A 72,089-nucleotide genomic window follows, 5' to 3' on the forward strand; every position below is an offset into this window, starting at 1 on the left:
TGGAAACTATACAGGCATAGAGTGGATTGTGATGATTTCCCTAATAATGACTTTCTGAAATAGGTCCACACCGGCCTGCTTAAAAACAGCATCACACTAAGAGTCAGAAAGCCAGTACTTCTCTAATCGCAACACCGTTTTCCAATTTTAGATTCTCTGCTTCCCCTCAAATTTCTCCCAAAGAGTCTGGGAGTCCCAGGCTGTGGTTCCTCTCCCCACAACCACCCACCAGCAGCACCAGCCACATTCTCCACTCCTCCAGTTCACTGTGCCCACTACCTTGGTATCAACCATCCTGCCGATGTCCGCTGACGGCACCACTGCTGCTATGGACACCAACGAAAGGTGCCTGTGCCACAGCTAATCCTCCCTAAATCTGTGCAGAAGCCACCAGTGTCTGCTCCCCCAACGCGAAGGCTCCTGAGGAGAATGTCATTTCCTGTTCCTGCAGGAGCTGCCGGCACTGGAGCCACTGCCCGAGCACAGCCACTGGCCCTCAGAGAGCACAGGTTCACTGGCCTCTCGGACTAGCAACTTCCTCCTTTGCAGCCACCTCAGCCTCAGAATAATGTACCAGGTAGCATCCAAAGTTACCCTCCTTGTCTCTCTGGGCCCATCATCATTGAGCCAGTTTTGTTCACTCCATTTGTCTTTCTTCAAGGTGTGTTCCTTCCCTGGAGATTCAGGGTCTCTCATGCAAAGAGATGCCCCCCTCCGTTAGACATTCCAGACATGTCTGAATACATGGGTAAACACTGATTAGGCTCAGACTGGGATTCCTTCTATGGTATCTATTACCATTATTGCTATTATCCCATCATCATCATCATCATTAACATAATGATGATGATGAACTGGGGTCTATTAGTGACACTCACCATACATCAGACCTCATCGGGGAAAATCAGATGCACTCACTTCCTCCATCGCATTTTTCCAATATAAAAACATTTCTAAAAGACCTCCAATATTTAATGAGCCTATCATCATATTTTTCTTCTTTAAAATAAACATAACTAATGTTACATGCTACAGAAAGATATGGGTAAGAAGCCTAGTACTGGCTTTTTCTTTTTGCATATGCATATAGTTGATGTTGCATATTGGAGCAGTAAGAAGAAAAGAAACTTCAAATGGTCTCTGTATTAGGTTAGGAGTTAATTTAGCTTAGGAGTTAAAAGGTCTGTGTTCTAATCACACCTCACCCTTTAACTCACTGTGGAAAACCTCAGAACCACTCCAGATTTCAGGTTCCTTATTAATAAAATGATGGAAATGGAGGTTGTTTCAAGAAACATTTTGTAGATATTCAACTCCAAGAACAAAGGAAGTTCTTAACAAATAATTATTTTCATTCTGATATTTCATTTCTCAGTGCTAATAAATTTGAGATTTGTCCAAGGCATTTTATTCTTTTTCTTTAAAAAAAATAATATATATATAAAGAAGAATGTTTAGGCACTGTGCTTGGAGCTATGGAGAATAAAAAGATGAATAATATAGATGCCCTTAAAGAACTCGTATTTGAAAATGTACTGGAGAATAAAATTTAAACATCTGTAACAATGTATGTGTGTGTCTATCCACACAACAAATTACCCCAAAACTTAGTAGCTTAAAAAAAAAAAACATTTACTATCTCACAGTTTCTGGGGGTTAAGAATTTGGGAGTGACTTAGCTAGGTAGTTCTGACCCAGGGTCTCTCATGAGTTTGAAGTCAGGATATCAGCTGGAGCCACAATCATCTGAAGGCTTGGTTAGGGTGGCAAGATCTGCTCCCGCAATGGCTCACTCACATGGCTGACAGCAAGAGGTCTCGACGCCTTGCCAGACGGGCCTCTCCATTGAGCTGAGCGCCCTCCCAACATGGAAACTACTCTCTCCAAAGCAGGTGATGTGAGAGACAGGAAAGGTGGAAGCTGGAATGTGCTTTATGGCCACCCGTCCGAAGTCACAACCATCATTTCCTGAATATCCTGTCAGCTCTATTTAATGAGGGAAGGGACTACATAACGGCATGGATAGCAGCAGGCAGGAATCATTGGGAACCACCCTGTAAGTTGGCTACCACAATATATAATGGAGTCTCTCCAGGTTTTACCTACCTGCAGGTCAAAGTCACACAGATATATTTAACTTCACCAGCTCTTGCCCCGATCACTAACTAAACATTCCACTTCTTAAAAGTCTCCTTTCTTTCCCAGCATTTCTGAGAGTTCCTGGAGAAGCAGCCACACTGCCACATGGCACATCCTCCTGCCTAGAATAGTGGCTGCATTGCTCCACCAGGCATTGCCCCTGAGGAAACGGTGCCAAACCATGCAGCATCTGTTTCAAATGTGAGGAATCTTCTCTCTACTCAAAATCCCCCTTCTCCTCTGGTAACTAGGTTTTGTTGTTGTTGTTGTTGGGCATGACATTGTGATCTATAATAAGAAATATATGTATTTGGTCTTCATTCCAGTTTCTGGCCCAGAACTCCTAAAACCATTGGAATTTCCTAAGTTATGAGAGCTATAAAGGTGTCCTTCCTTATGTTATGAGCTGATTTGTGAACCCCATCTAAGACTGGGGGCTAGTTGCTGGAGAACCCAACCATGAGAGGGTTAGAACTTTCACTCCCAACCCCGATCTCTGGGGAGGGAGAAGGGCTAGAGACTGAGTTCAATCACCAATGGCCAATGATTGCATCAATCATGCCTACATAATGAAGCATCCATAAAAACCCAAATGAAGAAGTTTTGGAGTGCTTCCAGGTTGATGAATACATGGAAGTGCTGGGAGAATGGTACACTTAGGGAGGATGTAGGAGCTCAGTGCCCTTCCCCATACCTTGCCTTACGCATCTCTCTTATCTGGCTCTTCCTGAGTTATATCTTTTTATTATGAACCAGTAATCTAGTAAGTAGAACATTTCTCTGAGTGTTGTGAGCTACTCTAGTAAATCAATTGAACGTAAAGAGGGAGATGTTGGAAGCTCCAATCTATAGTCGGTTAGTCAGAAGGACAGGTAATAATAGCCTTTCGGCCTCTGAAAGGGTGGGTGGCAAACTCAGAGGGTTGAGCCCTTACCTTGTGGAGTTTGTTGCTATCTCTGGGCAGACAGCATTAGAAATGAGTTGAATTATAGGACACTCAGCTGGTGTCAAAGAACTGTTTTTGGTGGTAGAAAATACCCACTGCCAACACTGGAATTGGGTGCAAAACCATTTACTGGGTCAAAGTCATAACTCTTTAGTCCTTCCTCCCTCAGCATACATTCTCTTCCAGAAGGCTCCTGAACTCACATGCAAACAGCCTTGTTTCATCAGCTCACCAGACTGCCCCAGATATGTCTGTGTTACCCTTAGACTAGGCATTTCTACCCTACTCTGCTCTATATGCTCTGATATATTTACAAGAATAAAATAAAAAGTTAAAAATGCCATAAGATAGATGAGTATTTTTATATATTTGCTGAGTCTCAGGCCTAGATGGTATCTTTCCACTAACTAAATTTCTATTACAGCTACTCTTGCAATTAGGTCAAATGGAGTCCGAAGTCTAGGCCATCAGTCACTGGGTGCTAACCTGTAGTGATAAACCCTGTAGCAAAACACAGGTGGATGAACAAACAGGTCAACAGCCACTTTAGTTAAAGGACTATAGAAATGCTGCCTAAATTTAACATAGAAGCTTGCTCTGTACACTCGAATCAAAGGGAAAGCCGAAAGCAAACTTTAAGGATTACTGTAGTAAGTTCACCTTTATTTTTATTTCCTTCCCCCACCTTTGGGGGGGAAAAAAAAAACCTGTATTTTTACTCATCGACTTTGGTATTCCTCAATAAAGCCTGCATTTGAGCATAAAGCTGGAGTCAACTGCATGAAATTTTATACTGCCACTGGAGCCCTTAACAGGAAGAGTCTGATGTTGGTCCCTCTGTCCCTGATCGAGAGTCATGGCCTTAAGTGAAAGTCTCCGTCACTGTGGAAGCCAGAAAACATCCACAAATACAAGTAAAATGACTCAAGATGCTCATTTATAAAAGCAGGAATACACTGTATACTAGACATCCAAGGCAGACAATCGTAAATGAGGCAGGTTCTCATCTGATTGTTAAAGATTTGCAATAGTAAAAACTCTTGTTGATGGAACTAGTTAAAAATGTGAATTTATGAATCCAGAATCAGAAATTGTCACATTCAGCATTATCATGGCAGAAGTCTAGCTTTGCTAGGCAAGGCTTTTTTCATAATGATAATAAAGGTTAACTATGCTACTAAGAATTCCAGTCAGAAATGTTTCAATACATTAAACATTCTGAAGGATCACATCAACCATTAACTCCCTGCAAATGGACATGCGGTGTATTCATTTCCCATTGCTGCAGTAACAAATTACCATATATTTAAAATAGCTGTAAACAACACCCATTTTATTATCTCACAGTTCTGTATATCAAAAGCCCAATTACTATGTAACTCATCTGGTTCCCCAGCTTAGAATACCACGAGGCTGTAATCAAGGTGTTGGCATGGCTGTGCTCTTTTCTGTAGACTCCAGGGATGAGTCCACTTCCAATCTCATTCAAGTTATTGGCTGGGTTCAGTCCCTTACACTTGTAAGATTGAGGCTCCTGTTTCTTTGCTGGCTGATAGCTGGGGACTAGCCTTAGATCCTAGAGATCTCTTTCTGGTCCTCCTTGTACATGACCTTTCCCATTCTGAAGCCACCTGACTTCTTCCTTCAGCCAGAAGAAAGCTCTGCTTTTAAGGGCTCATAGGATTAAATTGGGCCCTCATGGATAATCCAAGGTACTCTCCATATCTTAAATGAGTAGGGACTTCAACTACATCTGCAGTCTCTTTTGCCATGTAGGGTAACATAATCACTGGTGTGACACCAAAGAGTGAAGGTCTTGGGGCCAAAACTCTGTCTACCACATGGGGGAAGAATGTGGAGAAGGATTTCCTCTTTATAATTGCACTTCTCCATTGCTTGGACTTTTTTCCTTATTACAAAGAATTTATTAGTCTTGTAGTTTTGAAAGCCACCCTAAAAATATTTAAACAATCATCTGTTTTCAAATATAGTCCATTTTCTTCTGAATCCCTCATTCATATATAATATAAATTGTGTTCTTATCTATTAGTTTAAATAGGGAAATTGACTAGCTATCATTGTTTGGCTGAGTTTGATTTAAGATGGGCACTTTCAAGTTATAAATTATATTTGTGAATATAATTTACAAGGAAATATCTTTCCCCAATATTTCAGTTTTTTCAAATATTACTGGCATCATATACAGAACTGAAAATATATCTCCAAATGTGATAAAACATAATTTATGAAAAAAGTGTTACATAACGAATTAAGCTATCAAGATTTCTTTTTTTAAGATTTTATTTATTTATTTGACAGAGAGAGAGAGACAGCCAGCGAGAGAGGGAACACAAGCAGGGGGAGTGGGAGAGGAAGAAGCAGGCTCCCAGCGGAGCATGGAGCCCGATGTGGGGCTCCATCCCAGGACCCTAGGATCACGCCCTGAGCCGAAAGCAGACACTTAACAACTGAGCCACCCAGGCGCCCCGAAACTATCAAGATTTTAAAACATGCATTACATACTCACAGCACTAAGCATCCTGAGAAACAAAGAAGAGGGAAATGACCCCCATGTTACTTGAAATCTCACTGAGAGAACAAAGATAAACACAAAATAATAGTAACTCTCCTGGGTTGTGTACAATTGTACTTCTGGAGTTCAGAAGAAAGTACTGTCACCGCTGGAGTGGGAGGGGGGCAGGTGGTATGTATCTTAAAAGAGCAGAAATTTGAGCTTGGCAATCATGTTCTGTTTTTTTGAATCCCTGTCCATCAGCTCCTCCTTCCCAAGTAGGGAGTCTGGTTAGAGCCCAGCATCCTAAATCCAGGGGAGGTTAGCAGCTGCTGGATCACTATGTTCCAACCTCCTCTTATCACACCAGTGCAAATTCTTCAGGGCTCTGACACAGACAACTGCAGAGGCAATCCAGGCAAATTATGACGGACTTTGCTATTCTGGGTCAAAAAAATCAGAAGTTATCCGAACAAACTTAATTCCTGCTCCACGTGTTATTGGGCAGTAAGGAATAACATGTAAAATATGTAGGATTTGGAGCAGCAGCGAGATGATCAACAGCCAAATATTCTAATTCTATCGTACTCTATTATAATAACCTTTAAAGGAAAATCACTTTGCTGTCCTAAACAGAATTTCGGCAGTGCGTGAAGGTTGTTACTGCACAGCTTTTTTTTTCACATCGTAACTAGGATTCCTCAACTTCCTGGGAATATTTATCCATCCGTTTAAACTAATTTCTCCAGAATGCTAAAGGACTGCCTCAGACTATGTCCACCTCTCCTCACCAGTTATCAAACAGATAATTTGACTTGGACCAAAAAAACACTGTTTAGCCTAATCCGTCCCAGAAGAGGTTATCAGCCAAAGTCAAATACATCAGTGCCTGCTGTTCTCCATCCTGTTACATTTGCCAAAATGTTGAATAAATTTAGTAACATTACACAGAGTGCCTCTCAGACGAGGCTATCTGTGCTACTCAAGGAGGCTGGAACCTGACACCAAAATATGCTGGAGTGCTTAGTCCTGTCAGAGTAGTATCATTAAGAACAACACTATGAGTCAATTAGTAAATAATAATACTTTTTTTTAGCTCTCTGCAGTTTAGAATACCCCCACTGCACTTTACATAATAGTACCCGGCATAAGTGCATTTTCTAGCAGCTTCCGGCATCATGAAAAGAGCATTACTCTCGAAGTCGGACATTAACTGGGCTCACCAGCTATAAGACGGTGGGCAATTCAACTAACTTCTCTGGGCCTTATTTCCTCATTGGTACTAAGGAACTAATAATATTTACTTCCCAGATAAATACTACTCAACTGAAGAACTGAAATAAATTAAGGTACACAGCAATAACTTAATAAGTGTGTTCTCCCTCTTATAGGATTAGGACACTGAAACTCAGATATTGGATTATTTATCCAAAATTTTACAACAAATAAATGGAGGAGTCCAGGCTAGAATTTAGATTGTCTGGGGACCCTAGTAAAAAGAGATGTGTACCACGCATGCATAATACGTCTCTTTGTTCTTTGACGTGAAGAGGAACTGCGTAGGTGGAAGAGCCAAGCAGGTTGAAATCTGGTGTTAGCATCCATTTCCTTAATCCCGACATTAGGAAAATTGCAGAATCAGTTACACATAGAATTTGTACAAGGAATCATGAACCAAGATGTAGTCAGGGGGCTAATCTTCTAAGCCATTCCACAGCTGGACAAAACACTTTCAGTGAAGGATACTTTCTTAAGTAACTAATTTTACTCAAAGCAGAGAACCATATGAATTCTTCCCAAGTGGCAAAATTATCTCTCCTCCACAAATGGGCCTCCTCTGGGATCTGATACGAGCAAAAGAAATGATCAGGAAATACCAGGAGAAAAAGAGGCTACTTTGAGACCTAATGTAAGCTCTTTTTCAGGAACTGTGAAGCATGCAATGCCATCATAATGTAAAATGCATTAAACTGTCAAAGTGAAGATCCTGTCTTCAATCATGTAAAGTCCCTCAAGATTTCCATGGTAAATTTTGTTTTAAGAAATCTCCTGACCCTCTCCTCACCACTACCAAAAAAGTTGCCTTAGAAAGAAGAACAAGTAGAAATATTTTAACAGAATGTGTGGCACATAAACATACACCAAGTAAAACTGCAAAATCTTTTCTTAAGCTGAATACATTTAAGCCTAAAATTCCATGAGTATTCCATAAATATTTCCATAAGAAATTCCATATGTAGCATTAATTAGATACTAATTATTTTACTTAAAAACACAAAAAATCAAACTCTAGTGACTAGGAGCTAATAATCAATTGTTAGGATCTTCCTATTTCAGGTTTGGTGTTATTAGATAAAACTGATCAGTTAAGTAGGCTATGCAAATATCCGTAGAAATGGATACATGTCTCTATTGAGACATTTTGGAATTTGAGAAATAAATTTTCTTTTTCACTTTGAAGCTGAAAATACACTGATAACCACTGTTTAGAAAGTTCTAATTTTAGATCTCATGGCATTTTAAAATCTAGAGGCTCTTCTTTTATTAATAAAAGATTTACTGATAAAAAGCAGATCTTCTGCCTTCATAGACACAATGAAAACAAAGGAGTCATATCTTTTTTTTCCCCCTTTTCTCCCTGTCCTCTTCTTTTACAGTCTTTTATAGTCCAGGAGCATGATTATGAGAACATGAGCCCTAAAAATAAAACTAAAAGCTGGCTTTGCTGAACATGAATTCCCACACACTCCCATTCCATATTCTTCTACCTCTGGTTTCCGGTTCTCTTACAGGGCTCTATCTTCTATGGATGATGACAGAAAAATCACTCATAATTGCTGAGCCACAGGGAACCATACTGAAGAAGCCAAATAGATCCATTGTCAACTGTAGGGAATCCCAAGCACATTGTGTTCAATGACCATTTTGTAACCTTTATGGATTTTGCAGTCATGCTCAATTCACAACAACTGAATTTTGCCTCATGTCTACAAATTACCCCGCATCCTTAATTTAAAAAGCTCTTTTTTAAAGATGGAAAACCTGGTGTCTAACCTAAAGAAATCCAAAAAGACTAAAAGAAAATTATCCATAAATTTTGATGAGAAGTTAAACTATTCAGTCTTAAACATTTTAATAGGTTTTTATTAGAATCAAAAACTAATTAATTAGGAGTTTTGATTTTTGCCTAAATTCCTGGCAATACAACCTAGACTTATAAAGATACATACCATATCACCTACTGAAGTCTACAAGTCTAATTATTTTAGGTATTGTTGAACAAAGCAAGAATAACTACAAAGACAATGGCCATATTAATAAACATAAAAAAGACATTCACAGTTTACAAGTCAAATAAATTATTTGAAGTCTATAAATGAAAACATACAATACAGAGGTTTTCGAGCATTTTTTTTTTAAATCATAAAAGCCCATTTAATGAAGTCTTGGAACCTTAATAATTAAAGCAATTAAAGTTCCAGGTGTGCTAATTAAAGTGAGCCCTGGTGCTAAAGGTTCAACCTCTCCCTCACCCTCAAGATTGCTTCCAAACCACCTCCACAGAAATCTAGAAATCAGCAATTTAAAGACCTGAATTCTAGGATGAAGATTCTGAAGACGTGAATTCTAATCCTATGACTGCCAACAAAAACTGAGAGACACTGGACAGGACACTCAATTGCTCCAAACCTACCCTTTGGGGTGAAGATGGATGACCACTGATAACTACCCCAATTCCAATACTCTATGATTTGGATAGTTTGGAACATGGTTTACTTGTGGTCACATCCCTTAGAAACATTCAAATCTGTATAAGACTTCAACCAGTGAATTTTTGCTACCCCTGTTTTGGTTTTTTTCCTGTCCTCTCTCCTACACTGACTGACGTAGGATCTGGCAGCACAGAAAGGCTGTTGCTGCCCCACTGTTCTTTCCCACCAGAACTGTGTTTCAACGACATAGAGTGGAGTCACTGAATCTAATCTTTCTGGCCCTCAGTTTCATTTGCAGCTTATGAACAATTACAGAGTTTACTCTAAAAGTGAGAGAATGATTTTTTTTCTAATATATTCTTGAAGTTCAAGTTTTCTTCGCTGTCTCTTCAAAGACACAAACAATGTTTAAGAAACTCAGTACTAACAGAATTATACTGTTTTTAGTGTAGGTGCACAAAGTGATGGCTCTCAAAACTAAGTTGCTATTTAAAAAAATTAAGTTGTTATTAGACCAGATAATGACCCATTCTAATCCATTATATATATATATATATATATATATATATATATATATATATATATATATATATATATAAAACTTTATATACAAAGTTCAGGTTGTTAAGAACTAATATACTCTAACCTTCATTGAGAAGCTCATATATAAAGAGGAAAAAAGAGTCTCTCTCTCTCTCTACTATATTGATTTTAAATAATAGCTTGCACTTTAAAATACATATATATTAAAATACATATATATTATTAATTAAAATACATATATATTAATCAGAATGACCATTATGCTATTTATATTTCAAATATCTGTCTACAAGTACTTCACAAGCAAACAATGACTAAGCTTCCCTACACTACAAGAGCAAAACAAAGCCCTGAAAGAGGCAACACTGCCTCCCTGTCTCCCCACTCCAACCTGAACGATGTGTCCTTTAAACTCAAAGAAAGAAGAGTAAGAGGGTGGGTGTCCTGACTAGAAATATGGACCCATCCTAACATACCAACAACTGGTCATTTCAAACTTTCTTCAAGGTATTTGTGTAGCCTTCAGTGTAATGGACTCAGACTCTTCATGTACTTCTTTAGCAAAAGATCCAAGGGTCTACCTAGAACATGGAGGAAGAAGAAAGCCAGGAATCTGCCTGCATAATTCAGGAGTCCGTGCAGATTAGGTTTTGCTTCATGAACCACTTTTCTGCTTAGCATTGATCTAATAAACACTTATTGCTTTTGAGAATTAATATATGTTTGGGGAGCAAATGAGTTTAATTGGACACGTGTATTCATTCTATTCAATTGCTGCTGACTGGATGACTAACAAGAATTCTTATTCTCCAGTTCCCTTTGGCATGAATGTTAGAAGGAAACCAGACTAGGAGCTTCTAAATCCACTCGGATGTTTCTACTAGACCAAAATCTCCACCAGTCATCTTAGACTCTCCTGCCAATCCTGCTCCAATCCCTGCCACTGGGTGTTCCTAAGGAGCTGAAGTCTCAAATGTAGGGAAGTGCTGCTGGGTACAACAAAGGCCTGCTACCAGATGAGGGAAAGAGACAGAACAAGAGGTGATAATGGGGGCACCTGGGTGGCTCAGTCATTAAGTGGTTAAGTGTCTGCCTTCGGCTTAGGTCATGATCCCAGAGTTCTAGGATCAAGCCCCACATCGGGCTCCCTGCTCAGCAGGAAGCCTGCTTCTCCCTCTCCCACTCCCCCTGCTTGTGTTCCTTCTCTCACTGCCTCTCTCTCTGTAAAATAAATAAATAAAATCTTAAGGGAAAAAAAAAAAAAAGAGGTGATAATGAGCCTGGCAGAAAGCACATACACATCCTGTAGAGTTTTTTTAAGAAGGAGTCATCCTTCTTTACAAGAAGTTGGACATAAGGTCAAGGAGCTTAAGGTCATTCAGCACTAGGTCAAGATAGCAACTGGAGGATTTGCCTGAGACAACATCCAGTAAGCATTTAAATCCCTGGACGGGGGCAACTGGGTGGCACAGCGGTTAAGCGTCTGCCTTCGGCTCAGGGCGTGATCCCAGTGTTCTGGGATCGAGCCCCACATCAGGCTCCTCCGCTATGAGCCTGCTTCTTCCTCTCCCACTCCCCCTGCTTGTGTTCCCTCTCTCACTGGCTGTCTCTGTCAAATAAATAAATAAAATCTTAAAAATAAATAAATAAGTAAATAAATCCCTGTACGTTTTTCCCTCAGATGATAGGAACTCTCACATGAGACACAGAACTGAAGTTTTTCTCTTCCTATGATGTAGTTCCTTTTAGTTTCCCCGGCACAGTAGTTGTGTATGCCTGTATAGCACACATTTGAGAGTGTGAAAAACCAAGGAGCAGGACAGGAAAAGGAACTGTGATCTGACCTGGATCATTTTCTGCTGATGCTTATGCAGAGGGAGGAGACTTTTTGAGAGGCCTGTGGTCCAAGAGTCCAAGGCAGCAATCAGGAGCAAAGTAAATGGTGGATGACAGTGTAACTAGACCAATAAAGTAGAACTGGCCTTGAAGAAGCAGGTACAGCAGGTGACTCAAGAGTTAATGTGAGATTCCTCTCATTTTCCCAAATACATGCAAAGAATACCACCATTAAAAATAGAAACTGGCAGGGGTGCCTGGGTGGCTCAGTTGATTAAACGTCTGATTTGGCTCAAGGTCGTGGGATCGAGTCCTGCATTGGGCTCCCTTCTCAGCAGAGAGTCTGCCTCTCCCTCTCCTGCCTGTCTCCTTATGCTCACTCTCTCTTAAATAAATAAATAAATAAATAAATAAATAAATAAATAAATAAAATCTTTAAAAAAGAGAGAGAGACAGAAACTGGCATATGGGATTGCAGAGGTCTAAAGATTGGGCAGATTCAGGGTGGGAACCTTGAGGTAGACAGCTGTGTACCTCCCATGAGCTATCAAATGAAATTTCTGCCCCTGCTTTTTAGCACACATTCCAAGATTGCATTTGTACAAAAGTAACACAAAAATAGAATTAGTCCTTTGGGAACAGAGAGAAAGAGTTGCCAGTTTATTAATGAAACATTAAATTTCTTTATTATAGATTTCTTGTAGGCTGACTAAATTATTTCATCCAGGTGTATGAGAAAACAGGATAATGATAAAAAAAGATTCCTTTTACCAGGGAAGGCTTTGTAAGCTAATCACATACATTAGGCTGGAAAAAACTACCAACTGCTAGAACATCATTTAGTATGCAGACCACAGCTATGTTGGAAAGATATGATTGCAAAACCTATAAAAGCTTTAGAGATTTTTCTCCTCCAGTTTGGCATAAAATAGAAATAAAAGAACTCTCCATTTTCCCCACCTACACCTTAGGCATCATAAGACAATTATGAATTGTGCGCTGATGACCACAAGCTGAAATCAAACGAGTGTCTCGCTCACAGACCCCAGCCATCCCCCTCTGTACCTGTTTGAAAACCGGCTCCAGGAATATATGCATTTGTTTGAAACTGTCCTTGGAGCTTCAGTTCAGCTAACCTTTCGCTAAGCTATTTAAAATGAATTACATGGTCTAAATGGATCTTGAATCCTTTAAGGACAAATGCACCATACGAATATAAACACAGCATAGTGCTAGGAGAAAACTCTATTCAGCTAAAGAATACAGCAGATCTTTCCAGAAGAACAGAGAGACAGAAGAGCCACGGGCATTGCCATCAGAAGAAAGCACAGGACTGCAGGAGGAGGTTGATGGTGACAGGACAATGCCCTACAGAGCCGGTTCCCTGGTTGCCACACAGAGACCACATCCATTCTGCATACCTCAGTGTTTGAGGGATGGAAATGGAGACATTTCTAACCTATAAGATTACTGCAACCAGGCTCAAAAGCAGCTTTGGGCCTCTTTAAAAAAAAAAAAAAAGTTATTTGTAAGTGCCAGGTATTATCATTCCCAGAGGAGGAGAATAAACTGTCAACATTTTTTTTTAAATACTGAGAAAGCACAGGGAAAAAGGAAATCTAGATAGAATTTTTATAGGATTATCAGCAGAGTATTAAAAAAAAAAATGAGCTCTAGCACCTGAGATCACCTAATATGGCCAAGACTTCTGGAAGCTCACGAAGATACGTTTCTTCTTCCAGAATACACGGCTAACTTAAATTTCCTGGCCTCCCATGAGTTGGGTACAGCCATCTCCTGAGTTCTGGTGAATAAAACGTGAGCAAATATGATATATGCCACCTCCAAACCTGCCCCACAGAAATCCCCACATGCTTCGTGCTCTTTAGCACCAGAGAGATGCAGTTGATGACAAGGTGCTTTAGGTGCTTGCTTCTCAGAGCCTGGTCCATGAATCAGCAGCACTGGCATCACCTGGCACTTACTAGAAATGTGAAATTGTAGGTCCCATCCCAGACCTCCGGAAAGAGAATTTGCATTTTAACAAGCTCCCCAGAGGATTCATATATTCATTCAGGTTTGAGACACAGTAGTCTAGACTGGAAGATGGTACAGCTGCAAAATGAAAAGAGCAAGAATCCCTGAATTGTCACATGGAGGAAAGCCATGAGCTGACTAGAAACATCTGTACCGCATTCATGAAAGACTAGAAAATAAACTGTATATGAACCATTATATATTTCTGCCTCTATTTGTTAACATAGATAAGCTTACTCTAACAAATACAATGAAACATGTCTATTCCTAAACCATCTTGAGCCTGTACTCTGTCGTTCTGGAATTTGGACTCTGGATCAACAAAAACCTTAGAAGCAGCTTGAACTAACCAAGAGGCTATTTTATCACAAGACAAATCTCTGCATGGCTCCAAACTGACGGTGCTTTGGGGTTTCTTTTATACTAGCAGATAAGTTGTGTAAAATAAAGAGAGGGTTTTTCAACTGCCATCTATTTCCAGGTCAAGCTTTCTTTCCTTCCATTATTTCGTAATGTTATCAAGTCCTTTTTAAAATGGCCAGTGTTGGTTTCAGCATCCCTGCTGGCTTTGAGCATCTATCATTTTAAGAATGAAATCATTCTTCATGGCATATTATGAGCCTTTTTTGTCAGGTAGTTAACTAAACTGGCACCAGTTAACTGTGATCTAAACTTTACATTGACAGATCTGGCAACAGACTGACATTCCTTGCACTAATTTTGACTGTCCAAGCTGAAAAAAAAAAATGTTAGAAATATGATTTATCTTAAGCTGACAGCAGTCTTCATCAGGGTGCCAGCCACTGACAGAGTAAGGGAAAGGACCCAGCACAAAATCCTAGCTGAATATGCTTTCAAGGCAGGAAGAAAGAATTTAGAGCCTCTGTTCCTCAAAGTCATAATTTAATTTAACAACCAAGGCTGGAAGGAAAACAAATGTTTCTTACTAAGCCTCACCATCAACAATCTATTTTTCTCCAATACCACATTTGTCTTACCCTGTAAAGCCCAGGATTACCATCCCCAAGTCTTACAATAATACCTGACACACACCAACTATTCCAGCAGCAGAGCAGAGCCCCTGAAATGCAATTATAGGAAAAGATCTAATAAACCAAAGATTAGCAACAGAAATGTGAGCACCGTTAACTGTTTTTCTTTGGGGCTGATATGAAAGCCAGAAACTAACCAGCCAAAGGAATAATGACACAGAAGACACTGAAAAAATTGGAAAGATCCATCAGCATAATCGTGGTGCATAAATGACAGTGTCTGGGTAGCAGCAGAATCATTTGACCATTAGACCCTAAATTGTTACATCTCTCTTTTCCCTTTGAAAATGAAATGCAGAAATACTTTCAGACATTCACAAGAAGCTGTCTGGAATGTGACTATTTCATAGACCAATCATGCTTTATTAACAACCCAAACCCCATGTTTCTAGAGTATGCTAACATTTTGGGCAAATACATTAATATGTAGCTCGTCATTGTCATCTTTCAGTTTTGGTACAATTTGGTAAGAGGTATATATTGGTGTATATAAATACTAACGGCAAGCAACATAAAATAGCCCTGGATTCTGTGTTTAAACGCTTGCATTGGTATTTATGGCAATAAAGGAGACAGAGAGAGGAAGCAGGAGTATATACTGCCTAGAAGCTAAAATTATTTCCTAGTGCCATCAAGCCAGAGTGAATAAAGTTCTCCTGGGGAAATACTGTTCATTCAAATGGGCTGAATTGGACGCTACGGTGCCATTAAATGCATACCAAGTAACCATTTGCCAAACAGTTAACCTTTGATGTTAAAAAAAAAAAAAAAAGTAAAAAGAAAAAAACCACTCCAGCCTCTTTATCTCTATCTACATTTTTAGCAGCCAAGATGTAAATGCAAGAAAAGAAGCACATAAGACATAAAAATTGAACTATTGTAAGTGGCAAGCCTGAAGTCAATACACTTCTGGCTCCTGGTTCCTTGCCTGCTCTCCGGCCTTGGTCCACATTTTTCATGGGTGTCCGTGCTGCCCACTACCATTGCCATCTCATGGTGTCCATCTGACCTCTCCTCCCAGGCAGTTATCTATCCTCTACTTCCTTCTTTACCTTCTCTTCTCCATTAAACAAGTTTTTCACGTGGCCCACTTCTTTCCCTCCTCGTCAAATGGTTAACTCACGCTGTTGCCAAAGGTTACATCGCTTTAGTATTTTAAAACCAGATAATGTTTGTATAACCAACACCCTCTGTGTGTTAACTCTCTAGAAAACGACTCAGAGAAGGATTTAGGTATTTCGAGAAAGCCAGGGGTGGGGGTGGGGGAGGTTAAGAAGACAAGCTTCTTAGCTCCTGTTCAAATAGCATAATGAAGTTGGCTGCTTTTTCTCTGAGTGTGTAAAACTGACTTTGACACTGAGAAAATTTTTATGATTTGGGGAGACAAGGGAAGATAAGACAAGGAAAGGTAAGGGAAAGAAGGGAAGAGAGCAATGGCAGATATAATTCAGGCACGTGATAAGTGCTGTCATATATTTATTTAATCTCCGATTGCTATATGCTACGCCTACCCACCCATTTTACAGGTGACGTTCCTGAGGTTCAGAGGCATGAAGCAACTTACCCAAGGTCACAAAGTGGCAGAGGCACAACTAAAAACCATTTCTCTGGGGGCACCTGGGTGGCTCAGTCGGTTAAGCGTCTGCCTTCGGCTCAGGTCATGATCCCAGGATCCTGGGATGAGTCCCACATTGGGCTCCTTGCTCAGCGGGGAGCCTGCTTCTGCCTTTCCCTCTGCCTGCTGCTCCCTCTGCTTGTGCGCACACACACACACACTGTCTCTCTCAAATAAATAAATACATCTCAAACAAAAAAGAAGTGATGATCCAGTTTGCATTTTAAAAAAAAAATCATTTCTCTGGATCACAGCATTCATTTCCTTTGGCCCAGCCTGCCTTAAGCATAGCATATTCTACCCCAACATTCTGTCAGATAATGGAAGGGTTAATTTCTTTATCATAAAGGGAATGTTTCTGAGGCCTTACTCTTGGACACAGGCACTTCCCAAGTATTATCTTTCCTAATGCATCTAAACTCTGTAACTGTTCTTCCCCACTGTTTTATGCAGAGCACCTACATATTAAAAGTGTGGCCTGGGGGTGCCTGGGTGGCACAGCGGTTAAGCGTCTGCCTTCCACTCAGGGCGTGATCCCAGCGTTATGGGATCGAGCCCCACGTCAGGCTCCTCCCCTATGAGCCTGCTTCTTCCTCTCCCACTCCCCCTGCTTGTGTACCCTCTCTCGCTGGCTATCTCTATCTCTGTCGAGTAAATAAATAAAATCTTTTAAAAAAATAAAAATAAAAATAAAAAATAAAAAATAAAAAAATAAAAGTGTGGCCTGACCTGTGAGCTGCTCTCCTCTTGACTGATGCCAATATTTCAAATTTTATCCCATTTAGGAAACAAGGATTTTTCTGTCTGCAATATGTTCAAGAAGGAGTTTATATAAACAGGTGGATTTCTCTTTCCAGAGGAACAAGAGAAATGTACTAGGAAAACCCTCTGGGGAAGCCGCAGGTCATCAGCAGCATGACACACAAGAATTCACATTGAACCTGGCCTCTCTGACATTAATGCAAATGCTCACCCTAACCCCAAGGGTTGAGGAGTAAGAAAGGAAACAATGTGATGTGATGGGTACTGGCAGTTTTGCACTGGGGGAGGGGGAGTGAGGCAGAGGAGGGCAATAAAAGCAGCCTGCGGGCTCTCTCATTCTCCCCACCCATTCTGCGCCATGAAAAGATCTAGGGCTGCATGAGGAACAGAAAGTGGCTTTGTTTTGTTATTGTTCTTGTCTGTCACATCCAACTAGACTGCACGTTTAAGGCAGCTGATAGACTCAAGAAAAATACCTCAGAGAAACTCGAATAAGGAGGAGGCAGTGCCATGCAGTAGAAGGACAATAGGGCTGACAGGCCTGTCTTTGCTGTCTGGGTGTGACTGTGCATGTGTATGAGATGAAAATTAACACCGTCCTCTCTAAAGTCTTACCCAAGTCCAAAATTTCTTCTCACCCTCCTCCTCACCCCCTTGCTCAGGATAATACTTGAGACAATGAGACATCAGAGGCTAATTTCAAGCTAATACCCATTTCCCCACACCCTTGTGGAAACAGCTGGATGCATTTCTCTGGCCAGTGATTCTCATTATTGACTCTCTCCCTCTTCACAGCCTCAGCCAAGCACAGGGAAACCTCATGTCTGGAGGGACTAAAAGGAACCTTACGAAAGACAAGCACTGTGCTAAGCACTTCAACACACCCTGTCTCTTTTAATCCTTGCAGAAACTGCATAATAATTATTATTGTCTCCACTTTAGAGATGGGAAGATTGAGGTTCAGGCCATTAAGTGAGCAGCCCCAAGCCACAAGCAAGTCTGAGCTAAGATGTGAATCTAGATGTTCTGACCAGAGGCCAACTCCTCTGAGCCTGTGAACCTGTTTCTGCTTATACAACCCCCCCCCCAACTGGCAAACACACACACACACACACACACACACACGCACGCACGCATGCACACACACTAGCTCCAGCAGAAGTATATCTGGGGAATGCACTGACCGCCTGCCCTAGGTACTAGTGAAGAAAGGAGAATTACAGGGAGGTGAAAGTTTGCTTCAAAATCAAGCTGGAGTACCAGACCCCAGTTTCTGCTAAAGGAGAAATGGACCCACAGTGTGACATGGCAGCCATGGATAACTTTGCATGTGGGAATAAACTAAGTTCCCAGGTCCTCATGGGACTCAGACTCTGGGACACCACATCCCATGCTTTGTTCATGTTCTCCAGTAGTGTTCTGAGCTGGCCCAGAAGACAGGGACATGGGGAAAAGAACAGAAGGACTGACTGAGTATTTGGCTGAATACTTGTCAGAAGCATAGTAGAGAGGGTGCCTGGGTGGCTCCGTCGGTTATGCATCTGACTCTTGATTTTGGCTCAGATCATAATCTCAGGGTTGTGAGACAGAGTCCCCCATTGGACTGCTGGCCCAACGGGGCATCTGCTTCTCTCCCTTTCTCTTTGCCCCTACCCCTGCTCACTTGCCCCCTCTCCCTCTCTCTCTAATAAATAAACAAATCTTTAAAAAAAAAAATAGTAGAGAGCATTCTAATGTCAATGAATTAAAGTATACGACCTTTGAAATTTCTCCAACCCTAGGATTCCATGAGAAGAAATCGGTCTTTGTTTTCTTATATAACTTCGCACATTGGAGGAGATGATGATGAGAACAATAATAGTGGTGATAACAAACATTTACTGGGCTCTAACTATGTGCCAGGCATGCCTATCTCTGATTATTAGATACTGTAATCCAGCACCATATGGACAAAGACAGTGGCAAGAGGTAGAACAAGGACAGCAACAAATTAATTAACGAAGTAGGAATTTAATTTGAGTGGTGTCCAAGGGGAATTGTAATTCATTTTGGCAGGTTGCACAAGACTTGTCTTGCCCTTCAACAATGCAATGAAAGCAATAGACAAAGGAAATTTCATGAGATCGCCCCATCACTGCCTACAGGAGAAAACACAGTGGAATTGTGTTCAAGTTGATGCTTCTGACAGTGATCCTGACATGAGGGGTGGGTGTGACCTTTCCTGAACTCTCAGAGCCTAGAGTGACAATCATAGCAGTAATCACTATTTGTAAAACACAATCATATGCACTTTCTCCCTTCACTGTTTCTTTCATGGAATTTGATGCTATCTTAGCACTTGCTTGCCCTCCTTGGACTGTCTCCAAGTGGCTCTCCAACTAAGTCACAAGTTTCTCAAGGACAAAGCCCTGGTACTGTCCTATGTGTCTCAATAGCAGTTAGCTCATTAGTAAGTATACAGTTAGTGCTCAGTAAATTCCAATGGAAAGGAGTAAAAAATCAATCCTGATGTGAACATCGCAGCCACTTCCATTCAACAGATGTATACAGACTATCCTTTGTTGGAACAGCAGCTGTGACATGTAATATCTACCCTGATCTGCCATCTCTTAAAAATGCATCCTTGATGCTCTGCTTCAACAGGCCCTTGTGGTTCTCCTCAGGTTTCCCTTTTTGTTGACATCCATGAGCCTTTGGGGGTCCTGCTATTTGTCTATCATTTTTCAAATGCTTAAGTCCTATGGAATTTTACTGTGATAACGAGCCCAGAGATTCTCAAACTTGAGAAAATCTAAGAATCTCCAGGGTCCACCCTTGGATATTCTGTTCTGGAACAGAATGAGAAGTCTACAGTTTCAGTAAACCCCATCAGGTGATTTCTGATGTCGGTGGTCCATGAATCACCCTTTGAGAAACACTGACTATCTCAACTGAATTATAAGATAGGAACTCAGATTAATTACTATCAGAATTCCTAGGAGTCAGAATCTTGGATGTGCTTTATTTCCGGGATCCTGAAGTCACTGCTAGCTTTTCAGGAGTCAAGTACATCAACCAAAGGATTTTCTGAAAGAAAACACCAGAAAGAAGCCTGGGTGTAGTCAGAGAGCTGTCCATGTGCTTAGATACCAGACTGAGGTGTAAAGCCAGGGAATCAATGGAAAGCAACCACTCTGGAAGGAAAATGAGGTTAGAAAACAGGTTTCAGGTCACAAGGAAGGGATGTCATGGCCCTTAACGGTGCAAGGACTGATGAGTTGTCAATGTACTTTGCTCTGGCTAAACCCCCCAGCTGTTTGGTGGCTACGTTATCATTAATATAAGCAACAAAGATCATTTACATTCCCATCAGCAAAGTATGACGATTTCCAGTTTCTCCACATCCTCTCCAACACTTGTCATTGTCTTTTTTATTATAGTCGTTCTAGTGGATGTGACATGATATCTCACTGTGATTTTAATTTATCTATGATTTAATGACCAAAGATGTTGAGCATCTCTTCATGTGCTTACTACCAATTCCTATATTTTTTGTTCTCTGTTTATTGCTTTTCTAGCATAAAGTTACAATATCCTTAATATAGAATGAATGAACTTGAGATATACAAAAACACTTCAAAATTACATGATCTAACCTCTTTATTTTAGATAAAAAAATAAGTGGAGACTTGAGATACACAGTGCTTTGCTCAAGGCACAAAAAACAAACTTAAGGTAAATTGGGGCTCTAATTTTCTAATTCTGAATTTTGCTGAACTATACCATGTTTTCCCATCTCTCACTTCCCTAGCAGTAATTAAGTCATTCTCTAATATAGTTATTAGTGAAAAGAAACTAACAAATGTAAAGTCAAAATTGTAGATTTCCTGGGAACAAGTATCATGTCTTATCCACCCTTGTGACTCTGCACCTAGCATGGTCTCTTACCCCCTGTAGGTGCTTAAGGAATGACTGTTGAATGGACTTAAATGGAATAGCATTAATGAAGCTTCAGGCCAGTCAGGATTATAATGAAATCAAATGCAACAACAGTCCTTGAATATACTGAGCATATGCTGGATTTCATATTACATGGCCTAAAAAATTTTTTTTTTAAATATTGCTGATACCACGTCATTGAGCCATTAACTCAGAATGGTATATTCTTTGAAAATCTGCCTCTGAATGATTTGGAATGTTTCAAAATACAGCTGTCCAGGGCTCCCGCCCAACCTTACTAAATTAGCATCTCTGAAGGTAAGGCCTGGAAATTAGCATTTCAAAAGTCCCCCAGAAATTCTTACTCACCAAAAGAAACCTGAGAGCACTGGCACAGCGAATGTTGTGCAACACATTTTGAGTCTGTTTACTTGCAGGTGTTAAGCAGAACAAGGACTGGTGACTTAGAAGGATTTTGGGGGGCACCTGGCTGGTTCAGCCAGTGGAGCATGCAACTCTTCACCTTGGGGTTGTGAGTTTGAGCCCCACATTGCGCGTAGAGTTTACTTAATAAAATATACATGAAGAAGTGTCCTAAATGCTGAGCCACTTAACATAACCTCATAACCTGCCAGTGGTGTACATGACTTCCTGGGAAGCTTGTAAGAAGTTGTGGTCAATAATCGGCAATGACTTTGCAAAAACATCAAGGGACAAAACACTCCTTAATTGTGATAGACATTGTTGTAAAATGCTTTGAAGGGCTCTCTGCGCCATCATTCACGATGCTGCCAACACCCACAGCCTTGGTCCAATTATTTGGATCAGGAGAATTTACAGGCAACATCAATTTTGGTATGTCCGCATTTGCTTATGTGAGATTTAGGAACCATAAACAACAACCATATCTGAGCAGTCAGCATTGAAATTTATCATCTTTTAGACCATAATTAGACAGAAAAGAAGAATGTAAATGATTAAGAATGAACTGAAGCAAATGTTCAGAGAAGTTGGAAAAATAAGACTCGTTGAATTTCTGTCTTCTAGCATGCCGCTCCTTACACAAACTCTGACACTGGGGTATTAAGGTGAATGTAAATTGGCCATTTCTTTCCAAGCTTGTTCAACTAGAACCTACTACAAATAAGTCTCCGTCTTCCTCTGGCCCCACCCACTCTGCCTAATTTTCTTCACACATGTAACAGATTGTATTTTCCAAATACAGATGCAAATATATTACCCATCCTACCTGCTCTACAATATGACTTTACCACTCACCTATCAAGAAATGGTACCTAAGGGCGCCTGGGCTCAATCAGTTAAGCATCTGCCTTCGGCTCAGGTGATGATCTCTGGGATCAAGCCCCAAACCAAGCTCCCCACTCACCGGGGAGTCTGCTTGCTTTTCCCCTTCCCCTCCCCTTGCTCATGTGCACACGCTTGCTTGCTCTCTCTCTCTCTCTAAAATAAATAAATAAAATCTTAAAAAAAAAAATAAAGAAGTGAAGTCTTTTTCTCAACCCTCTCTTGAATTTAGGTGAGCACTGAGATTAGTTTGCCCAGTAGAATACACCAAAATTACATTGTATCACTGCCAGGATTGCCTTTAACTCCCTGACAACTTTTGTTTTGTGATTTTTGCAAGTCAGACACCATGTAAAAAATGTGACTGCCCTGAGACAACCATTTTGTGAGAAATTCAAACCACTCGGAGAGGCCTTGGAGAATGAGACCTCACGTGGCAAGAGAAAGAGATCAAGACTGCAACACTGGACATATGAGTGCAAACGCCATCTTGGAAGTAGACACTCCCCCCCAACAAGGTACCCTAGTGTCCCAGCCAATGCCATGTGGATCAGAGACTGCAGATCTGCCAAAGCCACCCCATATTCCTGACCCACAAAATAAAAAACACAACAAAACAGTTGTTTTAAGTCACTGAGTTTTGGGGTGATTCATTATACAGCAAAGAATAGCAGAATACACACCCTAGAATATGCCTCTGGCATAAAGATAATTCTGAGCTGATTATGTTTGAGAAATAGCAGACACTTCTGAAAATAGAAGTAACCCTTTTATAAGGGAAAGTTATATTTATAAAGCAGATCCCCATTTGTAAGTGTCTCCTTGTCTGTACCAGAAAGAGAATGATGACTATAAATCACAAAAGAATTTTATCAATAAAGAAGGTATTCCCTTAAATCTCCATAGCTAACCTTACTCTTGTTTACTGTGCTTTTCTTGGTAAGCCCTCCTAACGGGCCTCCCTTCCCCATAACATGTTTCTTTGGTATTTAGCTTAAGTTGGTATTTAATTTGGTGGCTTGGACCACCTCAGGGAGTTACTCAGTTTCTCTAGGTATCCCCCCAAGTATACATGAGATACACATGTTAATAAACTTCTGTTTGTTTTCCTTATTAATCTGTCTTTTACTACAGGTGGCCTCAGCCAAGAACTCAGAAGGGTTAGAGGGAAGATTATTTTTCCTCCCCGACAACACTAATAGATAACTCGAACAAAATGCTGTTAATACTACTTTAAATTATTTAACTTTTATTTTTATTTACTTACTTATTGTCTATCGTCCCCTACTAGAATGTAAGACCCAGTCAAGCCATGGCCTTTTCTATCTTATTTATCACTGTGTGTGCGGTGCCTGGAATAAAGCAGGTGTTCAGTAAATAAATATTTGTTAAATTGTTATTGAATGCATTTCCTCCCTGGAGACGCTGAAGGCAACTAATAATGCACTCTGGCTAATATTCTGCTTGTGCCAATTCTTCTTTTATTTTCATTGGAGGCATTTGTCTTTGTGAGGAAAGACATTTCATGCAGAGTCCAGAAAATGTATTGGCAATGTAGCATCATCAAACTGATCAAGTGCAAATTTCAAAAGCAGAACCAAGAGAAGCATTTCCTCTGAGGCCACCAGCATTTAATTTTCAGTATAGCTCCTGGATTCCCACCAGGGTCACAAAGTAGAGAAACCAGTATTTCCTCAGCAATGGCTGATGTGGGCCATACAAAGGGGAGCAAACTAGATGTATTAACTGGAGAGGGAGTATGTATGGCTTTAAAGACAAAGAAAGAAATGTATCAGAAAAACCATCAAGAGGGGCGCCTGGGTGGCACAGCGGCTGAGCGTCTGCCTTCGGCTCAGGGCGTGATCCCGGCGTTATGGGATCGAGCCCCACATCAGGCTCCTCTGCTATGATCCTGCTTCTTCCTCTCCCACTCCCCCTGCTTGTGTTCCCCCTCTCGCTGGCTGTCTCTATCTCTGTCGAATAAATAAATAAAATCTTAAAAAAAAAAAAAGAAAGAAAAACCATCAAGAGCACGGGTTCATGGTTTTTTTTGTTTGTTTTCAAGAACCTCAAAGGCTTTCACTGATTGAGAATTTGATTATCCCAGCATAGACTGATGTGTTTTCCACTGAAAAGCTGATACTGAAGTCTGCTCATCTTTTCCCTCATAAACAATAAAAACCTTGAGAACTCCAGTAGTTTTGTATCTTCTAGCAAGTCAAGTGTTAAAAGCCATCCTGAATGTTTGCAAGCTTGCCGTTGGAACTTTTCCTACAAAGCACATTTATGAACCAAATATGTTTTTTTCAAAAATAATATCTCTGCTTCTGTAAGTAGCTAATACTAATAGAAATATAGTTTTTTTCTATTCCTTTATTTGTCTCCAAAGTAGTTAAGAACATTAAATGGCAAGCATACCATCACTCTGCCAAAAAAGCAAAGTCTGTTTCTTCCCAAATATCAGGAGTTCATTTTCCCCAGCACAGAGTGGCAAGCAATTATAGACTTAGAGATACGCTGTGCCATGCTCTGCACAGATGTCATGGGTAGATGAATGTACATGTCTTGTATACAGGCATTAGCCCTAGAAAAAAAGATTGATAATGGCCATGAGAATGTTAGCAAGTCTTTGTTTGCCCTTCTCTGTTTTATATAAGGTTTTCTTCATCCTTCTCCCTTCCCTTACAGAGCATTTTAAATGCATTTGGCAATCAGTGCTTTCGTCAAGGATTTTCAGATTTTCCTTATATAGATGCTATTCATCTATTCTCAAAATTCTCTGTAAAATTTGCAACATTCTAATAAGAGACTTACTCTTTAAAGCTGTACAGGATACCTACTAATGGAAATTCACATTATTACCATGTTAAAATTTCCTAGCCCAATATTTTATAATTGTATTTGTGAGTTTATTTAGCTCCCTGTCTGTTTTAAAACACACCATCCTCAATACAGAGTACATACCATCATACATATTAAATGAATCAAACTGCACGCTCTGCCAATACCAGCATGATGCCAGCCCTCCCACCCCATCTCCCAGGAGCAACACCAGCAGTCTAAACAATCCCCTTTAGTTCCCAGCTGGGAGGTACAAATGGAGACTCTTGTGGTTGTGCTCATGTAGAAGGAAACTATTAAAGAGTAAAATACCTGAGCTGTTTCTGATTGCAGAAAGATGACTGGGCCATTAGCAAGAGATTCTGACGTTCACTTTGATCACAGTTTTGAAAAGTACTCTTTTCCTCTCCTAAAGTAATATCATGACATGACGGTTATTAAGGTCACAATGAAAATATAGGAACAAAGCAAGGCTAAGAGACCATTAGAGTCAGTAGTGGGCCCATTCTTTATAATAGCCCCTGCACCCAACTATACAGGATCTGTCTATAAGTGTATTCGCCTTGATAGCAGAACTTGACAGCTACATTTCTATAAAATAGAAGGCCAGTTTCTGGCTTGTCTCCGGGAAGTTACAGAAGTTCTACCAAAAGAGGCAAAATTTAAATTGCCTCTCCGAATGCCACAAAGGGGCCAAAAGGAGAGGCAACCATTCTGCTACAGTGTGCTCAGAGGAAAAATACAGAGAGCTGCAGAGTTGTGGGCAAGAGGAAAGGACCTGCAGGGAGAGTTAACAAGCAACAAGGATTTTACAAGAGACATCGCAGAAGAGCACAGGCTCCTGGTTCAAGCATATGACATTGACAGCTTAGCCATGGAAGAGAGGAGCATTAATCACTTTTAGTAGAATTCCTAGAAACTAAAAATTTAAGAAAAACAGAGTGGTTCAGAACAGATATTATTCCCTGAGCTATACTTGATGACACAGTCTTACCAAATTTGACTAATGGGGCATTAGAAATTAATATCACACCTCCAGTTGTTATCATTCAAAGTTTATGTAAGTATAATGACATATAATTTTCAACCCATTAAATGGTCTTATTCATTCTCAAGCAATCCTTTTGGTTATCTTCATGAGGTCACGAATTTTTAAAACTCTCTAGATTATCTGATGCCCAAGGTGGAAAGGCTGTAATATCCCCTAGCAACTGCTGTTCTTACAAGGAATATTTCTATCAATCAAATTTGCTGCATCTCACTTGCAATACTGATATTGGTTTACGAGTCATAGGTACCAGCTTAGCTCACACAAATCTATAAAAGAACATAGATGGCAAATTACTGTCTACTGCCCTCTCAATGCATAAGTCCAACAGAAACATTATCCATCTACTCATCAGATGCACAAAGAGACAGATGCCACCTAGTGTTTGATGGGCTAGAGTGCATCCCAATTATATGCCTGGGAGTCTAGTTGCATGCTGGGATTACCCAGATACAGAAATATCAAAAGCGACTGTGATGTACTGCATGCAAAGAACATTCTACACATTAAGGTGCTAGTTTTTCCGTTAGCTAGGTTGATTATACTGGTCAAGGCCCCCGTGTGTCTTGAAGTGGTGGTGCTTTATGGCGTTGTAACAGACTCCTTCAGTTCTGACTGATGCTACCATGGACATCTAAACTTTATACACTGCAATCTTGATAAAGAGCAGAACCAAACCCCAAAAAGCAAACACTCTCTGGGACTAACCCGTGATGTATTTTTACTCCACTCTGTAAAGCAGAATGTTACCTACATTAATACAGTGCAGACATGGACTTGAGATACAAGTACACATTAGATCATTCTTGGCGATGTTTTATCACCAGCTACAGTAAGGAAGAACGTAGTAAAGACACAGTGACCATAACTCTTGGTGGTTTTTTAAAGAACCTCTAACAATTCACTATAAAAGGGATACTGGCTGCTTAAACTTTTGTGTCATAGTTAAAAGTAGATAGGAAAAATGTTCTCCAGGGTTATGTACTAGAGAGTTCTGTAATTTTTTTTTAACTAGACCATGTGACAACTAAAATCCTTCCCCAAAGAAAAATGAATGGAAAATACAGCAAAACATGACACCTGCTAAATCTCATTTCTCACCCCTTTGACTCTTTAGATCATGTTTGTTCTCCTCAAATAAGTTTGGTAATCTAGAAAGCATCAGGCCTGTGTCCAGTACTTATGAAGGCAGAAAACAGTACCATACCCAGGCAATCTGTCTATGGTCTAAGAGACCAGCAATGGGTGGATCTGGCCTTCCTGGTAGATGCAGTTCCAACCTGTTTCTTGGAATATGGGATTTGGGTGAACAGTATATGGGACACTGACCTGAAGAAGTCTGAATACAGATTCATCCCATGTGCACCGACTCTACCATATGTGCTGAATCCTTTACATTAACAATGTGCGAAGTCTACAAACCCAGAGAGGACACTTTGTGCTTTGTGTATCTTTTCTCCCTTTGAGTACTTCCCTGTCTGGAAATCATTCCTAAGAACCTGAAACAACCAAAGGCAAGCCCTTTAGTCTGACCACAAACCAAGCTTATCTTGATGTAGGTTGAGCTTCTCTGACTTCCAGGGCCATCCCACATGTCAATTAAGGAAAGTTGCTTATTATGGGGCTTTTCTTCCTTATCTGCATTGTATGGAGATCAATCTCTTCAGGTAACTGAAGTGGGTTCTCTAATTTCTGAAGAGCTGCTAAGCACTTACCTCTCCCCACCTCCTGGCTCTGATTCACTGGCATCAATCATCAGCCCTTCTCCAAGATCATGCTTCTAATCCAGTTCCTCCATGTCATTCCATCCTAAATCCCATATAGGATCAAGTATATGTCTCTAAGGATGAGTGATATTTTTATCTCTTTGAAATGATTTAGGTACTAAAGGGATTTGATGGCAGAGGGGTCAATGTTTCTCACAGGAGGCTTTCCTTCTTCCATTTTCTATGCCTTTCCCTGAAGGCCAGGCTCTGTGAGCTCCAACAGACCTGTGAATTCTTTGTGAGGAGCCAGCCATACACTGCAATCTATGTAATAAATCTCTTTGTGTCCTAAAAGCCAATTGTTAAATCACTCTTCAGGGTTTTTTCTTCAAGCTAACTAGCCCACAAATACTTTGTATTCACTTTTCCTTGCCTATTCTTTTTTATTCTGCTTTCTTTTAGGTCTTCTTATAATCTGCCATTTTACAATGTGGACTTTACAATCAGACACACTTGAGCACAAACTGAAAATGAGATTAATTTGTCACTCCCAAATATTTTGTTTCTGTATGTCATATTATACAAACAGTGTCATCCGTGCTTTGTTAGTCACAGCAGAAATCTGCCAATACCAGAAAAGTTTATAGTCCATTATGATTTTTCATCTCTTTCTTGCTGTGCTTAGTCATTGTCCTTCACGTCACTGTATGTGGGCTTTTTTTCCCACTACATGTTGGGAAATGCCAAACTCATTTTCACGGTGTTCTTGCCAATATGAACAGGGAGTGGGTGGCCACTGACCTGGGACCTGGAATATCAAGGACACAGAGTAGCAGAGATAACTCAGATGTGATTGTTCATGATTTTGTGATTTTTAATACTCTAAATGATGATTTTATTAGAAAGGTTAAGGGAATAACACTATAATCGATCATAAGTGTAGAGCACTTTGAAGAGCTTTCACATACCTGAACCATTTGGCTCTCATTAACCTCACTTTAATATAAGCTGAGTAAGCAATATATTATTATCCACTTTTACAAATGCAAAAACTGAGGATTACAGCAATTAATGATTTGCCTATTATCACCCTACTAGCAGAAATGCAAATCACAATAAAAACCCAGATTTTCTGATTCTCTGTCTAGGAATCATTTTTCTACACCAAGGTTTTAAAATTTTGTTCAATGGGGGGGGGTGCCTGGGTGGCTCAGTCATTAAGCATCTGCCTTTGGCTCAGGGCGTGATCCCCGGGTCCTGGGATCGAGCCCCACATCAGGCTCCTACGCTGGGAGCCTGCTTCTTCCTCTCCCACTCCCCCTGCTTGTGTTCCCTCTCTCGCTGGCTGTCTCTCTCTCTGTCAAATAAATTTTTTTAAAAATCTTAAAAAATTTTTTTTTTGTTCGATGGGAGCTCTAAGGGCTTCTGAAGTCCACTCAGGGACCTGCCAAAAGGGAAGAAGGAGACCAAGTGACCAGGCTTTTAGGTCCCAGCCCCTGCTTTGATGAAGGCTGTATCTATTTCATCAGTTGGGTTTCTGTTAAATCTTTAGCTTAAAAGATTTCTGCTTGGAAATATATACATTACTTTAAAAAGAACATGAGGGCAGTAGGGACCATGAGAGATAAATGGGTCCAGAGAACAAAAGCTAATATGTGAGTGAATTGAGAATACCAAATGTATGGCCAGCACCCTGTGGCATTTCCTGTCTAGCAGCAGCCCTGCTCATGAGTAGGTGATCCCTCCTCAGAGAATAATAAAGGTGCAGCTGACATTGTTCCTATTTTTTATGAATGTAAAATCCACTGAAAAAATGGGACAGCTACGTACAAAAATGAACAAAGGGAAAAAATGCACATAGACACATATGACACAATTATGCTCACACGTGCGTAACAACAAAGGCTCAGAAAGCTCTAGAGCTGGCATGATGCTGCTGCAGCAACTATGACAAAACCCTATCTACCTTGCTCACTCCATCACTGTGCTCCCTTGCTGGGCCCTTTTCCTGGCCCAATACCCAAACTTCCCATAAATGCCTACCTTTACTTAGGGGAGAAAGAAAATGAGGAAAGCGCTCTGATAAGGAAGGTCGCAAAGAGTACATGCCACTCCTCCTAAGAGATGTAGCATTTTCAAAAGAGGACTCTATCGAGGGAAAGGCCAAGGATGAAGAGACAGAAATGAATTGCTAATGGTCCGGTGCAAGTCTTTGGTGAAGGTGACAGTTTAGAATAAGAAATTTCCCCATGGAATGAAACATGAGAGACTATGGACTATGAGAAACAAACTGAGGGCTACAGAGGGGAGGGGGGTGGGGGAATGGGATAGACCGGTGATGGGTAGTAAGGAGGGCACATATTGCATGGTGCACTGGGTGTTATACACAACTAATGAATCATCGAGCCTTACATCAAAAACCGGGGATGTACTGTATGGTGACTAACATAATATAATGAAAAATCATTATTAATAAAAAAAAAAAAAAAAGAAATTTCCCCATGATGTTTCTTCATGTCTATCCATTAGGCACACATGCATCCCTTGGCATATGACCACCATACCTGGGAGCCCAGGCAGATCTCTGGTAAAGTAAATACAGTTTAAGCTTTAGAGTCACTTAACATGCATAGACCTCCTTCATGGCCCTGAGAGAAATGGTAGCAATATGTTTTTGTAACATTTGCAAAAATGAGATTTTTTCTTTAACCAAAATTATTTAGGATCTTTCCATTCTGACTGCTCCATCATACTTCTCTCATGTCAGGTGGCATCGGACTGGCTATCAGCATTTTGGGGATCCAGCCAAAAGGAAATTGAGTTGAGATACATTTAATTTGGGTTAGTGGAATATATTTATGTTGCCCACAGTTGTTTTTTTATATAGGTAAATTATTCTGAGCTATCCCATTGTAGGAATGGTTTCCAGAAATACTTGTTTTGCCCACTGAGTCATACTAGGAGGGACCAATACAGAGGTCATATTGAGACAAACTTTTTCCCATACAGCATCCAGCACTAGAAGTATGTGGAAAATAGGAAAAATAAATTTTGAATTGTACAGAACCAAAAGCTAATCTGTAAAAAATTCTTCCAATCATCAAATGAGCACAATTCTAAGTAGAGCATCTATTTATCATCCTCATTAAAACAGAAGTTCTCACATCTTGGGGAAGTCTCAGTAACACAGAGTACATAATTATAGATAAAACACATTTTTTCTGGGATTTATGTGAAATTGAATTTATCAGAAGTCTTGTGTTTGAAGGACATATCTGGTAGCAGAAATACACAGCAATACATTTGTGTGTGGTCATACTTAAGCATCCTATCAAACCATCAAACAAATCTCAATAACCCATATTTAGTGAAACACTGAATTATGTTCATACTCTCCCCATAGAAAATGATAATACAAAAATCATGTCACATGAAAAAGCAATCAAAATTTAATCTGCTAAAATGTAAAGAAAAAAGGTATCGTGAAGATGTGTCAGACAGTTATAATTTAAAAATATGTTTTTCTGGGTGTATTTGTATTATTTGTCATTTGTTAAATTTATAATGTTTTAATTTGTCTCCTCACCCAAATAAATATCATCTTTGGTTCTCATTCTGTAGGCTTTAATCTTCTATTATTTTTCTTTAAAAGGGCTCCAAAACTGTGTAACCTTCTGGCCTACAAGTCTTGGATATTCTCATGCTATAAATAACATTTGAGGTGAATTATGCTGGGAAGATTCTGTACCTATTCAATGTAAACTTCTTAAACTCAGAGAGATTAACAATTATTTCCTTCTATGTCCAGACTTTCTACCCACTTGTGAACTCTCCTTGTCCATATCACTCAAAGCAAAACCGATAGCATCCTCATAATTTATACTATTGTCTTTTTATTCTAGAAAAAGATGAATCATGGTTATAATTTTTATTTTTACCACTGCCCTTTGTTCAGCCCCACACACGATTTAAAAAAGCATAATCATTCTTGCAAAAAAGAAATTCAGAATCATCGCCAAATGAAAATGATTCATTCTTCACCAGAAAAGAAAAACACAATGCATTATTAACAATAAAATCTCTGTAAGCATAGAAGTCATGAATCCGTTTCTCAAAAACCTATTTTGCCAAACTATTCATGCTTTTCATTTAAGGGAGTAGTATTCCTATATTTTAGGTTTTCACGTGCATATCATTTACTAAATTTACATCAAATATAATATAATGTATCTACAACATAATGTCTAAGTATGAAAGTCAGTATTTTAATATAATTGCCCATTTATATTAAAAGCCTCTTATAAAAATCTTTTCCCCTCCTGAAATATCTTTTTTCCCAATGAGAATAATAGTCATAATTACAGAGTAGTAACACATGACAGATAATGTTCCAATTTTAGAAAATTAGCTCTTTCTTAGCCTTGCAATGAAACCCTTTTTATCTGACTTGGTATCAGTGTCATGCAGAATGAGGGTATTATTTGGCTTTTCAAGGTAAAGAGACACCTAGTAAAGAATCCACTGAGACAAAATTATATTAGCCAACACCGATGGTACTCAAAAAAAGAAAAAAAGAGAGAAAAAAAAGATAGCCGAAGAAAATGGTTTGAAGCAGTTTTTAAAACTACACTTAAACCATTCCTTTAAATTAAAATTGAGTTTTATATTCACAGCACATTGATTTGTCTTCTGGTAAAACTGGATGTCCAGTAAGCCATTTCCAAATATTTCTTGATATCATATAAGTCTAGTACTACAACCAGTCTGTTCATCACATGGCTTAAAACTTAGTCTCTAAACCCCCAAACCAGGTTATCTAGAATGTTTAAGTGGTCAATAATAACAGAGTGAAATGAGCACTGGCCAATATGTCTGCATCCAGCCTCCCCCGGCACCACTTCTCACTTGGCCTCAATTTGTCTGTAAAGTGGAAGTGGGGAGGGTGGGTTAGACACAGTCTTCTGTGGAATACTTATTTCTTGAGTAACGACCCATTACCATGGATAAGTTCAAATTCTCTACTTGGGAAGTAGTTGTAATTTTCTCCATTTTACAAACGAGGAAACTGAGTCTCAGAGAGGGAAAGAAGAGAGGGAGAAAATTCCCAGCCAAGACTGCGAGAGGTATGCTTTTTATTGCACCTGCTCCTTGACAATAGCTCTGCCAATTCCTTATCCTACAGAATAGAGAACTTGGTCTCCGAAAGACAAAGTCACATTGCTAGTAAGTGGTAAGCTGGGCTTTGAAGCAAGGTTGCCTTGACAACAAGCCTTGTGTTCCTCGTCACTATATGACTCCTTCTTCTTCTTTTCTCTTGTATTGTCATAAGAACACTTAACGTGAGCTATGCCTGAACAAATTGTTCAGTGGGTAATACAGTATTGTTAACTACAGGCATAATGCTGTACACAGACCTCTAAACCTTATTCATCTTGCATGAATGAAACTTACACCCATTGAACAGCAACTCCCCATTTCCTCTGGTCCCTAGGCCCTGAAAACTACCATTCTACTACTCTCTATGAATTGGACTATTTCAGATACCTCATGTAATTGGAATTATGCACTATTTGTCCTTCCGTGACTGGCTTCTTTCACTTAACATAATACCCACAAAGTCCATCCATGTTATCACAAATGGCAAGATTTCATTCTTTTTTAATGACAAATAATATTCCATTGTATGGATATACCACAGTTGTTCATCCCTTCATCTGTCAATATATCTTGACTATTGTGAATAATTCTGCAGTGAATATGGGGTGCAGATATCTCTTGAAGTTTCTTAATTCAATTATTTTGGTTATCTACCCAATAGGATTGATGGATTATATGGTAGTTACATTTTTAATTTTTTGACAAACCCTAATACTATTTTCTACAGTGGCTATACCATTTTATATTCCCATCAACATATATAAGTGTTACAATTTCTTCACAGACTCATCAACACTTGTTATCTTTTGTTTTTCTTTAATCCTGACAAATGTGATGCCTTATCTCATGGTGGTTTTGATTTGCATTCTCCCCTAGTGATTAGTGATGTCAAACATTTCATATGTATCTGTTGGCCATTTATAAGTCTTCTTCAGAAAAATGTCTATTCTAGTCTTTTGTTCATTTTTTTAATAGGGTTTTTTGGGGGTTGCTATTAAGTTATAGGAATTTCTTATATATGTTGAATATTAACCCCTTATCATATCTACAGTTTGCAAATATTTTCTCCCATTTCATGGGTTGCTTCTTTCACTCTATCGATGGTTTTTAGTTGATGTCATCCTGCTTGTCTATTTTTGTTTTTGCTGCTTGTGCTTTTAGTGTCATATCCAAGAAATCATTGTCAAGACCAATGTCAGGAAGCTTTTCCATTATTTTTTCTTCTAGGAGTTTTACAGTTTCAGGTCTTATGCTTAAATCTTTAATCCATTTTGAATTGATTTTTGTATATGGTGGAAGGTAAGGGCCCAATTTCATTTTTTGTATGTGGATACCCAGTTTTCCCAGCACCATTTGTTGAAGAGACTATCTTTTCCCTAGTGTGTATTCTTAACACCCTTATCAAAAATCAGTTGGCCATAAGCACATGGGTTTATTTCTGGGCCCTCTATTGAACATTTTTTCATGATAAAAAATCTTAATAAGCTAGGTAGAGAAGGAATTTTTATAGGCATAAAGGCCAAATATGAAAAGTCCACAGTGAACATCATACTCAATGGTAAAAACCAAAAATTTTTTCTCTAAGATCAAAAAGAATGCAAGGATGTTCACTCTTGTCACTTCTATTCAACACAGTACTGAAGTCCTAGCCAGAACAATTAGGGGGAAAAAAGAAATAAAAGGTATCCAAATAGGAAAAAAAGAAGTAAAATTATCTCTGCTTATAGGTGATATGATCTTACATGTAGAGGACTCTAAAGATGCCACAGTAAAACTGTTAGAACTAATAAATAAATGTAGTTAAGCTGCAGGACAAAATCAACATTTAAATATCAGTTGCATTTTTATACAATAACAATGAACAATGAACAATAAAGAGGAGGAAATAAAAAACAGTTCCATTTACAATAGCATGAAAAAGAATAAAATACCTACAAATAAACACTTAACTAAGGAGGTGAAAGACATACATTGAAAACTACGATACTGAAGAACACACACAAAAATGGAAAAACATTTCATGTTTATGTATTAAAAGACTTAACAATGTTAAAATGCCCACACTGCTCAAAGTTACCTACAGACTCAGTGCAATCCCTAGCAAAATCCCAATGGCATTTTTCACAGACACAGAGAAAATTCTTTCTTTTTTAATTCTATTCATTTATTTGAGAGAGAGAGAGAGGGAGATGGAGAGAGACCACTGGGGGGGGGGGGAGGCAGAGGGAGAAGCAGGCTCCCTGCTGAGCAGGGAGTGCATCATAGGGATTGATCCCAGGACTCTGAGATCATGACCTGAGCTGAAGGCAGATGCTTAACCGGCTGAGCCACCCACGTGCCCCCAAAACAGAGAAAATTCTAGAATTCATATGGAATCATAAAAGACCCTGAGCAGCCAAAGCAATCTTAAGAAAGAAGAACAAAGCTGGAGTCATCACACTTCCTGATTTTAAAATAGATCACAAAGATACAGTAACTAGAACTATGGCACTGGCACAATAGTTGCTGCTTGAATCAATTTTTCTCTCAGCTCTCTTCCAGTCAGATAAATGGACAAATGAAAGTGAATCTATTGCCCAACCTCCAAAGATCTTTCAATGTTCCCCAAGAAAAGCTCCAATTGCACTTGTGAGGACACATTTCCCAGAGCATTTCCATCAGCCTAAAGACAGGCTGGAAGAAAGAAAATTACTAATAGGCCCCAACTTCATTTGAATTCTGATGACCCAAAAAAATCATGGATATCATTTGAGACTGTTTGTAAGGATAATTAATCTTTAAAGATACCACTACTGCCAAGTCTTCAAGTATCTTAAACACATAAATCTGGGTAAGATGAAAGGTGAGTACATATTAACAACAAAATGATCTAATTAGCAGTCTTACTGAATAAACTGATGCAGCTATACTAGAAATTTTATCTGTTGCTAAATCAAGAAACTTTTTAAAGAGAGAGAGAGAAAAGAAAGAAAGAAAGAAAGAAAGAAAGAAAGAAAGAAAGAAAGAAAAAAGAAAAAAGAAAAAAGAGAAAGAAAGGAAGAAGAAAGACAGACTTTTCTGGGAATAGTCTTGCTCAAAAAACCAAGACACCCAGTATCTTTTTTTCTAAGATCAGAAGATTCAGTGGCAGCCCCAAATTATGGACCACATACCTGCTCAGCCCATACTGTAGATCAGGTATCTAAACAGCCTGAACAACTGTGACCCAGTACACAGCAACTTCTCTGGGCGAAAGACCTGGATTAAATCCCATTATCAACAGTTTACTAAAAAATGGACAACTGAGTATCTGAGAAATAGCCAAAAGAGCCATTAAAAGGAACTAACAGGTATCTTTTTGGCCCCAAGAATAAAAACATAGAGTAAGCCAAAGAGAATATTTGAGATATGAGCAACTTACAGAGAGAAGTGTTACGCCAGACTAAAGACAAATGTTCAAGCAAAAAACCTGAATAGTCTGCTTATAATCAAAACACAGGGATTTATCAAAACCAGACACTCTTTTGGCTACTGAGATTAGTTTGAATGATTACATACCCCTCTTCTTTGAGAGCAGAGAGCAACTCTTATTTCACTATGGCATGAAAGGTAATGTGAGAAGGACTTAATTAAGAGGTGAATATCATTCATTTCAGTCGAATCTGCATTATGGGAGTACATAAAGGATTTTGCCACATATCACTATCTTATAGACTGTGGGCAAATTTCCAAAATATTAATTTGCCCTTAATCACATGAATGAATCAGCAAGTTGAGAGCATTGTCTTAAGATGCAGAAATGAAATTCTACATTTTCGTGCCTGTTTGATTATAATATCTTACCAGTAGCACCTGCCACAGCATCTGTTCTTTGACAATAAGAAAATACCTAGGTTTGTTCTTTATATTTTTCCTGTTAGTTTCAGCTGCTCCCTAAGCCACAAAACCCAAAATAAATCAGTTTAAAAGATAAGCTTAAGGTTCTGAAAAAGAAGAGAAAGAACCAACAAGATAGTGAAAAAAAGAGATACAAAGGACAAAGCAAGCAATCAAAAGCTGAATCCAAGAGGAAACGAGGGTCTGGGGAGCCTTTCATCTCTAGATAACCGATTCAATCTGTCACTGATATGTCCCTGTTATGTTGTTGCTGAAAATTGCCACCATCTGACGGATACCTGGTGGATACTGAAATTCTGTTGTCTTGTCTACCTCTTGGGAAAATGTGAACCAATCTTCCTTTCTTGCCTCTACCGCACAGTGGTCTCTTCCCAGGGCCCCCTTAGCAGATCTGAAATCTGGATTTAAGGAAAAACCTCTGCAGATATAATGCATAACCACCCTCATCATATAGGAAATGTGTTCTTCTCTCCAGAGAGCTATTATATTCTATTAAAATCTTCTTACTCCCCTAAGAACAGTATCAAAAATGTCTGTCTCCTTGACAAAGGCAGACCATGTGGGCTGCTTTTTACTTCTTTCTGACTTAGATTAATTTCCACTCCCTAAAATGATGTACAGTTTATATATTGCGGAAAATAAGACCATAACATAGAATCAAAACTAAATCTAACTGATTTACTAAAGCTACCATTCTAGATTCGTTAACATAGCAAAATTATGGGCCTTCTCTTATACATAGTTATAATCTATGACCCTCTTAGTTAAAAAAATTATGACACTCAAGAAAAGTGGGAGGGAAGATTTTGTGATAATTGAAGGAAGAGAAAATTTGTAACATTTAAAGAAAATGATATAGTCAATGTCAGCAAACTTTTACTTGAAAGGCTCTTGTGGAAAGTTACACTTCTCCAGTAAAATATCAGGGCTCTATCAGTTTTCTTTCTCTAATAGGTTATATTACATGATGACCTGGCCATGATGGAAGCTAATTTCTTCATCATCACTCACCAACAGACACCAAATGCCATGAGAAATAACTACAATCAGTGAAATACTCCAGAACCCATGTAAACCGCCAGGAACTAGATTTTAACTTGACATATCTCCTTAGTGTCCTGTTGCACCTGCTGTATTTCCAGCCCTAGAAATTCCTCTGTCAGATCAAGTGACACTTCATGACTGAACAAGACTTCACCCCCACTCCCAACCAATGCCAGTCTACCACCAGAAATGAAAGCAACTGCTTCCACAGCCAAAGCCAACATCGAACCTAACAGGAAATGTCTAAGAATGTTTGCTCTGTCAGGTGGCAATAGCTAAGGCTCATTACAATGATGTTGTGGATGGGGGGATACAGAGAGAGAGTGAGAGCTGCTTTTACACAATTTAATTCACTATCCGAGATAAGAGCCAGGATATATGTTACTGTTTTGCATTTTCTTTTTCAGAAGAAATGTGTTTTGCTATAGCAGATAGAAGTCTATTGACATCTTTAAAAAAATCTAATAACATTATTTAGCTTCCAACCAATACTTTCCTGACATTGTTTGTAATTATGCCACGAAGTTGAGGCCTTTTTAAATCTTAATTCTTTCTTTCACTGAGCTCTGCAATAACAATGGGTTATGACTTCAATGGGATAGTCTAATGGTGGATTATGACGTTAGTGGGATATTGCAATGATGACTGAATGAGGAAATCAGGTTCCAAACTGTTGGATTCTACTTCAGTACCCCTGAAGACAGAATGGGCACTTAGGGGACAGAGCATAATGGGAATCAGTGATGCTTTGGAGGGTCACCCAATCTGTCCTACTCTTTGAATTAAAAGGGAGGATATGGATAATAGAAAGGATGTCAGAGAAACAGCAGAGTTGGCATGGAAGGATGGGATTATCATCGTCGGGATCTTATGTGAAGAATTTCTTATTAAACTTGCTGACCTCTGAATCTTCCAGGTGTGCTTCCGATTCTGGGAGAAGGAAAGAGAAACTGCATAGCTGAATTGAGAAGGTCCCTGTGGAGGCTGCAGCATTGTTTTTAGGTCTACCTAGTATCCTACCAGTCTCTTTCTTTTTCATCATGATGAGAAGACACTGCAGGACACTAGGAGACATGAACTGGATAAAAATGTTTTGTTCCCTTTTAAATGCCTTTAAAAGTCACATCTGGATATTATCTTCTCTTGATTCCACTTCTCCCACCAGCTTCTTCCCTGTTTCTTTGCTCTCCTTATCTATTCCCACAGTCTTCTACTCTTTTTTTCTTCATTCTCTATTAAATCCAATCCAAAGAGAACTGTGTCCACCTCCTTTGACCAAATCTGCTCTTATCACAGTCAAAAATGACCTCCAATGGCCCATCTGCAGGCATCACTAACATTTTATAGCTTTGACTCACCACCATCTTTGACACTAACTTCAACTGTCTCAGGGATACCAGAGTCTCCAAGTTTTCTTCCTTCCTCGCTAGATCATTCTTTTTTCATTTACTTGGCTGGTTCCTCCTCTTCTTCCTCCCCCAAAAATCACCCCAGGGCTTTGACTCCCCTGACTACCCCATCTAGTCTCTTGCTTTTAAATACCACGTGTATACTGGCAACAACCAAATTCAGCAGCTCAGACCTGTCCTCTGAACTTCAGACGAAATAGTCTACTTAATCTCTCTACGTGAATGTCCAGTAGAAATGTTAAATTCAGCATGTCAAAAATGCAACTCCTTCGTTTTGGCAGTGACAATGGAGGATAAAAATGTTTCCTGGGCCTGGCAGCTGAGTATGTCAGACTGGAAACAATGTCAGGACGTGGGATTGGCAGAGGATAAAGAACTGAAGGGAACTCCACTACAGACCATGGAAGTGTTAGTAGTGACAGCTGACAATATTTTGCATGTGGCATTTAAAGTAGGGTCAAATATAAAAGGAGGGACAATAGCAAAATATATAGATCAGAATGGCAGTAAATTCTTTCAATGACCTCAGCTCCCCAGATACTTGCCGATTTCCACTGGTAACTGCATAATACTGAATTGAGAAGGTCCCTGTGAAGTATTATGCCACATAATACTCCCCATTTTAGGGAAACCTCATCCCTTCTCTAGCTCTAAGATTCATCTCCTCCTCAAGAATAGTGTGCAATTCTGTCACCCATGGAAATATATTCCCCAAAGGTGTGAGTTATTCAGTCAAATATGGTCTTTTCTGAGATGTCCCTACTAGTATGTGGTGAGTTATTCTTCCTTAATTCATCTACTAAGTAAGTACAGTGTTAAAAACAAGACAACAGTCCCAAAATGCAGTCACTTATGCTAAGCCCACATCACCAAACTGAGACTTAAATTCACTTTCAGCTCTCTCAGAAATGGAATCTTAAACCAGTTCATTGACTGGAATCACCTGATCAGCATTAATTGGGTAATTTTCCTGTACACCCTTGTCATCCCCTAAAGGAAAGTCACCTTGAAATAACCACTCCAATTTTTTGCCTAGTACAAAGTCCTTGTTCCTGCTCCCTTCTCTCTAGAAAGTCTTGTTTTGTACACTCCTCAAAACTCCTTTATCTGCTAGATTGGATGCGTGCCCGATTCATGAATCATTCAGTAAAACCAATAAGATCTTTAAAATTCACTCGGTTGAATTTGGTTTTTTAACAAGAAGAACACACACACACATACATCTCACAGATACATAGTCATCCACAGAAGAGTAGAACTTCAAACCATATTAAGGAAAGAAGCACTTCGCTATCCATCTCTGCACATGTCAATAGTTTACATTATTTGAAAAACAGTGGCACTTGCCCTTTGTATTCCTTCTATTTTCACCCTAAGAAAAACTATGTACATACAATGTATATCATAGAAAAATACTATTTTTAATACCTGAGAAATAATCGAGCCCTCTCCAAAAGCATCTTTCTATTGATATTCACCCGTTACTACAAAAAGACCAAGCAGAAGCTTTGAATTTCAACAAAATTTTTTATAGCTTTCTAGCCAGGGCAGAGTCCTAGAACTACTTTTCTTCTATAAAATCAATATAAGGAAATAGTTTGAGAGGTTGCGATATTTCTGCAGGATGAGACCTGCAGAGACTGAAAGTTGAATGCACACACACACACACACCCACACACCACCTAACAATGATGTTGAAAATAGTGCCTTCAGATACCAGCGGTCACAGGAGGCACTGCCACCCTGCCCAGCCAGTGGAGGTCGGCCCACGGCTGCCAAATCACAGAGGTGGTGATGCCAATGCTAAGGGAACCAGTAACAAGGTCAAGCATTCCGGAGGAGACGTCTCCTCTTACACTGAGATTGCTGCTGACACACTGATATCACCTCTGTTGCCAAAGCTGTCCTGATCACCGCCGCCTATCAAGTGCAGTGCTTCTGGCACATTGCCATTACGTTCTGCACTCAGTACGCCTCCAAGATCAAAGAGAAAGAGCTCATTTAGTTTTTCAAAGTCTTCTATTTGAAGCCTCCTCGGAAAATTTCAGTGATAGACATGGTGCTCTCAGAAGTGCATTTTTCTGTAGATTTTGCCCCACTGTCCTTAAACAAACCAGACTCTTTCTTGGAGGGATCTTCAGTCACTCGTGCAAATAGAGGCCTGCCAGACCTACCCCAGGGATTAACACATGTTCCCAGACTGCTTAAATCCTTGGAGGAGCAGTTTAGGCTTACTCAAGCCAGGAGCCAACACTAAAATCAGGATTTGAAAGATAAGTTAGGAAGAACTGAAGTTTAGGAATATAGACAACCAAAGCAGCAGCCAATGCCCAGGAAGCTGAGGAAAGTGCTGGGAAATCCTGAAGTGTCACCACTATAAAAAGAAATTAATAAATAAGTGAGAGCTGGACTGATGGCATTTGTAAGAAATATCAGAGCACATGAAAACAGTTGAGAAAGACTGTCTTCTTCATCCCTTGTACCATTCTCTGGCTGTGGGAGCCTTCTCCATAACATGCCCCAAGGCCACAATTCTTGGGAGACCTTTAGTTTCAGTTAGTAGGATGCTTCAGCTGTGGATTTGAATGTTTACCAAAAATCAAACATACATACAATACCAGTAAGCCATAAATAGGAACAAAATATTGCTAACTTAACAACTTGGATAGATCTCAAGGACATCATACTGAGTGAAAAAAGTCAGTATCAGAGGGTTACATGTCATATGATTCCCTTTATACAGCAATCTCTAAATGACAAAGTTATAGTAGTGGAGAACAGACAGTAGTTGTGGGAGTTAGGTTTGGAGGAAGGGTGTGACTTTTATGGGAAAGCACAGAAATTTCTTTGTGGTGGTGGAAGTTTTGTACCCTGAATATGCTGTTGGTTACCAGAGTCTACACAAGTGATCCACTTTATAGAACTACAAACATGCGTGCACGCACACACACACACACACACGGAGTACTTTTAAAAGCTAGTGAGATCTGGGGCACCTGGGTGGCTCAGTCGGTTAAGTGTCTGCCTTCGGCTCAAGTCACAATCCCTGGGTCCTGGGATTAAGCCTCATGTTGTGTGCTCCCTGCTTCTCCGTCTCCCTCTGCCTCACCCTCGCTCGTGTTCTCTCTCTCACTCTCACTATCTCCTGTCTCTCTCTCTCAAATAAATAAAATCTTAAAAAAAAAAAAAAAAAAAAAAAAGCTAGTGAGATCTGAATAGGTTCTGTCCTGACTTTGACAACATGCTTTAGTTATGTAAGACCTTATCACCAGAGGAAGCCAGGTGAAGCGTACACAGGAAACTCTCTGTACTGTTTTTGCAACTCTTTGTGGGTCTTAAACTGTTTCAAAATAAAAACCTATTTTACAAAATCAAGCATACAACTTTCACAAGAAAACAGAGATGGAAATAATGGGCTGTCCAGAATTATCCAATTCATTAGGTATACAAGAAAAATGCACAGACTTGTTGGGTACTACAATTATGAATAAAATGGTCACAAATTATTAATATTTCCTGAGGGTTACTATCACGATCCTCTAATATGCCAAGTCTAAAACCTTATTAAAAAGTCAGTTTTTCACTGATTTAAAAAAAAAATCTTTAACAATTGCACAGAACCAAAGTCTATTTGGCCATGGGTCTTCATCTTTGAGATGCATACTAGCCTAAACAAATAGTAAACATATAATTCAATAGGGGTATGTCCGCATCTGAAACACAGCACCTATAATAACAATTAAAACAGTCATTTGACCTGTAACAATACATAGATCATCTCCATTTCTGAGACACAACAGTAATATGAAGAATTAAATGGATATTAGTTTTTTTTACTGCTCATTCTGTAAGTATTTATGAGGTGCTATGTATGATGCTGGGAATACAGAATAAATAAACATGATTTATGACTTCAGAGAACTCACATCCGGCCTTGAGAGTAAAAATACACACAATGATACACACATCTACCAATCTCACCCACCCCAGCTTGTGTTACAAATAACTTTGTTTCCAATGCTCTGAATGCAGACAAATGAGTTTGCAAAAGTTACACTGCAACAGGAATTAAAATTTGTTATCAAGCAGTTTCTTCCTGACCACAGCTAGGTAACAGGAGTTAATAGTTCCCAAAGTGGAGAGGAAGCAAAAGCAAGATAAGAGGCGACTGATTATGGTAATAAAATAATTAAGGTCCATTAAGATCAATTACCAACATAGAGATTTTAGCAATTTTCTTTTTAGTCATTCACAGTGGTCCTTCCTTCTCTTACTGCCTTATGCCACAATATTTATTATCCAGAAAGAAAATTAACCCAATCAGCCCTTCTCCCTCATTTGATACAGAGTGCTCAGATTCTCAAAAGAATGAATCCTGCATTCATTCCATTCTGTGTGTTACATTCACGTTTCCTTTGCTTCTGACTTGCCCCAGCACAACACAATTTCAAAACCGGGTGTGAGAGCCACTTACCACAAAGCTCAAGGTTCTGGAAGCCAGCACTGGTATCTGCTTTATTCCTAATCTACTCTTATTGAACTTTCTTGTTTTTAAAAATCAGATGCTTAACATCCTTGAGTGTACTGCAAGATTTAACTTGGAAAAAGTTGTATGTGTAATGTTTATTATTGATAGGTATGCTTTTAAATTTACTTGTTAGCTTTGAGAGGCAAACTTTATGTCTACTCACCAAATGGTAGTTATAATTCTGAATGCAGAGTGTGAGCCATTTAAACCAGATCCGTTTTAAGTAGGTCCAAGTCTAGACTCCTCCAGTTGCCTATTTGTAAAATAAATTCTGTGTATTCTCTCTTTCAGTTTACCTGAGTCATCTCTGATCAGTATCAGTGTTTGGTGGGGGTGGGGGGGGCAGTTAAATTAGAAACTTCTTTTGTATTTGGCATGAAATCTACAATAAAATAGAAACTACTCTAAATTGACATTCTCTTCACAAATACCCCCACTTCTTTACGGCAAAAAAGAAGCCATTTGTAGGTAGTGTATAATCCTTATAATATTCACTTGGTCAACAAATACGTATTGAGCACTTATTCTGTGCTAGGCACTGTTCCAGAGATTGGGATACAATAGTGAACAAAACAAACACCCGTGCCTTCATAAAGCTTACATTCTAACAGGGGAGAAATAATCCACAGATATGAGAAATGATACAGGGACATGACAAATAAAATGCCCATTTGCACAAAAATGTAGGGGCTGATTATTTTATAATCAGGGGGCATGGTCAAAGTTATGTGACATGAGGGGCACCCGGGTGGCTCAGTTAAACGGCTGCCTTCAGTACAGGTCATGATCTCAGGGTCCTGGGACTGCACCCCATCTCAGGCTGGCTTTCCTGCTCAATGGGGTTTCTGCTTCTCCCTCTGCCTCTGCCTCTGCCCCCACCCCCACTCGTGCTCTCTCTCTCTCAAATAAACAAAATCTTCAAAATAAAAAAAAAAATTATGTGATGTGAGAAATCAGTTTTTTTCATGTGTGATTACAACATAATTCTGTCCTTCATCTGGTATAGTGTGCTTGTTTCTGACATAAACAAGTGAAGACATTGGCCATAACTCTCACTACTGGGCAGACAATACAGGAACTGGGCACCTACATGCATTCTCAGCCACAGTATCTGAGCCCAGCTCTGACTGATGAGCAGAGGAGAGCCTGCGTGAGCACCCAGACAAATATGAGGTCCTGGAGGTACCTGTTGGTACTCCAGACCCACGGCCAAAGGTACGTGTTGAAGGGGTTATCTCTTCCTCTTGTGAGGCAACTGAAGTTCCCCAAAGGACGCCTGAGGGCACTGGTCTAAGGGACAGGAGTGGGTGCTTTGAAGCTAAAGAAGAAAAAGGAAAGAAAAGGAGGGGTCAGGAGAGAGTATATGTGTGTGAGCACCCTCACCTTGAAGTACCAAATCCACAGTCCCTTCCCTTGGGTCCCTTAAGGGAAAAACAAAGTCACAACTTTGATATTCATGTGATGTTTTCATTATAATCAGGTGTATGTTTGATCTGGGAATAAAACTAAGCATACAGGAGAGTCTCAGGAAAAGGATGACAGATGCCCCCAAAACATACTGCTGGGCTTTCCAGTGGAGACAGCGTACACACACAGACTCATAAGCAGAGTGTCCGCAGGTTCTCAGCAACAGCACAATGATCCCCTGATAAAAGGCAAAAGAAACAAAACAACAATAACAAAACAAAAACAAAAACCAACCTCCCATACATGAGATTGTGAGACTGAATTCTAGATTATCCCCTACACACACACACACACACACAAACACAAACACACACACATATATACAAGCAAGGAGTGTTCTTGAGGACAGGTGGAGTTTGTCCTACCAGCCTAAGTATGTACAAATAGGAAATGATAGTACGTACAATGCATGCATCTTCTTCTGGGGAAAGGTGCTCTAGCATTTCAGAGTATAATCATACAAGTAAAGTTCCCGGCAGCTTCTATATGGTTGCACCCCGAGTAATGACGTCAAAATAGAGTCTAAGCCCTATGTGACCAATTAACTCTACAAAAATACACAGTAAACCTTAGTACAAATTTGAGCCACATAATCAAATGATATAAAAATCTGTATTTATGTTCTGCCTACTAATAGTTTACATATGGATTTTCCATATAAAATATATTGTATTACTGAAAATAGCCCAGAATACACAGCACACTTTTGATTAATATTTCTGGGGACATATGGACTGGGGTAGAGCCCACAGGAAAAAAACTATCAGCAGTTACAGGACTGGCTTTTTGGTTAGTATATTATGTATTTTCTTTCCTTTACTTAAAACTTGAGCCATGTGTACAACGTAATTTGTGAGTATTTTATTTATTTTTATTATTATATTTATTAATATTTTATTAAGTCTAACCTTATAGAAGTAAAAATATAGATAAGTTATTAAGTTATTTTTAAAAGCAATTTTTCAATGTTTTCATGTTTGAGTAATTAGTTAATGTAGTGAATGTTTATATTTTGTTCATGTCCTTTTATTGAGTACATTATAATTAATTACCAAGCTATCAAAACACTTGCATGGTTTAAAAAAATAAAACAATGGTTCAAAATATGTTTCACTTCAAAGTATCAACTTGCTCTAGTAAGTTATTTTAACCACAGCCAAAACAAACACATTCTAAAAGCAGGGCAATTTAAATACAGAGTTGGTGGTATTTCAGGTCATCATTACAAATTCTCCTAGTTTACTTACTGGTAAATATGCTCTCAAAGACAGAGCTTTTGAAGAGTAAATAAAACATTGGATTTAATACTACATTCGGCCAAGTCATTTTGAGGATCCTAACTTCTTTGGAGTGCAAATAGCGAGGCTTCAAAGAGAATGAGAAAGCCGAGCACACAGGCCAGGGACATCAGATATTGCCAGAGTCCACAGCCAACAGGAGACATGCTGGGACTGCAGTCTTTCTTACCTGCTTCTGTGGTTACTAAAGAAAAAGAGACAGGTTTATCTTCCAGACACCTATCACGGAGCAGAATCACTCTCCAAAACACTCAGAGAGGAGCTACTTCTCCCTGGTATACCGATCCCTATAGCAGCTAGGTCAGAAGCAGAGGCATTTCCATGAGCCTGCTGGAGAAGACAGTGTGACAGTCTGTAACTTCATTGTTTTTGCTGAAGGTTTACAGAAAATCAGAAAACTAACCCCATTCTGTATTCCCTGGAGCCAATATTTTTCTAAAGTGATTCTGAAGATAATTCCTAATGAATCTAATAAATATCTTGATACAGATGAAATGGCAAATGGGACCTGAATTTTGCTTACTACAGATAAAAAGTCTATCATAAACATTACTAGATTTAGATACAATAAACGTGTGCCAAACTGAACTGATACCTGTAATCTTCGTATATCTGGTCTACCATATATATTTTAAAGAACATTATCCTAGATGAACAGTGATCTGGATTACCAAATAAAATAAATTGAGTAAAGATTTTTCTAACTCTAAATATGCAAGTATTATGCCATAGTGTAGACCAGTTACCTAGATAACGTTTTTTTGTTTTCATTTTCCTTGCATGATATATACTGGGTCCACCTTTGGCTTGTTCAGATCTCAAAGTCACTCCTCAAGACATTGATTCTGACTATCCTATCTAAAGCAGTATCGCCTTGTTGTATTTTTTTACCCTGCTTTATTTTTCTTTATGACATGTACATCATACTGCCATTATAATATATATTAGTTTATTGCCATATTCTCCAGCAGAATGTGAGGCTCTTCAAAGAAGAGGGTTTTTTTTACTAAATTCACTGTCATATCACCATTGATGGAAGAATGGATAAATAAAATGTGATACATACATACATATTATTATATTATATTATATAGGTAATTCGGCCATAAAAAAAGAAGGAAATCCTGACATTTGTGACAACATGGATGAACCTTTAGGGCATTGTGCTAAGTGAACTAAGTCAGACAGAGAAAGATAGAGTATGATCTCACTAGTGTGTGGAATCTAAAATATTGGACTCATAGAAATAGAATGCAGACTAGTGGTTACCAGCGGTATGTGTGGGCCAGGGAAGGGGGTGGGGAGAAGTAATAGGTGAAGGTGGTTAAAGGTGGTTAAACAGAATTCCAGTTATTGGATGAATTTAAGTTCTAAGGATGTACAGCATGGTAACTCTAGTTAACAATATCGTGTTGTATATTTGAATATTGCTAAGAGAATAAATCCTAAAAGTCCTCACCACAAAACAAAACAAAACAAAAGATAACTATGTGAGATGATGGATGTGTTAACTAACCTTATTGGGGCAATCATTTTGCAATATGACACATACATATCAACACAACATATATCAAATCATCACTCTGAACCCCTTAAACTTACACAGTTTTGTATGTTGACTGTTCCTCAATAAAGTTAGGGGGTTAAAAAAAAACTTGTTGAAAAAAATAATTAAGTGGAAACACTATGTGCAGAGAAAATGGCTGAGATTTTCCAAAACTGATGAAAAACATTAACCCACAAATTCATAAAGTGCTATAAATCCCAAGCAGGATAAATGGGGGGGAAAAAAGCCATTCCTTGTCACATCACAGTAAAACTGCTGAAAAAAAAAAAAACCTTTGAAGTAGTCAGAGGAAAAAAGTCATACTACTTTCCAAGGAACAATACAACTGAGAGCCGCCTTCTCCACAGAAATGTTGGAAGACAGTGAAGTCTATCTTAATATGCTGAAAGACAGCAACTGCCTATCTACAACATTACACTTAGTGAAATCCCCTTCAAAAATCAGGATGAAATAAATACTTTTCCAGCAAACAAAAGCTTTGAGAAATTCATCACCAGCATACCTGAATTAAAAAGAAACACTGAAGGAAATTCTTCAGGCAGAAAGAAAATGATCCCAGAAGCCAAGAAATGAAGAGATGAATGAAGAACATCAGGAAAAGTAAAATGTGAAATAAATATAAAAACAAATGAATTTTGGGGCGCCTGGGTGTCTCAGTTGTTAAGCGTCTGCCTTTGGCTCAGGGCGTGATCCCAGCGTCCTGGGATCGAGCCCCGCATCGGGCTCCATGCTCCTCTGGGAGCCTGCTTCTTCCTCTCCCACTCCCCCTGCTTGTGTTCCTCTCTCCTGGCTGTCTCTCTCTCTGTCAAATAAATAAATAAAATCTTTAAAAAAAAAAAACAAACGAATTTTGACTAGGCAAAACAATGATCATAGTGCTTTTTGCAAGGTTTTACATATATGTAAAATACCTGCACGTAACAATAATTGAAAAGACAAGAGGAAGTGAAACCACATTAAAGTCTTCAAATTTACAAACATAATCAGATAAGTGGTAAAAGTAAATGGACAGCCCAGTGTCACCAGACACTAGTGGGAGGTACTAATGTAAAAAACAGAGACCAAAATAATAAACAAATAAACAAACAGAACTGTCTGTAAAGAAACAGACAAGGCAGGGAAGAGAAAAAAAAAAAAACTAAATGCACTCAGAAAGTAAAAGGTTAACTCATATACATAGAAAAATAAGAAAAGACACTATATCCATGAAACAAGAAAAGAAAGCAAAAAAAGAATGTTCAGTAAACTAAATATAAAGCGTTTTTTGAAAATTAAAATGATAATAGCACAAACTAAAATTTCAGTGAAAGGATTTGAGGATAAAATTAGGTAAATCTCTCAAAAAGTAGAATATAAGGAAAAACATGAAATACAGGAGAGAAAAGATCAATTCAGGCATTTCAACATCAGAATAATAAGAAGAAATAATTGGAAGAGAAAAAAGAATAGATAAAACAGAAGGGATGAAATTTTTTTTTAATTTAAAGAAAATTTCCCAAAATTGAAAGGCAAGAGTTTCCAGATTAGAAGTAGTAACCAAAGGAATGAAAGAAAAGTTATTATAAGGAACATCATTTAAAAATTTCAGATCACCAAGGACAAAGAAAAGATTCAATAATTTCCAGGGAGAATTAAAAAATAAAAAGTCCAGATTCAAGGATCAAGGATCAGCATGGCATCAGATTTCTCTATAGTGACACTAGAAGCCCACAAATCAGGGGCAGTAATGTCAAATACTCTGCAGAAAAACGACTTTGATCTTAGACAACTCTACCCGACTGAACAAGAAATCACATGTGAGGACAAAACAAAATCATGACCTACATGTGAGTTCCCAAAACTTTACTTCCCATACCCCCTTTTTGACTAACTACTAAATAATGTTCTAAACCAAATTATGGGAGAAAACCAAGAAAGACATGGGGTTCAGGAAACAGGGCATCCATTATAGAAGCCAAGTAAAGAGAACCTTTCCTAGGGTGGTGAAGAGGAGTCGCAGGGTGGCAATTATGCATTGGGCCTTGTAAGCAACCAGTCCAAATCCAAACAGAAGGGAGGGCCCCCAGAAGGATGTGCTTCCAGCTCTCCCCCTCCCTGAACAAAAGGACCTAGACTGATTACCTAATATTTTCATAGGGACTGGGTGTATTGCAGGGGAGACTTAAACTTCTGGCAGACAGCTGAAAACGAGTTAGTGATCATTTTTGCTAAAGTACAGAGAAACCTAAGGAAAGATAAAAGAAGGAAAGAAGGAGTGAGACAGAGAAAGCCAATTATTAACTCTGGGAAACCCTAAACTTGTAAAAGATAGGAAATGTAACTATACCTTGGCATACATCACATCTGTGAGTAATATTTATATAGTTCCACCAATTTATATAATTACACCAATAGTGTAATTAGTGAATACTGACGCAATCAAAAATGATAAAGCAACACTAAGAGAAGATTAAGAGGGGGCATGTATCCTGAGGTTGCAGGATGTGGTTTCTTATTAAGAGCACTAAGTTTTTATCTTCCATAGTAAGAAGTCAGTAAATAAGAGCCAAAGCTGAAAAAAAATCAAGAAATGATGTTGCAAGCAAGTTATTAGAAAAATGGCAGTAAACAGCAGAAGAAACAGCTTAAAGTTGAAAGTGGTTGCCTCCAGAGACCAAGAATCAAAGAGGAAAGGAGTGGAGCCGGAGATTGCTGTTTTTTATTATGAGCTTTGTAAAAGATTTGACTTTCTCAATAATGTACATGTAGAACTTTGATAAAATAATATTAAATTTTAAAAGAGGGAAGGTGACATAAAGCTTTGTGAGCCACAAAATAAAACTAGAGTGAGTCACTGGTATGACACTAAACGCAAAATGCTCAGATTTTAAAGCTAAAACCTTGCTTTTCTATTCATTCTTGCTTTCTCATTCTTCTCAGGAGATTGATTAATTCACAGTAAAAAAAAAAAAACCCTCTGTGAACTACTAATTAGTAGCAATTAATGTCCCTTTTCCTTACGTCCAGTTGCAAATCACTGTTGCCTAAGAACTAGGGACTGCCAAGCTCATTCTAAAGAGGTGTACAGCTCATAATGTACCTTGTAAAAGCCAAGGTGAAAATCCACACTTCTTGTTCTAGTCCCCTTGTGTGGCTAAACAAAAGGCATAAATAGCAATGTGACTCTCGGCAGAACTGAATGTGTACCAGGTGCAAGGACAGATCGCACTTCATGTTAGTGAATACTCCAAGGATTTCACTGCTAAACGACTTCACTCTGCTGAGAAGAATTACTGCCACCAGAGGACCTTTATTAGCAGAAGCAACTATGAGTGAATGAAAATGCAACAAAAAGCAACACAGGCATTTCCAAAAAAGCACTAGAAAATCAACGCCTCTTTGGATTTATCCAAAGAACAGCCCCTCCTCCCACTTTCAGATCCAGCAGCAGTGGTGTGCGGCTTTATCACGCCAGTTTTCCAGCTAGATGCTAACAAAGAAGTGTCCCCTTTGTTGCTTTCTTCTGCCTAAAAACATTTTTAAGCTAATATTAGTATCAGGTTAGCATGGCATTGCAGCCATGATTCTCATCTACGATTTGGGGAAAATTAAAGTATAACAATGGAGTTCTACTGGGCATTCTCTACATTCCCTCATTTCTTACTTGTGTAAATACTGCTTCTTGCCTGATGACCATAAGTGGTGAAATTTACACAGGGATTACTTTGTCCCACTGGTCAAGTGAGCCCACCAAATACTGAATGCTCCAACTCCAGTTCCTGAGTTCAGCCATATCTAGTTCACCTACTCCCAACTGCCAAGAAGAGACTATTTGTCCCATTTTGAAACACATCTCCCACAGAGGGAATAAAAATTTCTATAGAACAAGCAGTTAGGCATCATGTGTTATGGAAAGAAACCAGTGTAATCTGGGTTTTAAGAAATTCTGGCTGTGGAATGTCTCTGAAAATGATTATGCAGTCACAGGATCCCGTTAGCCATTTCTGAAAACTTGATTTCCATTGTGCTGGCTACTTTGGCATGTTTTCTAATTCTCAGATGGTTTCCATTCATTCAACTCAAAAACATAAGTGCTAATTGCCTTGCTCTGGACTCTCTTAGTAGGTGTAAACTTTCCATCTGAGGCATAAGGGTCTAGTCCCATGATTCTTGTTAATGTGAATAAATACAGCTCTACAGTAAACTGTTGGCCAGGGTAAAATAACTCTCCAAACATATGGACTCAAGATGATCATTCACACACAAGCAACAAAGAACTGAATCCAAGAACCTTAATGTTTAGTTTTCCTCCTACCTCAGTCTGGTTTTCTACCTCATTTATCTGCAAATAGGTGAAAAGAAGTCATTCCTTGATATCTAATAAAACTGTGTTGCACCTTTCCTGTATAGAGAGATATTGTCAAAGTGAGGATTTTTTCACCCATCACCACCTGTTCCAAGGGGACATTTACTAGGCATGATACACAGGGACAGACAGGACCTATATACAAAAACAATTAACTGTCCATGCCAAGTAGAGTTCCCTAAGTGACAAATGAATGACACAAATGAAATAATGCCATAGAAATTGGGGAAAGAGGGGTACATTGGGCAGGGCAAGCATCAGGAAAAAGTGACAATGAACTGAGCTTTTAAGAAAGTTTGAGAATGAACTAAATGGAGAGGCAGCATAGAATAATTTTAAGAATATGAACTCTGGAACATACTGCCTCACTTTAAATCCCAGCTGTGCCACTTAGTTAGCTGTGTGGCCTTAAACAGGTGCTTAATATTGCTGAGCATTAATTTCTGTACTTGTAAAAGTAGAATTAAATAGTATCTGCCTTATCAAGAGATGTTGAGATTAAATTTAGTTAAAACACATAAAGGACTTTAGAACAATGCCTGAAATAAAGTCCATAGATGCAGTTACTGTTGTTATTATTATTATACTTATTATATTATTTATTATTATTATTATTGTTATTAGTATTATTATATGGAAGAAGAGTGGAAAAGACATTCCTGGCAAGGAAAATACTCCAACAACTTTTAAAAATTAATAAATTATTTAATCATATTTAATCACATGGTTATGCTGATATGAAAAGCTCGTGCTAGCACCAGCATCAGCAACTTTTTCCATTTGTCCCTGATAAAAATGAACCAGCAATTTGAAAAGGTAAGTATTTAAGTGGTGAGATTTTACTTCATTTATGAATTGCCCACTGTGAGTTTTCATTATTTGCCCAAAACGTAAAGAGTGGAAGCATATGTCATTAATCTAAAAAAGAGACTTCACATATTTGTTTCATGACTTCAGCTCATTCAGACATGAAGACCCAGGTGCACTGCATGCAGGTATTAGCACAACACCAAAAAACAAGAAAACGAGGTGCTAAACAGTCCACGTGATTTCGAACTCATTCCTCCAGTCACTATGAATGCAAATGTCTCATTTACATAAAGCCCACTCATACTGATGCTAATCGGAAGCAAAGGAGAAGCTATCACCTCCTAGCCAGCATTAGATACAGGAAATCAGAATTCAAATTATTCCCACTGGAAATGGTAATAGGATCTTTCAAACTATTATGTTGATCAGCTTTAATATTTGGATATTAATTCAAGAAATACCTGTTGAGTAAAGAGCATTTATTGAGTGCTTACTAGGACTCAGGCATTGTCCTAAACGTTTTTATGCATTTTTCATATAATTTTTTACAATAATCCTAATTAAAAGGTTCCATTATTATCCCCTCTCTTACTGATAAAGAATTGATGTTTAAAAAGAATGAGGGACTTGCCTAGTATCCCAAAGTGTGTCTATCTGATTTTAAAGCCCATGCCACCCACTTAATATTAATTAATTTGTTTAACTCCAATGGCACCCATCTCCATGTACTCATTTCCACTCCCATTCCTAGAAACAAAGCATCCAAAGAGTGGCTCCTTTTCTTCCAAAGCAGAAAGGAAAAATACGGAAGGAATAAGAATGGTAATAGCAACAATACCATTGAATTGTCCACCTGAGTACAAAGGACAAAACCCAATACTTACAATGTCATTACATGCCATTCTGTTTTAATCAGGCAAGGGTAGCAATAATCTAAATCTAACTAAGGAACTACATTGCCACACACCCCAGGTAGAAGATGGGCTGCTTACGTGGTTGTTTTTAGCAGCTACCGAGGACAATTTAAAAGGTTTAATGCAAGGAAATAAGATTAGTACATTTATAGCCAGATGCATCTGATAATTTCTCATGGTACCAGAGTTCTTAAAATGTTTTATTTCAGGCAATCTGTAGGAGTAAGACATAGGAGCCAAGTGAATCAGCACAGAAACTTGCTGTTGATTCTTTGATTTTGAGAGCAATATTTGTTTTCATTTTGAGAAGACTGTTTTGGGATCTTGCACCAGCTTATATGCCATTCTGTTGGCAGATGCTTCTCCCATGGATTTCCCCACACAACAAAGGGTCTCAGCTCCACTAAAGACTCCCACGCCCTACCTCCCTGGGTTTTCATACCCACACTGCTATGCAGGTTCCCACAGAGGGATCCTTTTAATATTGCATCTCTTAATTCCAAGCACCACCCACACTACAAGATTCAGGGGAAACTCACTTTACAAACAAGTTGGGGGTAATTATAATCAAGTCCAACATAAGGCAGCAACTTTAAAACCTTTAAATACGGTTATTTCCAGAGTTCGTGGGAAAAGTTTAAAAAAAAAAAACATAAAACAAAGTTAAGCTCTTTCAAATGAATCCCACGGATGCATATCCACATTACTGTCTTCTATACACACACTTTTATAAGAAATGCACTGCCTCACCACAGAAGTCTCTTTTCTTGTGGGATCAAGCCATAAGACACCAGCAGCAATGGAGTCCCAAACCTAGGTTTAGCCACCAATAACCACCATGGTGGATGGTAGGGTGGGGTGAAGAAATTTTAATACTCTAGGTTAGTCTCCACACACCCTAGGCCCAGGTAACCCTCTCACTCTTCCTGGTTCTTCAGCAGAGAAGCATTGTATCAACACACACAGAGAAATTTTCGGCAAATGTTACCAGAGAATTTTCCAGAAAATCACAACCTCAATCCATATTAAGGAAAATAAAGATTTCCTTAAATACAATATATGTTGACTTTCTTCTCAGAGTGTGTGGTTTCCCATGGACTCATTCTCATGCCCAGAGGCCAAGTCCAGGAAAAGCAGAGTCTTTCCACACCACTAAGGCAATTGCCCCTATTTACCCTCTTCTGACCATACCACAGCCTAGCTAACACTTCAAAGAGATCCCTTTTCTTTCCCTTGAGCTTGATCAAATTCTTGGACATGACATCGGTCATACTCATCACTGTAAACAGAAGGATCAAATGAGGACTCACCATTGCCTGGTTTATGGCAACTGTTCTGTAGTCAAGAGCAATGTTCTATCACTTCCATTTGAAGGGGGGGGAGTTATTTAATACAAACAGAAATTAAATAAAATTTCCTTATATACTTCCATTCTAAAATTGCAGCATTTAAAGAAAAAGCCCATGCATTGGTTCTGTGAGTTTTGTAAAATATTAAGTGCTGGTCTGTTCTGTTGTTCCAAGTAACACCTACTTAGTGCAATAATTGTGTGTATTTATTAGACCAGGCTGTCATACTTACGTGCTATCCATGGTAAGTATTTCATAAGTTGCTCTGTATTAGAGTAGCCTAAGTCTTAAGAATGCCATAAATATTTTTTTTCTTTATAGTTCAGAGTCCCTCGTCCATTCCCACTCTTCTCCTTTTCTGACTTCCTTTATTCCCTCCTCCCATTGCTTCCTTCTTTCAGCTACTATGTTTTCGCCCCAGAATATTTGAGAACTAAGGTTTGGAAGCAAATCTGAAACATCTAAAATACAAGAAACTAAAATTGTATATTGTGCCTTTCCCAGGTCCTTAAAAGTCAATGAATATAAAGCAATATACAAAGCATAGAGCTTGCTATTGCTTTTAAAGCTCTAACATTTTTAGAAACTCATGGAAAGCCTGGCAGAGAAATTAAAAAGTAGCTTCATTATTCAGTGGTTCTTAACAGAATTATAGAGGGAGTAATTTGGAAGATATAGATTTGACACCACCATCCCAGTCATAAACTGACAGGACAGAAATTATTTACCTAAACCAAGAGTCAGGAAACTAAGGACAGTGGACCAAAAACCCAAGACACTGCCTATTTGTGTTAATAAGATCTTATTGGTTAATACGTTGCCACACCCACGCGTTTACATATTGCTCATGGCTGTTTTTGTGCTGCAATGGCCAAGTTGAATAATTGTGACAGAGACTCTGGTCCATAAGGCCTGAAATATTTACTATCTAGCTTTTACACCAAAAAGAATATAATACTCAAAAAACTTATGTCTCATACATTAATTAATATGAACAGAAACAAGATCTCTGAAAGTATATTCATCATCACATTTGTATCTTACATTGTCCATGTATTCGGAAGTCGCCACTGCTGCTGTGATTGTTATAACATGCTGCATCTATGTCCTATAGTGCTTATCGGTAGTTAAAAGGAATAATGCTCAGTCTTTTTCACAAGCAGAACATGTAGAAATTGGCACTTGGCTTAGTCACTGCCAAACCTACCAGCAAACCCTTCTGCAAACTTCTTGGAAATTTCTCTTACTGGTTTTTTTTTAAAGACTTTATTTATTTATTTGACAGAGAGACAGCCAGCGAGAGAGGGAACACAGCAGGGGGAGTGGGAGAGGAAGAAGCAGGGTCCCAGCGGAGGAGCCTGATGTGGGACTCGATCCCGGAACGCTGGGATCATGCCCTGAGCCAAAGGCAGACGCTTAACGACTGCGCTACCCAGGTGCCCCTCTTACTGCTGTTTCTGATTGCTATAAGCCATGATGTTCCAATGATTGGTCTGAAGGCATTAATGCTGGAGTTGAGTACAGAACCAAATTTCACTAGTTCAAATTCTGATTCTACAATTAATAGCTGTGCTTTGGTTTCCTTGCCTATAAAAATGGGATAATAACAGTATTTACCTCGCAGGTAAAGACACCTAGGATAGTGTTGGGCAATATGTGCTTACTTAGCACTCCGTGAATATTAGCCATAATTTTATTATTTGAAGGTATGCTTCACTCATCGTGAAACATGTGTTGTGTACTTTACCTTATAATTCTAAAATTGATTGTGTGTTCCACATAATAGTTTCATGGTAAACATGGTTATGTCCTAGAATTAACCCAGTAGTCAACCAGTAAGGATATGTACAGAATCCACCCCATGCAGAGCAAGACATTAAAAACTGCAGGGATACGAAGTAAGCATGAGAGCTCTTTCCCTTGGCAGTGGCAGCAGACGGTGCAGATGTGGCCAAGTTTAAGGTTCAAGACCCTCACGGCAAGGAAGAGGAGCTGCTTAAATAGCTGGAAGACCTGAGGGTGGAGCTGTCCCAGCTGCATGTCACCAAAGTGTCAGGTGGCTCGGCTTCCAAACTCTCCAAGATCCCAACTGTTTGCAAATCCATCGCTCGTGTTCTCACCATCATCAGCCAGACTCAGAAAGAAAACCTCAGGAAATTCTACAAGGGTAAGAAGGACAAGCCCCAGGACCTGCAGCCAAGAAGACACAGGCCCTGTGCCACCAGATGAATAAGCAGGAGAACCTGAAGACCAAGAAGCAGCAGTGGAAGGAGCAGCTATACTCACTGCAGAAGTACGCCAAGGCCTGAGCACCAGCATCAATAAAACACAAACTGAGGAAGAAGAAAAGTAAGCATAAGATAGAATCCAGTCCCTAGCAGAACTACTAGCACTGGTACCTGGAGGAATGGTTCTATCTGCCCATAGCACAAGCAAACCAGAAACAAAAAAAAACAACAACAACAACAAAAAAACCACCACCAACAACAAAAACCAGTGATTATCCTCTGACATTCTTCCAGGCAAAAGGGAATGGGGAAGTCAGAACACCTTAACATAGAATGAGGCATGGAAATCCCATTGTAATTAGTCTGTGCCACTCCCTTTACCATTTGTAAAAATTCAAAGGGAAGACAGAGGTCAATGAAGCCTGCAGTGGTCATGTAAGGAAGGCTCCATGGATGTGGAGAAATATGAGTTTATTCATATAAACAGAGAAGGAGAGGTCTTGTAAAGCAAAGGATCACAAACGCAGTCTGCTCATAACATGGGCAGTGAACCAGTGGTTATGGGGTGCAGCTGTTCACAGGGGCCACAGGTGAGATGTGGACTTGGCCTCAAATCTAATGGCACAAATAATACAAGAACGTGAATAAAGGATATAGAGGTACTGTGTGGGCTTTTTATGGAAATTGCCAGCCTCTCAAGTTTTCAAATGGAGGCACTGGTTTGATGGTGGGGGCAGGAAAGGATGGTGGGGCAGATCACCTTAACGTTGAGTGGGGCAATGAAATGGAATGTTAGAATCTCAACAATTTGTCAGATGGTTTGGAAGAGGATCACATAGAGTCAATGAAGAAACTAACAAGCCATGATTGATGTGTAAAGTAGGAAGAATGTAACATGAAGATAGGAAAGACTTTCAGAGTGATAAATGAGAAGGTTAGGAACAGACTAGTCACTGCAAGTGAAGTGGGTAGGGGAATTAAAGATCACCCAAGGGCTGTCCCAGAGGACTTTAGGAAGAATGATGCCCCTGGCCACCATCGAAGAATGGCAAGGAGGACAGGCTCTACATATTATTTCCAGTTCTCTGCAAAACTACAATAGTATAGCAGAGAACAAGGACTTTACACACACTGCATGTAAACATCTACTGGATTCCTTTTGTGTGAGCTTCAAAAGAATGGTCATGGCTCCAGTATTTCTTATGGCATCCATAATTCATTATCTTGAAAATATTTCCTATAAAATTAAAACTACAATCTGTATGTGGGAAGATGACTCAGAGCCAAGCTGTCCCTTTGGCAGCAATCTGGGGAGAACCACCTACTGTTGCAGAGTCAGCTTTTCTCAAATGTGTATTTGGTTAAAAATTTTTTTAATAAAAAATAAAAACTTAGTGCCCTGAAAACACTTCTCAGCTACACCCACCTTCCAAAATTTCTTGTGTGAACAACCCACTACTCAATAGTCCTGAATACTCATAAGTCTCTAGAACAGAAGGGAAGGACTCAGACACCCAATAGGGTGATTATGATATGAAGGAAAGGAGGGACCACGTGTCTGAAATTCACCCAACTTAGGGTAGATCTGATTTTTTCCATTTAAGTAATCGCTTTTAAGAAAATACTGTCTTCCAGATTCCTCCCCTTCCTCTGCTCCTCCCCAAGGGGTCATCTGGCTATATGTAGGGGTTAAAAGATGTTGAAGTGGCAGAAAGAGAGCTCAGATCTATGCACTCAGGTTCTTCTGCTGACCTCAGGACTCCATAACAGTGTGGCCAAAAGAGATGGAGAGACGTTGGCCCCTTCTTTAACCAAGAACATTATACTTTCTGCCTTATGTTCTCCAGTGCACCAAGGTGAATGACACCCAACAAACAGGGCAGAGTAATGGCAGCCTCTGTGTTACACGAGTGGCAGTGCCGACTGACTCAGCAATGCCCAGCAGAGGGCACCAGGGAAGTGAGTCTGGGCCAGGAAAATAGAGGATCAAATAAGTGCTGACATTCATTCATGAGGTCATTTGACCCAAACTTCCTGAGTAGCTGGGGAAAATACTGGGTTGGGTTTTCAAAGAGCTTGAAGCTCTGCAATGTCCAACAGGTGTAAAAGCCAGTATACAGTTATTCAGACTGCATTATCCTGACTGTAGGCAAGGTCTCATTCTATTGCCATGGTCAGTAACTTTAAGAGAAGAGCTTGCTCCCAACCTCTGCTTCACTAGCACCACTGACCCAGCCCCATCTTCTGCCTTCTTAAGGCTGCTCCTTACCTCAGCTGTTTTCTACCCCAGCTCCTACGGTCTAGGACTCAGGACATGTTTTTGAGGGAGAAGGGCCTAGTTGCCTTACACTCCATACAGATTTTTAAAAATTCATTTTAAATTTCAAAGGTTTACCCAGATTATAATAATTATGGCTAATATTTGTTGAGCTCTTACATTGGGCTCAAAACACTTACATATGTAATACACAGAGCAACATTTGGAAGTAGATAGTATTCCCCTTACCTTTCCATGGTTGGGGCCTGAGGCACAAGAGAGGTTAATTATCTTGTTCTAGGTCACAGCCAGTAAAGTGGCAGAATGGGAACACAAACCAAGGCATTCTGATTCCAGAGCTGTTTTCTTAATCAGACATAGATACATACATACATACATACATACATACATGATAGATACATGCAGACAGACAGATGGTGGATGGATGGATGGATGAATAGACACACACTGTTATGATACCTGGAAAATTAAAAGAAAGCAAAAATGTAAGACTTTTAGAACTTTATATGTGGAAGGCACTCCAGAGACCATCTAGTATAGTGATTTTCAAACTGAACTAAATCTTCTCCAGGGAGCAGTTTCAGGGAGTGTCGTGGGGGTCAGGTGAGCAAGGGAGTGGGCAAGGCAGCAGGGCTCAGAGGCCCTCTATCCCTGCTATTACCTAGACAACTCTGCATTTGTCTGTTTTATGTACTAGAAATCTGTTTAAGATTTTTTATAGAAAAAATTATGTTTCTAAAAATAACTGGAGAATCATTGTTATGTATCCCAATGCTCTCATCAAAAATGAGAAAACTGAGGCCCAGTTTCATTTGAATCATACAGCAAGTTATAACAAAGTTAAACCAAGCACTAACTCTCCAAACTCATCTGTGGGAAATATGGAACACCCAAAGGTGACTTTCAACTTTCCCATCAGGAGCTACTGTTGAAGAAACTCCTTTTTTTTTCTTCTTTTTTTAGGGTTGGATGGGGGAGGGTAAAGCTTGCCATGTTAGAACAAATGAACAGTCCTTCAATATTAAGGTAAATGCGACCTGGAAAAAAAATTACAAGGAAATCTTATTCTGTTACCTGCCACCTGCCCTTGAATAAGAGTTTTCCTGTGGTCTGTGTGAGTCTTTTACTCAAATAAGGGAATCCTCCACTAGCGCTCTGTCTGATGCTGTGATCACACCAGGATTGCCACCCAGAGAAGGAAGACTTCTTTGGCAATCCTCATTCCAGATCAGCTGTGTCTTCTTGGGTATCAAAGAAGGATTACTTTTCTAGCGGAGAGTTCCTAGTAAGTTTAAGTCTAAATATCCTGCTGCGAGGAGCACATGAAGGCAAAGCCTTCTGTTGGCTACGTGGATAATTCAAATGGAAAATGTACTGTGGTGAAACCAACTTACAGGCTCAGAAACCTGAGGTTGCTGCCCCAGTCCCACTAAGAGAAACTCTATCTCATAGGAACAGACTCAAATGATTAATCAAACACAAAGAACCCCAAATACACAGCACACATACACACAGCACACACAACATGATGCCCATATGTGAACTCATGATGAGAAATTCTACTCTCAAGACTGAATTGTTCACATTTACCAAATTTCGTTTTTCTTCCCGGTAAGCAAATTATGCACATAGCAGTTGATCCATATATATAATAATCAGATTATAAGTAAAATATCAAGTCATTGACTTACAGTGAGAAACACAATGCTCAAGGAGACTGAATGATCATACAGTCAGCACATTCATTCCCTATAAACAAATGGCTTCTTCGGGATACCAAGTTATTTGCTGGGAAGTTATGGAATTAGAATTGAAGGACACAGGTATCTTAAGAAATGACTCTCAATATAGGAAGGTTAAGGCCTGTTCATCTAGTACTGGATAAACCTCTCAAGGAAAACAATGCTCATGTGCACCAGTCAGGAGCCCTCTTCCTTTGATGAGGTTGGATGGGCCCTGCTCACACCTGCCCCTAATCTTCTGTGATTTCATGGCTAGCCAGGCGTCTCTTATCCACTCAGACTCTTCCCCGCTCACATCACAGCTGTTTTACCACCCTAGAGTTGCTCTCTTTCTTCACATAGCCAAAGTACCACAAGGTACTGATTGTAAACTGTAAGTTTTCAAAAGGAGTCTTATTTCCCTCATTCTTTTTGTTATTTATTGTGGAGGAAGGAAGGAGGAGGAGATTGCAGCCTACCAGTAGCCACAATCCCAGTTATGTAAAATGAATCATTTAACTAATTCTGTAAATTTAGAATTCCATATAGAGAGAATTTTTGTGCCTGACAAAGTAAGATAAAGCACCTTTTATGAGTCATTAATATGTGTCCATATAGACTACTACTGCTTCATTATAAATCAATTCCATTTTCCAGCTCTGCACTATTTTGAAAGTATATTTTTACATCCTTATCAAACTAATAAGATTAAAGGATTTATTTTATTGATATATTAAACACTCAATAAATGCTGTAATAGATTCACCAATATTCTATGAGCTAACAAAACAAATAGATCACTTTTTAATAGTTTCATGTTGCATGTCCCTTCCATTAAAATTCAGTCATCCATTCCGTGTCTCAAACTTACTGTTCCATCCTAAGTACAGCATGTGTTCAAATAGATGTATCTTACGTCACATCTTCTATTTTAACAAATTTCTACTAGCATATGTGGGCTGCACCTACTCTGAATGGAAAGACTTTCCACCTAGAATATGCACCTTTCTTTTTCTGTAATAGGCAGAAATATAATCAAAATGTCAAAAAGGCAATAGAGAGTCCAGCAGATGGACAAAGAAACACAAAAAAAATCCCTCCTGGATGCAATAGGGTCAAGGCCAGTGAAATTCTATCTGAAATTGCCAGCTCTGGGATTTCTCCAAAATGAAAAGCCTACATAGACCATGCATTCCAGGGATTATGAACTCATTTTGGCTTATGCTCTTTAAAAAGGTCTACAGCTGCATTCAAAATACATCCAGCTCATCTGTAGGCCTGGGGACTGACATGAAGCCAAGGAGCCCCAGCTGGGACATACATGCAAGAATCAATTTAAGCTCTTCTGGCAGGAGTTGGGGTGGTTTGCTATAATGAATGTTAAGGAGGGGTACCAGACCATGGAGAATTGGGTGTTTATATTTCTTAAGTATTAAAGAAATGATAAATTGGTGGATAAAAGTATGGAGGAGACTCAGAAAAACTATTGTTCATGCTGGGTAGATGCTATGTCAGTTTGACAATTAAGACTTAATAAAAATAAATCAGAGTTTGAGGATTGAGAAAGTCCTGACTGTGCTGTTGAGAGAAGGATCACCTGAAGTTTCGTGGGGACTTTACAAGAGAAAAGAAAGGGTATTCAGATGTAGACACCTCAACATCAGTGAAGCAACAAAGCTCCCAAATTTCTCAGAACTCTACGTTTTTCTTGTAACTACTGCCAAGGGAGCTAATAATTATTTTGGAGGACCATGATTCAAAGTAAAAAATGATAAAGGAGAGGAATATTCGAAGCCTGTAATCAATTGTTAAGTACCAAGTGAAATGATCTATAAATATGATCATAATTCAAGATGTGCCTACTCAGGTTATGAGAATTCACATTTATTAGGCGTTTCATATAATACCTCTTCCTTTGGCTTCTGCAGCATTTCTTCTCATTACCATGGACCAATCTGGATTTCCTTCACCTCCTGAGCCTAATGCAATCATCTTTGCACAGATAGTTAACTAATACTGCAGTAAATTCTCCTCTCAGGAAACTTTGGGTTTGCTAATTTATAGCATCAGAAATTGTCCCAGGCATTATGCCATTTATGATGTCAACTTATCGAGTGAGTGTGACATCGTGTGCACTGTTTTCACTGCTTCCCTTTGTCATTACATTGGATTTATTGTTGCTATGTGTTTGCTTGATTCACAGCAAAGTTTAAATTACACTATTATCTTGTAATAGTAGTGGTAATGTATAACTTTTGGAGCACTGATAATGTGTGAGGCACCAGGCACATTATTATGCATTTTGCACACATTAATTTATTAATCCTCACACATCCTGAGAGGTAGGTACTATTATTATCCCCATTTTTCTGATGAGGAATCTGAAGCACAATTAATTAACTTATTTTAGATTTTAGAGTTAGTAAGTGGTAGAACCAGGATGTTTTGTTTTTGAGTACACTCAAAAGTACACTCTGAAGTGTACTATGATAAGGGCCAAAAAATTGCTTCATAGGAGTTATTTTCTAATTAATGAAGAGAAAACACCTCATCAGGGTCTATTATGACAACTTATTTTAACAACTATTAAAATAATTGTGCCCAATTTAATGGGATATTGTGTTGTTTTAATCTAAGCCAATGTTAATTTGAGGGCCAAAAAAATACATGACCTAACAAAACATGTACAGGATTTGAATGTTGAAAAGTATGAAATGACGATTTTAAAAAATCAAAGAAAATCTAAAAAAAGAGATGTACCATATTCATACATTAGAAAACTCAACAGAAGAAACATATCAATTCTCCCCAAACTGATCTATAGATTTAGGAGAATTTCTGTCAAAATCTCAGTAAGGTTTTTTTAGAGACATAGACCATTTATTTGAAAATCATATGGAAAGACAAAAAAGTAGAATAGCTAAAACAACTTTGAAAAAGGTGAATAAAATGAAAGGAGTCACTCTACCCAATATTAAGGCTTACTACTAGCTGCAATAATCCAGACAGTTGGTACCAGTGGAGGGAAAGACACATAGATGAAATGAAAAAGAAAAGAGAACCAGAATGACTCATGTAAATATGCCTAAATGATTTTTGACAAAGGTGCAAAAGCAATTCAATGGAGAAAGGATAGCCTTTTCAACAAATAGTACTAGAGTAAATGGACATCACAGGCAGGAAAAAAAAATAAAAAAAGGAAGGAAGGAAGGAAGGAAGGAAGGAAGGAAGGAAGGAAGGAAGAAAGAAAGAAAGAAAGAAAGAAAGAAAGAAAGAAAGAAAGAAAGAAAGAAAAAAGAAAAGAACGAAAAAGAGAGAGGAACTCCACCTAAACCTCATACCTTATACAAAAAGAACATAAAATGGATCACGAACATAAATGTAAAATGTAAAACTATGAAACTTTGAGGGAAAAAAATGAGAAAATCCTGAAGACCTCAAACTAGGCAAAGAGTTCTCAGACTTGACACCACCAGAAATTCAGTCCATAAAAGAAAAAATTGTGAGATGGGACTTTATCAAAATTTAAAATTTTTTCCTATGCAAAAACTATTATGAGGATAAAAATGCAAACTACAGACTAAAGAAAATATTTGCATACTACATATCAGATAAAGGACTAGTATCTAGAATACAGAAGGAACACTCAAAATTCAGCAGGAAAAAAATCTAATTAGAAAATAGTTAAAAGATATCTACAGGCATTTCACTGAAAAGGATATACAGATGGTAAATTAGCATATGAAAATATGTTAACATCATTACCAAATATGTAAATTCAATGCAATTTAAAACCAAAATAAGATATCAATACACAACTATCAGAAAAGTTAAAAAAAAAAATAGCGATAACACCAAATGCTAGCAAGGATGCAGACAAACTGGATCGCTCTTGCATTGCTAGTGAGAATGTAAAATAATACAGCTACTCTAGAGAAATGTTTTTGGCAGTTTCCTACAAAATTAAAAACTACCCATGTATTTATCATATAACCCAACAATTGTACTACAGAAATGAAAACCTAAGTTTACACAACAACCTGTACATGAACGTTCATAACAGCTTTATTCATAATACACAAAAACAGGAAATAATCCAAATGTCCTTCAATGAGTTAATGATTAACTGTGAACTGTGATATACCCATATCATGGAACAGTACATAGCAATAAAAAGGAACAAATGATTGATACGTGGAAAATTTGGAAGAGACCTTAAGGGAATTATGCTGATGGGGGGGAAGCCAAATCTAAAAGGTTACATACTGTATTATTCCATTTATATAACATTCTTGAAATAACAAAATTATAGAAATGAAAAAGAGATTTGCAATTGCAAAAGGTTAGGCATAGTAGGGGAAGGTGTGGATGTGGAGCTGAGGAAGAACAAGAGGGAGCCTCCTGATGATGGAACAGTTTTGTGTCTGGATTGCGGAGGTTGTTACACAAATCTGCATGTGATAAAACTGAATACAACTACACACACACACACACACACACCACGAGCACATGTGTCTGGATTGTACCAACGTCAAGTTCTTGGGCTTGGTATATTTTAGCTGTGCAAAGTGTTACTGTTAGGGAAAACTGTGTGAAGGATATCCAAGACTTCCATGTACATTTTTTTGGGCAACTTCCTATGAATCTATAATCATCTCAGAACAAGGAGCTAAAACAAAATATGACATTTTCCCCATTTAAATTATTGATAATTTCATTTTTGAATCATGATGATTTATCCCCTTAAGGATCTTTTTCAGGAATAAATTACCCTTGCAAAACAGGGTATGACTGTTCAGATAAAAGGCTGTCTTTTTCCTTTGAGCAGAATGTTCTCTAAAGGGGTTTGGGATAAGATACAAAGCACATTATGTGCCGGGTTCCCCTCCCTGAAGCACCCTTATCAACCCCCAGCATTTTGATACCAGGAAAACCAAGTTCTATTAAGATCAAGAACATTAAGGAGAAAGTAAGTCACCAAAAGACAACACTCAGACTAAGAAATTTAAATATGCATATGGTTTTCATTAAGAGTCCAAAACAAATCTTACTAACCTTATAGCAAATTCAAAAGTCATTTTATAACAAATTAAAAATTCTCCAGCTGCAAAAATTCACCTGTAGGCTATGCACTTTATTGCTGTATCTTTCTCGATGTCTAAATATAGAGATACATACATAGTATATAGGTAGATATCTAGATATCTAGATCCAGTCTAGATATGTACTTATTTGGCACAATCCAACATAATTTTTAGAAAGATAATCCAACTCCCACCCCCAGAAAGTGGTGGGGGCTTGAGATGGGAGGACCCCTCAAAAGTTTATGAGGAAAGGGTTGAAAACAACTCCTGTACGCATTCTACTTTTAACAAACATTACCTAAAAAACCTGGGAGCAAATGAGTTAGAAACATACAGATCACATTTGGCTTTCAAGTTCACATGGCTATAAAAATTAACAGCAATTTGGCAAAACTCAGAACACTTTCTCAATAGCTTGGTGTATGGGTAAAACGTGTCTGGATTTTCAACCAAACCTTTATATGGTGTGTAATTATAGTTTCTTGATGGTTTCAAAGATCATAATAATTTGAAAATAAGACACTGAAATCAGAGGCCATCTAGCTCTTCCATAAAATGAGAAAGATGTCTGCTAAAATAATGTGTAAAAACAGCTTGTTCCAGGAGCTAGTTAAGGAGACAGACGACAGTTGTATCATTTGAGCTTATGCACCTTTCACTCCAGTGCATGACTCAACGCAATCTACGCTGGTTTGCGCTGTCCAGCATTCATTCTGCTTCTTTGTCATCAGATCCAAAGCTCTCCACCATATGGTGTCATTTTTGAAATGTTAATCTGTGTGGAGCTTCTGATGCCAGTCAGGTTCCCAGCTGGTCTCTCTATTGGCTATTTCACAGACATTAGCCCTGTTTTGAATTAAACTAAATTAGGGAATAAAATGAGATATTGTCATGCAAAGTCAGGCAATATTTTTTGACATCTGCACCATCCCTGAGAGCTTTAGTGAGTGGTTATTTTAAAATTTAAGCTGAGAAGGAAAGAGCATATAAACAATTAAGTTAAGGCCAGATAACACACTGGTGTAGCACCTTAGGAGACTGACAACAACAACAACAGTAATAATAATGTTACCTGACAAAAGACCTCTATCCACATTTCATCTCCATTTGGGCCAGAAACTAAGAAGGAAGATAGCTTTGACTAAGACACTGACAGACCCAAATCTCCTGTTTTGCCTCGCTAAGGAAATAGCTATTGAGATGTATGTGGATCAGAAATGCACCAGTTTTTTTTTTCCCTGTCATTCTCCTGCCCTATTTGAAAGCAGAGAGATGAATAAAAGGAATTAACCCTGCCTTACATAATAATTTAACATACTAAGTCCACTGGAAGAAATGAACCTTGCTAATAATCACATGAGGGATGGGTGAGACTGAAGTTTCTCATTCTCGTATGACTTTAGACTGTCCTTTCCCTGAAAATCAGTATTTGTCTATGGCAGGTGTGTGTGTGTGTGTGTGTGTGTGTGTGTGTGTGTGTGTAAGTGTATATGCATGTGTGCCAGTGTGTGTTCATGCACACATACATATAAACAATTACTTGCTGAAAAATTAGAAACAAAATTCATTTTTTTCTCAAAAACACTCTAGTAGCAGAGCCTAATTCCATCCTGAATCCCCAGACCTGGGAAAGGCTGTGCCGGGAAGAAAAACATGGGTCCAGCCTATTCACAGGGTGGGTCAGGGTGGTTTTCTATAGGGCAAGGGGAGATTTGCCCAGAGAGAGAGCAGCTCTCACAGAGTGGGGAAGACCTGAGGTCAGGTGCACACAGGCAGAACTTTGGATGTGCCCCTGAGAGGACTATTTGTGAAGCCTTAAACTTTTGGAGGATTTCCCTTAGAGTGTCTCCTTTGGACATCATTAAATGCTTTCCATGTAAATTCCCTTTAATAGGACCCCAACACTTCAGTGACATCTAGTTCACCCATTCAACTGGGTGCTGTAGTGGCACAATGAGAGGTAATAGCAGGAGATGAGTCTCACATTTACCCATCCTCTCTTTCTCCCTCCTCATCCTACCCAAACCCTTGTCTCATCAAGGAGGCCCACTGTCCTGAGTTCTAGGGCCCAAGCTGAAGAGGAGTGATCATAGGATTCATTAGGGACTCAATGCTTGCAACCCCGCAAAACTCATACGTTGAAGCCCTAATCCCCAATGTAATGGTGTAGGACGTGGGGCATTTGGGAGGTGATTAGATCAGGTCATGAAAGTGGGGACTTCGTGTTGGGATTAGTGCCCTTAAAAGACAAGGAATACACCTCTCTGTCTCCATATTCTTCCACACATGTGCACCTAGGAAGACCTATGTGAGCCCACAGTGAAACGGAAGCTATAAGGTAGAGGGCTCTCCCCAAGAACTGAATCTGTCAGCATCTTGGTCTCAGGCTTCCCAGCCTCCAGAATGATGAGAAATACATGTCTCTTATTTAAACCACTCAATCTCTGGTGTTTTGTTATAGCAGCTCCAGCTAACTAAGACAGACTGCAACTCAGAAGAGAAGCAGTGGTGAAACAGAGTACTGGGATCCGATTTAATATAACTTCCTTCTTTTCCAAATACAGAGGGATGGTGATTCTGAGAGCTGTGCAAAACTGGGTTGGACTAGAGGACATTTACTGAGTATTTTCCGGGTGCCAGTTGTCCTAATCACTTCATTGGCATTATATTCAAATAACGGTGCTGAGAGGTGAGGTAATCATTTACCTCCTGCTGCAGATGAATGAAGAGAGACTTGGTTGATTCACTTGCCCATGATAAGAGAGATGTAAAGTAGTAAATTCTAGATTTGAAAACAAGTAGATTTGACTCTGACTCTGAAGTCTGTGCACTTGGCCACCATACCAGTCCAGCCTCTTTCTGACTCTCTCAATTAATTACAACAAAGTTCTTTTGGACTTTTATCCTCCACATTTTTTCTGGCCCCTTCCTCTACAAAGATCTGCCATCCCAGCAAACAGACTTAAGAGCTGGCCGGGGCAGAGCAATTATCATTAATTAGTATCATCCTTTCAAGGGTTTATTTTTCTCAGGTGGCATGGTAAGCAGTATTGTTTTTTCAAAACCCATTTTGGTGCCTCTCCCTATGAAAGGATGATATTTACCCACGCTACTGTGATCAGGCAGGGTCCTGGGACTTGCTTTGGTCAAAGAAATGTGAGTAGAAGTGGCATATGTCTCTTTCAGGAGGAAGTTGTAAAAGTCAGCACCTGTTTTGCCATGGACTGTTTGTCCTTGGTCTGAGCAACTGAAATATTCAAATAGAAGCTACTCCATCGTCCTGGGTCCCAGAATGAAAATGGCAGTGAGCAGAACCTCAGCCAAGCCACTGTGGATATGGAGCATAATGAGCAAAAAGCAAACTTTGTACGTTGCTGAAACTTTCAAGTCCTTTGTTACTACAGCATAAACTAACCTATCCTGGCTGATCCTCATAGATAATTTGCATTTCTAAGAATGCCCCCTGCATCTGTGTAAGCCCCATTTCACTGTGCCTCTGCTTTTACAGCAGGGTTTCACCTGTCCTCCAGGGGACATCTGGCAATGTCTAGAGACAGTTTGGGTTGTCACATCTTGGGGGTGCTACTGACACCTAGTGGGTAGAGGCCAAGGACGCTGCTATACATCCTACGATGCACAAACAGTCCTTCACAACAAAAATTATCCAGCCCAAATGTCAACAGTCCAAAGCAGAAATCCTGTTCCACACTAACAACCAAGATGATTCACTTTGTTGGTGTATCAATTAGGAGTGATTTATTTTCAAGGAACAGAATGCCCAAGTAAGAATACCTTAAACAAAATAGTTCATTTTGTTTTTATTTTGGGTTTTTTTTTCTGCCTAACACAAGTCCAACAGTAAGAAGTCCAAGAATGTTGTAGGGGCACAAAGACAGAATCGGGATTCAGGCTCTTCCTGCTACCCATACTGCTATTCTTGGTATATTAACTCATAAATTCTTGGTCACAAGAAAACTGCTGCTCCTCCAGCCATGCACACACAGCCATACTCACAAGCAAGACAAAGCAGAGAGGTAAAGGCCTGAGCCAACTACATCTAATCCCTTTTATCAGGAAAATAAAACTTTTTCAAGCACCCCTCAAAAAGAGTCCCCCCCCCAAGCCTTTATTTCTCAGTGGCCCAAACCTCCACTTAATATCCAGAGTATCCAAAGAAGGTATGAATGTGCATATTTAGCTTTCCCTGTTTCTGAAGAAGAAAAAGTAAGAGGAAAGGGGGCTGGGAATTGGTGTTTAGAGAGCAATTCCACAGTGTCCGCCTTCTCGGGGTCTAAGGCTATAAACCAGTTATCACTAACTTGGACATTTGGTGAGTGAGGGGGAAGACGACCCACAAGATGGTTTTGAGACCCATGGCCCAAGTTTCACAAGCAGCTTTGTGAAGTGAGATGAAAAGAAGCTCTCCTCTGTCCCTTCCATGTATTCTAGTGATTCATTCTCGGTATCAAGCTCATGCCCAACCCCAAACAGCTGTCTTGTGGGCATTACAGCTTCCCAGGTACATCCTGGGAAGTTCTACAGTTCATATAGAACTATATGAAGAACAGGTTTTCCTAACATGACCTAGTATGGACTCTGGGGCACTGAGGGAACTAATCAGCTAGTTAGATTTCTGGGATGGTAGTCTGGGAGACTGGCAGAAAGATAAGAACAGGGACCTTTGCGGTGGAAAGTCCTAAATTATTGGCAATGGCTCAGTCTTTCATCCCTCTCACTGCACTCCTATATCAGACTTGTAAGTTCTCCTTAGAGTTATACAACCTATGACTGAGTTAATAGGGACACTATGTGCCTGGGAGGACTTCTAATGGAAAATTCATCCATATGGAAATGCAATCCAAAAGCATCAAGGAGCACAGACAATGCATTTTGATAACCTTACTTCATTCAGTAAATCAGCAAAAGTGTGCGTCACAGTAAATTAAAAATGACTAAACACTAGCCTTTTGTGCCCATTTTAAGTAATATTCCTTAATGACCTTAAATGAAACAGAAAATTAAAAATCTGTGAGATGAAGAG

The 72,089-nt window shown here is 39.1% G+C and overlaps 1 pseudogene; it reads left to right on the top strand.

Annotated features, from left to right (window-relative positions):
* The first annotated feature begins 21,762 nt into the window (after window positions 1-21,762).
* Window positions 21,763-58,046, top strand: LOC113248394 (60S ribosomal protein L35-like; annotated as a pseudogene).
* Window positions 58,047-72,089: the final 14,043 nt, after the last annotated feature.

This window comes from Ursus arctos, unplaced genomic scaffold (genome assembly GCF_023065955.2).
Source record: "Ursus arctos isolate Adak ecotype North America unplaced genomic scaffold, UrsArc2.0 scaffold_1, whole genome shotgun sequence".
In the NCBI taxonomy this organism is placed as follows: Eukaryota; Metazoa; Chordata; class Mammalia; order Carnivora; family Ursidae; genus Ursus; species Ursus arctos.